Below are 72089 nucleotides of genomic sequence, written 5' to 3' on the forward strand. Positions count from 1 at the left end.
ATACAATAAATATTCAATTTTCTTCTACTTAAAAATAATAATACAAAAAAATAAATAAATAATAAATAGTAAATAATAAGAATACAAAAATTAATAATAAAGTTTTAAAAAAACAATTATTTGTTCTAAAAAAAAAGATTACTATTAAATAAAGAAAAATTTTATCCAATGATCGAATCTTAAGGCATTCTGAGTATGACGTCAATGAAATATCTAGGTGATAATTTTTTTTTAAATACCACTAGCGTATTAAAGTATTTATAAAGATTTTTCAATACAATAAAAATTTTCCTTCTTTTCCAAAATAATTTTTTCTAAGAAATATAATCAATAATCAATAAATAATTAAAAAATGTAAAAAATGGATAAATAAAATGTGCACACTAATATTTAGTCATGTGCATTGCATGCATATCGTTTAATTTTTGAAAAATAGATACGAGCTTCCAAAGACAAAATTTTAAGAAAATCCAAGTAATGATTCCTAAGAATTACCTAAGTGAGAAAAATTCTTTCAATGCTACCAACGTACTAGAATATTTTAAGATATTTTTTGATAATAAGGTTCTAATTTATTTTTCTTGAATACAATAAATTAATCATTAAATAAAATAAAAATTAAAAAAGAAAATTAAAAAAAAAGAAAGGTGAAATAACAAAAGTGAAAATGAAAATAAATTAATAAAAATAAAATTATTTTTAAATACAAAAATTAAGATCATTTTGTCAAAATCAAATAATAATACATAATTAATTGATACCGTTTTTTAATAGGTATTACTAACTCTCGAACTCAAACTGTTTTCACAAACCTAAAAATTATCTTTTTAATAAATTTAATTAATTTTAAAATTTTATTAGAAGGATAATTTTTAATAGGTGACCAACCACAACTAGCCAAAAAAGATTGGTACCAACTCCAATTATTTTTAAATTCGTCTAGCAATACTAAAATCGTTATGATAACTTGACGACTCAATTAGGGATAATTTTTTATAGAGTTGGGCCAAAAATTAATCATGAGTTGTCTTTAATCTTAGTTTAATGGTCTTAATTTGTATTTAACATTAACTCCCTTAACTTTGAATTTATCTAAAAAAAAAAGAAGAACACCAAAAACAAAAATAAAGAGAATAACAATGAATAAAAGAAAATCATTTGCATATCCTTTTAATTATTTTCTTTTGTGTATATGATTCTCAATAAATTATGGGGCATTTGTGTTAATTTCCCTTTCACATACGATAACACTTTGCATATCATGCATGAGCTTTATATTCAAGCTCTGTCTCTTATAGAAGGAAGTAAAATATCTGTGCTCTTATGAGGTGATACCTCTACAATGGCAAGTAAAATACTTTCACTTAAATTGAACCATTTTTTTTCATAGCCTATAATGAGTGACAATCAAGATGCCTTACTAGTCCAACGTGAACAACAATGAAGAATAATTTGATAACCTTCAGACGGGTGTCGATCCAAACCAAGCATATAATACACCATAGGAAACCAACCTTAGTTAAAGTTTCACCAACTTGGTTGTAGAAAGCACCGGAGTTTAAGGCAAATGGGGAACATTTCATAACAATTCCAAAACATGCAAAATAAAAAATTGTGTGTTTTGAACAAACCAAAACAAAAACAAAAAAACAAAAGATAAAAAAGTGATTTTTTTGTTATAAAACAAAATTCACAAAAAAAGAAGTAGTTTTTTAGAACCCAACAATAATAAGGGGCCAGCAAAAAAAGCTATTATTTTGTTTGGTTATGTGGCACCCTAAATGCTTATGACTAAGGAAAAATTTAGTTTTTTCTAATCTTGAATCATATTCATGTACTAACTCAATTTTGTTTCCTTTTTCTTTTTTTTTTCTTTTTCTCTTTTGTATAAACCACATCAAGCACTTTTCTATTGAGATATTTGCTTTAAAACACTTTTCTTTTAAGAATATTCTTTCATGAATCCCGTAGAACTACAAATTGGATTATCATCTGTAAATATCCCATGTAGATCATATAATAAGGTGCATATTTGGTTAAATGAAGCTCAGCAAAAGAATGAAGATTGTTTGCCTATTGGTTATGTGTCAGGGTTGCCCAAAATGGCACATTTGGATCTCACACAGAATAATTTAGAAGATTTGTCCATCATCTATGGTCAATTAAGTGAAAAGAGAAAGAAAATATTTGGTGAAAAGTATGGATAGATTGTATCCCTAATATTGGTAGTGATTGAAGAACAGTTGATCCAAGCGACTATACAGTTTTGGGATCTATTTTACAGAAGTTGTAAATCAAGCTCGAAAAAAAGAAGAGAAAACATCTCAAAATGTTGAATGAAAAAGAGTCACTTTGCCAAGTGATCCAAGGGTTAGAGCATCAATTGCAAGATCACGAAAGTCACATTTCAACAATTATAGATGAGTGGGAAAAAAAGAAAAGAGACTGGAGCTTTACATGTGACTTGGAAATAAATGTTTGCATGAAATGGAAAACAAAAAGCTTGGAAGGCAATAGTACATAAAGCATATGACTAGCTAAATTTGCAAGGAGGTGAAGAAAGCAAGAGATATGTTCAAAAGGATAGAGGCATTAAAGCGAAAGGTCGATCCTATCGGAGAATATAGACAACCCCTAATGAACTTTCTAAATGAACCTAAGCATTATTATAAGCAAATTAAATGTTTTTATGGAGATAATTCTAGAATGATGAGCTTTATGTAACCAAAGTTGTTCGAAATTAATGAAAAATTCCAATGTTGAAATTTGTTAAAGAGCAAATATCTCTTCTTACATTCATTTGTCATGTGCACCATGTTTATTTTAATAAACATCAATTTCCAAAAAATAAAAATAAAATAAAAACAACAAGTTGACCCAAAAATTTCAATACACAATATTCTAATTTATTCAAAAAAAAAATTTAGTAATAAAGGTTCAACGATAGATCAGCCAATAAAGTCTTTGAATCAACTTGTCCATTATTCATATAATACTCGATCACGAGCAAGAGCCATGAAAGAAGATCAAATCAAAAGATTGAGAAAGCATAAGAAGAGATAAAAGAATAGTTGGCTACAATGATGGCCATGATGGCCAAGATGCATAAAAGGAAGAAAATGGCGAAAGAAGATAGTCCCTAATAAAAGCACCTACAATAAGAGGATGATGACCTCCTATATCTTTTAGATTTTCTCCACATTGAGCCCAGACTTCATAAAGAGCACTACCATAACCTACATCTTTTATGGGAGGATATCTATTCACTTACACTACTATGCCACAACACAAGGACCTACCTAATTTCAAAGGCGCACCACTCCGACGGTAGGAATGAAGTCATCAAATATAATCCATATTTTTTATCTAAATGACCCAAGAGAATAAGAGAAGCTTAAAATGATAGCTTCAAAAGTGAGAAAAAACACAAACTCTTTACATAAAATGAGCCTCATAGAAGAATAGCTACGAGCCATTAAAGGAATGGACATTTATGGCTCAATGAATGTAACCAAATTGTGCTTAGTGCCAGACATAGTCATCCCACCTAAATTCAAAGTCTCAAAATTTAAAAAATATGATAGGACTAAGTATCCAATGACCCACATTACCGTGTACTATAAAAATATGGTTGCTAGCACTTATAATAAAAAACTATTGATATACATATTTCAAGATAGTCTCACGGGATCGGCTATCAAATAGTATGTCCAATTGGACAAAAGTCGCATCCATTCATGGAAAAAGTTGGCTAGGGTTTTCATCACCCACTGTAGTTACATTATAGATCTGGCTCCAAATCACCTATCCTTATAGAGTATGAAGAAAAAAGCCACTAAAAACTTTAAAGAGTATGTGCAAAGATGGAGAGAGGTTGTTGCCCATGTTTAACCACCCCTCATCGAAAAAGAAATAACCGTTTTGTTTGTTAATACTTTTTGAGTGCCATACTATAAAAAAAATAGTGAGAAATGCTACAAAAAACTTCACAGACATGGTGATATTGGGAGAGATAATTGAAAATGAGATTAAAAGTGGAAAACTTGAAAAATGAGATGCAAAGAAGAGCAATGCAACTAAAAAGAAAGAGGATGTCCAAGCTTTAACTCACGGAAGGCACCAAAACAATAATTTTATCCTATAATATCCCTAACCAACTTACCACCCTTACTATCCGACCATAAATCATGTTTCACCAAACCTTTACACTTATCAACCATGCCACAATAAGGGTTTTAACCAAGTTTTTAGCCTCAAGTGCCTGTTCATCCATCCACAAACTAACTCCCTATTCAGTTGAATAATCCAATTAGTTTTCTAAAAGGGAAAAAGAACAGTCAAGAAAAAAACCTCTTATTAATCCGATTCTTATGTAGTATACTGACTTGTATCTTCTGCTTTTTGAAAAATAACTTTTTGCCTCCACCCATCAAGAATCGTTAAAACCTCTTTACCCGAAGTGGTACAACCAATACTATGTGTGAATATATTTTGAGATTACGGGCCATTCCTTAGATAACTACATGGTATTCAAATATAAGGTACAAGGTTTGGTTAAAAATGGTTATTTAAACTTTGAAAAGGAAGGAGAACCAAGTGTTAATGGCAATCTTTTGCCAAATCATACCGATCTAATAAAAGCAATATCATGGATAATGGTGAGGTGCATCGTATCAAGAGATTTGTTAATGAAATCGAAACTCTTCTTGAAAAAGTGTTTTGATATATTAGTAAAGGCTGGTGCCCTCCATCCCAAGGCCTCAAACCAAGATGATGGCCATACAAAGTATAATCTAGATCAAACTTGCAAATATATATAGGGGCAATAAGGCATTCCATTCAAAATTATGATGCATTCCATTAGGTGTTGCAAACAATGATGGTTTCATCTTTAATTAAGTTTTTTGACAAGTGTGGTGAATATTCAATGAATGTCATAAGAAAGGAGCTTTTAGGAAATGCACCTTCGAAGGTCATGCTCAAGTCAGTGACTATATTTTATGATGAAAAACTAGCTCAGGAAAAAAAAGAATGTCTTTTTATTTCTAAGCCAATTTTGACTATTAATGTCCATAGTCCTTTTCGATACCAACACAATAAGGTAGTGCCATAAAAATATGATTATGGTGTTGTAGGCTAAAGATTAAATGGTAGTTCAAGCTCAAGTAATCTAGATACTATTAATATTGTCGAAGTAGGTGATATGACCAAGAATGAAGTGTGTTATACACTAAAAACTTTAGAAAAGATTAAAAAAAAAGTAAAAAAACGAGAAGAAGTGTCAAAAGAAAGAAAAAAGACTCATCTGACAGTAACCTAAGAAATATAATATAAGAAGTCAATCTCTGAGGAAGAAGCTTGCGAGTTTCTAAAGTTGATCAAACATAGCAAATACAGTATTGTTAAGCAATTAAACAAAACACCCACTAGCATTTTGTTGTATCTTTATTGTTAAACTCTGAATCACATCAAAAAGCCTTATTAAAATTATTGAATGAAACATATATGGAGCACAATATATTAGTAAAAAATGTGGGCCATATCATGGGAAACATCACTGCACCAAATTACATTACTTTTAATGATTATAAGATTTCGTCAGAAGGTTGAGAAAGTGCTAAAGCCCTTCACATTTCTATTCGATGTAAAAACCATATCATAAGCAAAGTTTTTATTGACAATGACTTATCTATCAACGTCATTGCCATCAACACTATAAAAAAGCTACCTTTTAACATGTCACATGTAAAGCCAAGTCATATGATCATGAGGGCATTTGATGTCTCGACACGAAGTACTTGGATATATTGAGATAGCCTTAAAAATTGGGCTGTGTACATTTACTATAGAATGTCAAGTTATGAACATTTCACCATCATATAGCTGTTTATTTAGAAAGCCATGGATTCATATGGCCAGTGCTATCTTATATTCTTTGCATTAAAAGATCAAGTTTGTTATTGGAAATAAGCATGTTTATATATTTACAGAGAAAGATCTATTAGCGAATAAGCCTTTAAGTACTTCATACGTTGAAGCTGCCAAGAAGGCATTGGAATGCTCTTTCAAGTCTTTTGAATGTGTCAATACAGCTTAATGGGAGAAGGATCAAAGGTATTAATTCCATGCTTATCGAAGGTCATAGAGATGGTGGTCAAGTAAATAGTTAAAAAATAATAGTGCTATAAAAAAGGTTTAGGGTTGAGCTTGCAAGGAATCAAGAAGCCACTAGGATAATCAAGAACCAAGGAATATTTAGGTTAGGATACAAACCAAATGCAATAGAAAAAATGAGACTCATGGCTTAGAAGAAAAAAAAATTACTTGCCTCAATAGACATGAACTGAAAAGTGAAAAGATGGTTTTTCCTCACCTCTAGATACCTTTCACTCTGGTGCATGTATCTATCCTAAGTCGTTAGAGATTATGAGGAGAGATCCCACATTGGACATAAATAAGGCTTTTTTTCAAGTTAGAGATCTGTATTGTGAATGAGAAAAAGATGGCAACTAAGAAAGAGAAATGTTTGTGTATCAATGTCCACTTGGAACTAAGCTAAACAATTGGAAAATGATGAAGTTGTTGATTGTCCTTAAGTCCCTTTCAAAGTAATGTAATGAGTTTAACTCCCCAATGCTTTTACCTAGGAGCATTTAGAGGTTTTTATGTACAAGTTTATCTTTCTATTTCAATAAAGTCAATGTATTTTCATTTTCATTTTCTTTCATTTAAAATTTTCACACCTTTATACCCACCTATATTTCTTCAATACACATTTTTTAGGTGTCTAAATAATGAACATAAAGATAACCATAACAATAGTCCAAAATTTGATGTTGAAAATCTTATTCATATTGATGAGCTTAATAATGAAGAAAATTAAGATGATTACACTTTATCTATTGACTTGTTAAAACTAGTAAAGCAAGAAAGAAAACTAATCGAACCACATGAAAAAGCTCTAGATGTAGTAAATTTAAGGAGTGAAGAGAATAATAAAGAAGTTAAAATAGGTATATCACTCTCGTGTACCAAAAGCTAAAGGTTAGAATAACTACTCTATGAGTATGTCGACATGTTTTCTTGGTCATACCAAGATATGTCAGGGCTCAACACGAATATTATAGAACATCGATTATCTTTAAAACCAGAATGCAAACCAATGCAGCAAAAATTGAGATGCATGAACTAGAAATGCTATTGAAGATCAAAGAGAAAGTGAAAAAATAGTTCAATGCAAGTTTTCTAAAAGTAGTTAAATACCTGAAGTGAATGGCTAATATAGTTTCAATCTTTAAAAAAGATGAAAAAGTTTGAATGTGCATGGCTTATTGGGACTTAAATAAGGCAAGCTTGAAAGATAACTTCCATTACCTCATATTGACACTCTGGTAGATAATATAGCAAAGTATTCCAAATTTTCATTCATAGATGATTTTTTTAGATACAATCAAATTAAGATGGCTCCCCACTGGAAAAAAAATACATCTATAATGATGTGGGGCATATTTTGCTATAAAGTCATGGTTTTTGCATTAAAAAAATCAAAGCCACCTACCAAAAAGCAATTATAATCTTTTTTCATGATATGATACATAAAAAGATAGAAGTTTATGTGAATGACATGATCATAAAGTCTCATAAAGGGGAAGATCATATAGCCAATCCTAGAAAGTTATTTGAAAGGTTACGAAAGTTTCAACTTAAATCAAACCCAACCAAATGCACGTTTAGGGCCAAATCCCAGCCAAATGCACATTTTGGTTCAAATCAGGAAAGTTATTAAGGTTCATGGTCAGTGAAAGAGGAATTGAAGTGGATCTCGATAAAATATGTGCCATTCAGAATTTGTCCCTTCCACAGATGCAAAAAGAAGTAAGAAGTTTTTTGAGAAAATTGAACTACATTTCTTGTTTTATCTCTCAACTTACTTTCAAGTGTGATCCTATTTTTAAAATGCTCAGAAAACATAACCCTGGTAAATGAAGAATGTCAATACGCCTTTGAGAAAATCAAGGAATATTTATTGAACCTACCAATTTTGGTGCCATCTATTGCAGGAAAACCTTTGATTCTATATCTAACGATGCATAATAATTCTATGAGATGTGTAACGGGGCAACAAGATGAAACGAGCAAGAAAGAATAGGCCATTTACTACCTAAGCAAGAAGTTCACTAATTACGAATCAAGTATTCCTAATTATAAAAAATGTGTTATGCATTAGCTTAGGTTGCCCACAGACTTAGGTAGTATATGTTGTCATAACGTATAGATTCAAAAATCTATAGCCAGATACAACCCAATGAGTCACCATCAATATTTTTTTTAAGGTGTAATTGGTCACCTAATGAATCTATCTTTTTAAGAAACTCCTAAGTTTAACTAAAGGACTCTAAAAGAATAGGTTTTTACTTTAAAAAAAGAACTAAGTTCGGGAGGTTGGTTACATGTAAGGAAGGTTATAGCACCCCTACAATGCCCATCCTAAGATGGTACCACTTAATTTTAAATTATACTAAAGGTTAATAGTTCTAAAATTTAATATTGAAAATAACTTTTAAAATTCTCCATCAATCTGGCAAAATTTTTTAAAATATTTTCTTATCTTAAGAGTATTTAAGAATTTCATTTGTTTTCTTGAAGAGGCTCCGTCATCAAAAAGCTTAATTAATTTTTATTTTATTAGAAATACATCTAATTCTTTCCCTATTTGGGCTTGAATTAAAGATATTTTTTTACCTAGAAATATCTTGAATAATCATCCATTTAAGACTATTAAGAATTTCATTCTTGAAATTTATTTTTTATTTTTATTTCTATTTCTAAATTTTCCTACAAGTTTCCTTTCTAAATTTTTCACCATTTAGGTCTATTTAAAATCTAAACTTTTGTTAGTTTCTTAATTTTTGGAAAAATAATATGACAATGTTTTTTTTAAGTCTTATTTAAATTCTTCCACTATTTGGAATGAATTTATAAAAAAAATTCACCTAAAAATCTTATGAAAATTCAACCATTTGTGATTTTTTTTTTTTAAGATTTCATCCTTGAATAATTGTCAAATATTTTCAACCAAATTTTTGTTAATTTTTAATTTCTTTTCTTTGAGAAAGAATACAATCATTTTTATTAAAATTTCATCTAAATTATTTTACCATTTGGGTTAAATTTAAAGAAATTCCTCACCTAAAGATTTCTTAAAAGATTTACTAATTGAAATTTCTAATAATCTCATCACTGGATAATTTTTAATTCATTCCTAAAAATTTTATTTTTATTTTATATTTTTTATAATTATTTTTTTTAAAATAACTTCCTTTAATTCTCCTAAAGAATTTAATCATGTAAGACATTTCAAAAATAAATGAATGATCAAAATAAATAAATAAATAAACTAAAAATAAATAATAAATGAAAATGAAAAGAAAATACCAAAAATAGGAAACCAGCATAGCTTGGCTAGTATCACAGCTCGACTGCAAGCATAGGAGTTAGCTCGAGAGGTGTGGCTTGGCTTCGCTTACCTCTTTTTCATTACTCAGTTGTAAAGGTTGGTTGTTGGGTCAGGCAGAATGAACTAGGTCAGGTATAACAAAAACACGTGGATCTTAGGAGTTGTTTAAAGGCAAAATGACATCATTTTTCCTAAATATAAAAGTTTCAATTTTTCCTTTCTTTTATAGACTTCTTATACCCTCTCTCTCTCTTACCTCTTGTTCTTTGGTGTTTCTCTCTCTAAAAAAAAAGAACACCGATAATTGGTTGCCCAAGTTTCATCGAGTTTTGGGTTGTGCCATCGATTTGCATTGAAAACTTCAATCGAATTCTGGGTTGGTTATTGGAATCTGGGTTACTTGTCAAAAACAGGTTTTCTCACCAAAATCCTACCAAAAAACTTGAATTTGGTTGAAAAATTCAACCGAATTTTGGAATTCCCAAAATTTTCCAGAAACAAAAATTTAGAAAAAAATTTCTGTCATTTTTCAGACCAATTTTGAATTTCCAAATCAACCTAAATTAGAATCTTCAATAAGAAACTCTTAAAAGCACTATAAAATCCAACAATTAACACAAAATCGAACTTCTCTAAAATAAAAATTACCATCTTTTTTACTTTTTTTTTCTCTCTGATTACTTTTTTTCTTTTGCTATCTCTTTCTGTTCTCTCTCTTTGTTGTTAATTATAGGCTTTTTATAAATGAGAGTCTAGACTTGATTAATATTTTAATTGATCCTGGATTCTTCAAAAGAAAATTTGAATTTTATCTTCCAAAAAACCCTCTATGAATTATCACTCCAACCCAAAGTCATCACTAGCCAATAGTTTTTTTTTTTCAATTATCTTTTTCCTTTTTATTTTATTTTATTATTTTAACTTAATCAGATAAAAATGAACTCAAAAATAAATCAAAATAAAATAAATTAGATAATGAAGAGATATATAAATAAATAAATAATACTTAAGATAAATATAAATGTTGATAAATTAAAATTCATAAAATAATTAAAAATCAAAATCTAAAAAATGAAATATAAAAATAAAATGAATGACTGGGCTTAAATTATTTTAGGCTCAATCAATTTAACCCCAAATGGTTTGAGCCTGGATCAAATAGGGTGTCTACATATATTGTATCACACAACTTGGCTGATAGCAAAACTAGATCCTCTCAAATATATTTTTAAGAAACCATCTTTGTTAGGAAGAATAGCAAGATGACAAGTTATGCTCTCTAAATATGACATTGTGTATGTAGCATAAAAGTCAATTAAAGGGAGTGCAATTGCAAAATTTCTCACAAATCATGCTACTAATGATTATGAATCTATAAAGTTTGACTTTTCTGATGAAAACTAGATAATTGTCTTTTAAGTGGAAGAGGTGGAGCTTGTTGTAAAACCATGGAAAATGTATTTTGATGGAGTTTTGAATGCCTTAGGGCATGAAATTAGGGCAATTTTAATTTCTCAGAAAAGAAACTACTATCCAAGCAAGCAAGGCAGGATTTTAACTACACTAATAATGTGACAAAATACAAAACATGCGTCATAGGTTTGTAAATGGCAATTGAAAAAAAGTTTGAAGGATTGAAGTCAATGGGTACGCAGCCCTAGTAATCTGTTAGTTACGAGGTGAATGGGAAACTAAAAACTCAAAGTTGATCTGATACCAGAGGTATATTGTCAAATTAATTCAAGCAATTTAAAGATATTCAGTTCCAACATGTCCTTTGAGAAGAAAATTAGATTACCTATGCTTTGGTAACATTGGTAGTAATATTCAAATTAAATGCAAATGCAAAGATTCAACCCATCAAATTGAACATATATGAATCATCGACATACTGTTCGGGAGTTGAAGAAGAAGAAGTGGATGGGCAGCCTTGGTATTACGACATTATGCAATATGTCAAACATCAACAATACTCGAAACATGATTAGATAATGATAAAAGAATTATCCGAAGATTGGCAATAGGATTTTTCCTCAATTTAGAGATTTTATATAAGAAGAGTCAAGATTAAATGTCACTAAAATGTGATGCTATGAAGGCAAAAAAATATTTGAAAAAGTGCATGAAGGGATATGTGAAGCTCATGTAAATGGTCACATGATAGCCAGATAAATCATGAAGGCAAGCTATTACTGGTTAATAATAAAGAATGATTGTATTAGTTATGCTAGAAAGTGCCATAAATGTCAAATTTATGTAGATAAAATACATGTCCCTCTAATTTTTTTACATGTTTTGGCACCACCATGGCTATTTTCTATGTGAAGGATGGTTGTAATTAGGCCCATCACCTCGAAAGCTTCAAATGGCATCGATTTATTTTCATAGTCATCTATTACTTCATAAAGTGGGTAGAGGTAGCTTCTTATGCTAATGTAACATGAATGGTGATATACAAATTTATAAAAAAAAAAAAAAGAGATAGTGTGTCACTTCGTGCTTTCAAAAGAGATCATTTTCGATAACGCTTGCAAGTTGAACAATAAAATATTGAAAAAGGCTTATGCTCAATTCAAGATCAAACACCACAACTCAGCATCATATTGCCTAAAGATGAATGGGATAGTGGAAGTTATAAATAAAAATATCAAGAAGATAATAGAAAAAATGACTGACACCTACAAGAATTGGCATGAAAAGTTGTCATTTGCATTGTATGCTTATAGAACTTTAGTCCACACTTATAATGGATTCACCCCTATTTTCACTGGTATATAGGATGGAGGACATGTTACCAATTGAGGTAAAAATTTCTTCATTAACAATCATAGATGATGATGAATTGCCAAACCTAATTAACTCATATGCTGTAAGGAAGTATTTTACGTAAAAAAATAGAAAAAAATGAAAACTCAAATAAAAAATCCAAAAAGGGCAATTTAGGTTTAAAAGGGATACCTAAGTCAAAAACCTAAAAAAGCTGTTTAAGTACAGGAAGGTGTCGGCATCAATCAGTGATCATGTCACATTAGGGCAAAGTTCGATCTAATATGTTCTGAAGCATCAAATTGGAAGGTTTTTAAAATATGAATTTTGGATAAATGTCTAAAGTTTCTGAATATTCATTATTTCAAAATTAACTTTCCCCATCCTCAACATTTTCCTTAGTAGTTCACTCTTAAAGGCCCAGTTATGTAAACAATTTACAAAAATCTACTTGTATATCCTTTAGTAATGAATATCTCTTTTCTTTGGCCTGCCTTGCTCACTATTATGTTGCTTTCTCAAACAAATGAAGGAAATATTGATGCACTGCATTCAAAATTAAAATCATGAAAGGTTTGACTTGACAATGCTTGTTTTGCATTGAAAAAGAATTCAAGGGTAACATGAAATAATGAACAAATTAAGAATAAAAAAAAATCAAGGAAAGAACTAGTACCCTATGTATTTGAAAGAATGAATATTTGATTTACCAAAAAGGTTGTTCAGTCATCAAGATTTCAAAGGCCACTTCTGAAGTCGAATATTTGATAATTTAAAAAAAAAAAAGATAAGATAAAAAAAAAAGAAAAAAAGATTATCTTAAGAACCTAGTTACCACATTTGAAAATATATGGTATTGCTTTGTTCGTATCACATTCCCTGTATGCACTAAATAAATAAGAAGTGTAGTGTCTAGACTGAATTTCGAAGTTGAAAACTGACCAAGGTTTGATAATGTTATAAGCTTTTAATTGAATTCTTTACCAAAAGATGTGGACCATTAATTGAAAGAAACTTATCAGACATGGTTTGTAAGACCTTCAGGCATAATCTTCGAATTCCATTCAGATCAAATTTTTTTGAAATTGTCAAACCTCTAATGAGAGGAGTTTTTTAGTTAAATTTTTTAAAGTTGTCAACCCTTTAATGAAAAAAACTTTTCAGTTAGATTTTTAAAGTTATTGAGTCTCTGATGAGAAAAGCCTTTTATTATTTGATTTTTAAAATTTCAAGCCTCTAATGAGAAAAGCCTTCAATGTTTAATTTTTTAAAAGTTTTTAAGCCTCTAATGAAAAGAGTATTTCATTATTTGATTTTTGAAGTTATCAAGCTTATAACGAGAGGAACCCAAAAAAAAAAAAAAAAAAGCCAAAAAACCAAAAAACCAAAATGAAAACAACAAAAACAAAAACAAACAAATAAAACAAAATAAAAACATTTTTTCACTCCGAACAAAATTATTGTCTTGACTTTTACCTTATTTTTTATTCTCAACAATATGTAAATAAGTGAAGCTATAGCCACCCGGTTTTGTTCAAATTATAAAAAAAAAGTGCCTTAATTTCAATTGAATGGATATTAGGTCCAAAATCCATATCAATTGGGCTTAAAGCTTGAATTTACTTTTGGCTCAAAATCAAGATAAAAGCCTAAGCTTTTTAAAAAAATAAAATAATAATAATAATAACAACAACAACAACAATAATTAATTAATTAAAAAAAGTAGAGTCTGTGACTATAGGTGCCGTGTATGGCATTAGCACCCACAAGCCCCCTCTACCTCAACGCTTCACCCTAAAAGCATCACGTGGCTTACCCTCCCTTTTTTGGCCATGGTGGGTATGGCTAAGTCTTTAAAAAACCTAGTTTAAGCTAAAATGGAAAAAAAGAACAAAAAATAAATAAAAAACACATCAAGAACTATTGTCCTGACAGCGTGGAAGCTGTCGACAACACTTTGAACCCCTTAAAAATATTAGATTTTATCCCTTTCCTTACTTTATAAATTTAGAGCTCAAACACACCAAAGAAAAAGAAAAGAAAAAGGAAGGAAAATCTCTGCCCAAAAAAAAAAAAAAAGAACCCAACAAGAAACACAAAACTAGAAAAACCTCTATCAAAACAAAAAAGCTTTTCCTAACTTGTAAAAAAAAAAAACAAAAAATGTGAGGCAAAATAACAAGTCATACATCCTTTAAAATGAGATCCAGTACCAAAAACAACTTATAAAAAAAGAACAAGAAAACCTAAAAAAATAAAAAAAGGTTTCCAGTCGAAACTTTAAGAGTGGATCTGGGCTTTAGATGGAATTTTTCAAAAAATAGGTCTTAGGGTGATATAAAAGAGGCTGAAAGAATCTATTGGCTTGTTTTTTAGAGTTTTTTAACCACTGGCATGACAACGATGATAGGGAATATGACTGTGACTGATCGTTTTCTAGACTTTGGCCCATTAGCGAGAAGGTTTTATGTGTTTTGAAATTTTTTTAAAGCTTTTTTTTTTTTAAAAAAAAAAAGAGGATGAAATAATCTAAAAAAAAGTTGGCTTTTATAAGAAAAAAAAAGGCCAAACGGTGTCGTTTCAATAAGGGAAGATCTGTATGCTAGCTTGACTTGACCAAAAGATCCACGTGACTCAACCTGTAGAACCACACATCACTCCTTCAGATTGGTCCAAATGAACCAGTCGTAAAATCATCTCTGAACTGCTGTTAGATTGATTAGATTGCCTAGGCTATTGACTAGATCATTGATCAATCTGGTTCAGATTTTTTTTTATTTTTTATTTTTTATTTTTGTTTTTATTTTTATTTTTTACTATTGTCATTTTTACTTTTTATTAGCTTATTTTTATGCATATTTAAAATTTCAAATTTACAAAATAAATATTTATTATTTTAAGATGAAATTTAAATTCTTAGTAATTTTTAAACCTTATTTAAAAAAATAAAATAAAATAAAAATTAATAAATAATAATAAACAATGAAAAAAAAGAACTTTTTATCTGATGATGGGATTCTAAGAAAATTTGTGCAGTGATTTCTATAAAATCTCTAGGCGAGAAAGTTTTTTTTAGTACTACCAATGTATTAAAGTATTTATAAAAAATTTTCAATACAATAAAGATTACTTTTTCCTTTACTTAAAAAATAATAACACAAAAAATAAATAATAGTAAATAGCAATTAATAAGAATATAAAAATTAATAAATAAATTTTTCAAAAGAAAAACAAATGTATTTGTTAAAAAAAAATTTTTTATATAAAGAAAAAATTTTATTCGATGATGGGATCCTAAAGTATTTTGAGTAGTGATATGTCTATGAAATTTTTAGGTAAGAAGATTTTTTTTTTTAAATATCACTAGCATATTAGAGTATTTATAAAGAATTTTCAATGTAATAAAAATTTTCCTTTTCTTCCAAAATAATTTTTTCTAAGAAATATAATAAAAAATAATAAACAATTAAAAAAAGAAGGGATAAATAAAACATGTACACTAATATTTAATCATGTGCATTGCATGCATATCATTTAATTTTTAAAAAAATAGATATGAACCTTCGATGGCAGGATTTTAAGGAAATCCAAGTAGTGATTCTTAAGAAATCTCTAGGTGAAAAAAAGTTTTTCAATGTTACTAACATACTAGAATATTAAGAGATTTTTTTATAATAAGGTTTTAATTTATTTTTCTTGAATACAATAAATTAATCATTAAATAAAATAAAATAACAATAACAATAAAAATTAAAATTAAAAAAAAAGATAAAATAACAAAAGTGAAGATGAAAATAAATTAATAAAAATAGTTAAGAGAATTATTTTTAAATACCAAAATTAAGACCTTTTTGTCAAAATCAAAAGATAACACATAATTAATTAGTATTGTTTTTTAACAGGTGCAGTAAGAGTGCTAATCTTTTTCCATGTGCAACCGACTCCCAAACTCAAACTATTTTCATAGACCTAAAAATTATCTTTTTAATAAATTTTAATTAATTTTAAAATTTTATTAGAAGGATAAGTTTTAATAGGTGGCCAATCACACCTAGCCAAAAAAGATTGATGGTAAGTCCATTTGTTTTTAAATTCATCTAGCGGTCTTAAAATCGTTATGACATGTGCCTAGATTGTTTCACCAAATCCACACAAGATCTTATTGCACTGTCATTCAGTTAACAAGAATTATGTCCAATATCATTAAGAAAAGCACAATTTTTCCCACCATTAACTTTTTTCCAACATGTAAATCCTTTAACAGTGATACATCCCAACCGGGTCACTCAAAGATAACAGATTAATAATATGAAGCATATTTTATTGGAGAATACTAAAGCCGAGAAGAAAATTGAGCAAACCAAAATTATTGAAAACGTCTAGGATATTTATCTAAGTTATACAGATAACTAGAGAGATGAATTTGATATGGACATGCTTTCAACTAAGCTCGTCAAATTTCATCCTGTTGATTAATTGATGTTCCTACATTGGTTAACGTAATCCAGGATCAGGTTCTATAGAAAAAGTGTTACTTATTCACCAACAGGAGATATAGGAGAAGATTGATAGGAACTTTAGTGCTCAAGCCTCAGAGATTTGGATGGTCTACTACTTTCTAAATTATCATCATCTTTTTTAAAAAAAAATGAGTCTAGCCCTTTTTTTTTTGCCTATGAATAATAAGACCTGCAATTATATAAATCTACTAGTTTAATTTTCATAATAAATTCTCTAACACATTTAATTATATAAATCCACCATGAATTAATAGTAAAAAGCCTTTTCACTTACCCATCCAATATTATTTTTATTTGGCCAAAAATCAAATCCTATTAAGTCATTATTTAAAAAAAAAACTTCATATCAAGTCATGTTCATTGTTGCCAACCTCTAGTTTTACTAAAACCTATCAAGTCATTGTAAAAAAAAAAAAAATCAAGACAGTCATTATTATGTACAGAGCATAAACAAAATATCATGAAAAAAGTGTTCATATAGAGCTAAAAGACAAACACAAATAGATTATATAAAAATAAAAATAAATTAATAAACTAACCTTTAACAATTTTGTTATATATGCTTTTAAAAGGCCGAGAACTCAAGTGGTAAAAACAAAAGGAGCTAAAAAAGATTTTTAAAATAAAAAAAGTTATAAGTCAAAGAAAAAAAACCTAAAGTTATTTGTTTATTAATGGAAAATAAAAATTTAAATTTAAAAAGTTAAATTAAGTGTTTTTCTTTTAAATTCACATGATTGTAACTTAATATTTATGGCAAACCAATTGATTTTAATTATTTGCGAATAATGATTGATGGGTAAAAGAAATAGATAAATTTTAATTTTTTTAATTTTTTAATTTGGGGGGCTATTAAATTTATTTAATATATATAATATATAAATATAAGAGTGCAAAAAAGATTTTTCAAAATCTTGGACCCCTGGTTTAACTTACCCATTACCCTTACTTGTGTATAAGCTTCTTATGTCTTGGCTGAATATCATCTTCCAATTTTGCATGAGGTTCATGCATAGCCACCTTCTTGTCACCTTTGCATAGTTTGCATAGATTATGCTGTTTACATCCAATTTGATCAAATTCTTCATGCAAAGTTGAAAATCAAGATTTCAACACATTAAAGCACTAAATTCATGAAAATTTTCAAAATTTTAAAAATAAATGGATTTATAAAAAGCTATAATTTCTACAATCATCAAAATCATACCCTAATCATGATGATATATGACATGTTTAGAGAAAATAATCAAATTACATAATCAATTAGCATAAACTTGGAAATAACATTCTACCTATTTAATGCAAACCAATAGATGAAACTGCAAGTTGATTTATATTTTTAATTGATGTGAACATCATATATACCTAAATCTATGTGATGGATGTTTCATGAACGACTTGTGCCATATGCTTAAACAAGAAGAAAAGGAATAAAAGTCACTTAATTGAACTTATTAGTAGGTTCAATGGATCACTAAGAATTGGGATGAAGAAATGTAAATTTTGGCAAAGTTTTAGCTTTCTCAAAAATACAAAACAATTCTTCAAATTATAGTCAACTACTAATCATTTGAAGACTTGAAGGGTGGATTAAGATCAAGCTTAGGAAGAATCGCAAGGGCAAAAATCAAATTTATATGGTTAAAGGTCTATCGATCAATACAAAATTGCTTAGGCAAATTGGTTTTCTAAGGGTTTTTTAAGACTAGTGAAAGCTCTTTGAAGGTAGATGTTTGACTTTTTAAAGTTAAATATGGCTCTTAAAGGCTAAGAATAAAATCCTCTAAGAAAAATTTAGAAAAACTAAAATTATGAAAAATATAATTAATAGAGAGAGTCATAATAAGAGAATTGCTGGATAATTTTAGATGATTTAAAATATTGAAAAAAAGGAATATGGGTGGCTATTCATAGGTAAAGGGGGTGTAAAAGTAAGGTTTTATATAGTTTTGGTTGGAGATTAGGTGACTGCATCTATACATCTTTTAAAGGTCAATACTAATAAATGAGATCAAAAGAAAATCCCTCAAAAATCCCAAAATTAAACATTGGGAAGTGCCGATTAACATAAGCCATGTCATCCAATTTTGTATTACGGCTCATTGTGTCAAAAGTTTAATTGTGCACCACACATAAGTGTCGAACAGTATTAGATAGTATCGATTTATACAAGTTAACTATGTCATAATTGATTTTCATGTCACTTTCATGCATTTTTAAGTTAAAAAAATTAGTTTATTTAAATCTAACTTTAAAGGTAAAAATTTTTACACTTCATAATGTAAACACGATATCTTCTCACAATATATTACTAAAAACATATTTATGTCAATTCTGAAAATTTTAAATTTACAAAAATATGAAGTATATTATCATCTTATTTCATTAAAAAGTTAAATACAATGAATATGAAACATTATCTCATGTCTATGATATAATTTTCCATAAATTTTATGAGCTAAGTTGATTTTTTACTCTATTATCTTATATAAATATATAAAAGCCAAAAACTTTGACAAAATAAGAAATTGTCCAACATGAATAGCCTATATAATTGACAAATAGATGATTTTAAAAAATTGTCATGTATTTTCTAATAAATTAATTACATTTATATTTTATTATTTATCTTAAATCACTCTTAATTAAATTAATATTAAAAGTAATAAAATTTTAATCGCCATCAATTTTGTCACCTCATTTTCCAATTGTAAATATTCAACTCTTAAATTACATTTGTGTTAAAAAAAATTCAGTTGTTAATTTTCTAACTTATAACCTATTTATTTACTCCATCATTTAAGCTATGTTATATATATACGTTTAATATGTATATATATTATCTTATATAATTATATAAAAGCCGAAGTCTTTGACAAAAAATGAAATTATCCAATAGAGATAGTTTATATAATTGACATGTGGACAATTTTAAAAAATTGTCATGTACCTTCCAATAGATTAATTATATTTATATTTTATTATTTACCTTAAATCACTATCAATTAAATTCATATTAAAGATAATAAAACTTTAATTGCCATCAGTTTTGTCACATTTTTTTCCAATTGTAAATATTCAACTCTTAAATTATAATTGTATAAAAACAATTCAATTACCAATTTTTTAACCTATGACTTGTTTATTTACTCTACCATTTAAGTTATGTTATCTAGATACATTTAATACGTATATTATATTATATCTTATATATTATATAAATATATAAAAGTCAAAACTTTTGGTAAAAAAGGAAAATGTTCAATGTGGATGGCGTATAATGTTGACATGTGGACAACCTTTATCAATCACCACATGTTCTATATTAAATATATTTGTTCATATTTATTTCTTTTCAAATTGATATGAATCTATTTGATTTCATAAAAATTTTAAAATAGTTCAATGCATTAATTATATTTATTTTCTTTTAAAATTTTAATTAACTTACTTTTCATTTCCAATAAAATATCTTAAATCTTACATAAACATATAAAAGCCAAAGGCTTTGGTAAAAAAGGAAAAAATCTAATGCAAAATGTCTATTCTTTTGACATATGGATAATCTTAGACAATTCCTACGTGTTTTGCATTTAATAAATATTATTCTTAATTTAATAAATAATTTTTTTTAAAAAAAATTAATTACAATTATTCACTTATAAATAACTAATATTCTTGTTTTTAATAAATAAATTGCTATTAAATACATTAAATCACTATCAATCAAATTAAAGTAAATTAATTAGATAAGAAAAAATTTTCTTTTATATTAGAAGTTTCCAATTGGTTATAAATTAAGATAATTTAGAGTACACTAAATATGTATATATGGTAACAAGCAAATTTGTTTTAAAGAAATCTGACAATGAAGGCTAGCATTTTTTTTTTTTTTGCTATGGAAATAATTAAATTAATCAAAATTTAAAATTTTGATTTTTCACCCAAAATCATAGGGATTTTCCTTTGCCATAAATAATTTATGTTGTCTATAAATACCCTTATAAAAGTGAATGTAGAAATGGGTTTTAAATTAATTATCATTTTTTTTATTTTTCATGAAATAATCAATAGGTGTTAAAACATTTTTCTTTTATTTTTTTAACAAAATTTAATTTTTGTGCTACCTTAATTTTTTGGTTTGTAGTATATTATATGGCATGCCTCCTTGGTTTTATATATTTTATGTTTTATTTATTCTTTTTATTATTAGTTTTTACATTATTTTGATTTATCAAGCTATTAGATTATTTATATTATTTTGGATACCATACAATTTTTTTGCAAGTCCATTGACATATCTTACTTTTTCGCTAACTTATTTTAGTACTTAATAAGTTTGTTTTATTATTAATATCTTTATATTAGTAGTATTGCAAATGGTTTTATTTTTAAACTTTATTATCGTTTTTTCTTAAATTTTTTTATGAATAAATGTTTATAAATAATATATATTATTTCCATATATAAGAAAAGTTATATTTTTGAAGAGAATGATACTTTAAAAAAATGTGCATTTTTTTTAAATGTGTAGTTTTTTTTTTAAATTGAAAATATTTACGTATGCATATTTAATTGTATATTTAATATTTTATTTTTTGTAATTTTTTAATTGAGTCAAAGAACATTATTATAGATGAAATACTATTTCAATGTAAAATATTTTTATGTAATGTCCTTTAATTCAATAAGACTACATTTTAATTCATAAATTCTCTATTAAAAAATTTGTATAAATATGTGTCTAATCTTTCAATTTTTTTCTTCTTATTTGTCATTTTTTAAGTATGCATTGTTTATATATAAATATCTTCTACTTATTTTTGTGCAATCAAAAAGAAAAAGAGAAAGGGAAGATTTAATATTTATCTTTTCAATTAATTATTATATTTATTACTCTATTTAAAAACATTATATTATATAGTCTTTTATTTTATAAATTGGCATTATTCAATAGTAACCGACAAAGTTATTAAAAACCAAAATCAAGTATTAGTGATATAAATTATTTTTGACATTATTTTCGTAATATACAAATCTGCCTTTACAATAAAAGAATTTGCTATTATGAAAAAAAATTAATTAGCTACTAATTATGTCAATTAAAGTTTTATTATCTTTTATAGGAATTTTAACTAAGAGTAATTTAAGATAAATAATTGAAAATAATTTTTTATTCAAATTAGTTAAAAAAAAGGTTGACTATTAACAAAATTAAAACTAATTATACCAAAAATATTTAAAGTAGTAGTAATTACACATTTAACATTTTGTCATCCACTTTTATAATAAAGGCAAGCAATGGAAATGGAATCAATGAAAATTTTAATATTTTTATATATAGTTTTTAAATTATTATACTATATCTTATGAAAATTGTTTTTAGATAAAATTCTTTTGTGTATTTGAATTTTATAACTGAATTTTCATTTCTATATCCAATTGGTTTAATAATTATATGGAAGTAAGTTATTATTATAAATCTAACATATAAATTTATTTTTCAAAAAGAATAAATAACTTATCTTAAATTGAAATAAATATAAATAATGCAAAATTAATAAACCAATCTTGAGTTAATCCAAATTTTTTCTATAAGATACGTTCACTTACTTTTCTTTGACAATATTGCTCATTGAATATTTTAAAAGTTGTATTTACTTAGATATCACTTGGATGTATGCATATATAAAATTTGTATTTTTTATTAAGCATATTATTTATATGTATAATTATATATATATATATAAACAATAACCTATCAACATGGATTAATTTATTAGAGTTTTATTTCTTTTAATATAAATTTAATTAAGAATGATTTAAGGTAAATAATAAAGTTTTAAAAAATAAAGTTTTATTACCTTTAATATGAATTTAATTGAGAGTTATTTAAGATAAATAATAAAACATAAATGTAATTAATTTATTAGACGATACATGACAATTTTTAAATACAACAATCATTTAAGGTAAATAATAGTGTTTAAAACATAAAGTTTTATTACGTTTAATATGAATTTAATTGAGAGTGATTTAAGATAAATAATAAAATATAAATGTAATTAATCTATTAGAAGATACATGACAAATTTTTAAATTTGCCCACATGTCAATTATATAGGCTATCTACGTTGAATAATTTCCTTTTCTTGTAAAAAATTTTGGTTTATATATATATATATATATATATATATATATAAGATATGAGATTTTTTTTATTGAATAAAAAAAAGGCATAAATTTTAAAGAATAAAAGGTTTATAACACTTACTTTTTTCCTAAGGCAATTTAACGATAAAACTCCATTTAAATTTTTTTGCTATAATTGTTTTTATTAATAAATTATTTTCTTTTTTTTTCATTAAAATTTTTTTAAAGTTGAATTTCATATTAACTTTTTAGTGTGGTTGAATTCTTGTTACATTTTAATAGTTTACTATTTATTTTTTATTTTTCTTTAATTAGTTGTTTTATAGCATTTATAATTAGTAAACTTTCATTAGAATTTTTTATTTTTGGGGGTATCAAAATTTTAAAGTTATTGTTCAACATGCATATAATTTAATTTTTCTCAAATTGTTTTTATATTGTTACTTTTATTTTATTTTAAAAAAATTATTATAAATTGAAATTGTCATCCCAAATGCATCGTATAGGTTTAAATCTAATAAATATTTAAAAACCAAAGCTTTTGACAAAAAAGAAAAATGTCTAACGTGGATGACTTATAATATTTACATGTGGATAATCTTTATCAATCGTCACATGTTCTATATTAATTATATTTATTCATATCATTTCTCTTTAAATTGATATAAATTGATTTGATTCCATAAAAATTTTATTTCAATGCATTAATTATATTTATTTTTTAAAAAAATTTCAATTGGCTTACTTTTTATTTCCAATAAAATATTCAAATTCTATATCAAACTTAAATCAATAATACATTATAATTAAAGAATTTTTTAATGATTAAAAAATTAATAAATACTATAATTACAGCCATTAAACATTTTTTAATGATTCAAAAAACTTTTATTAAAATCTAATTATCAATATTACAAAAAAAAATTAATAACCATTATAATTACGGTCAAAAGTTGACTCCTTAATCAATTATTTGATATATTTATATGTAATTAAATATGATATCCAACTAAGTAGTGGATAAATATATATAAAGAATAATATAATGATTTTATATATTTATATAGGATTAATGATACATTATAATGTTAGATTTTTGTTTTTGCTATAAAATCAATCATATATTATAATGTTAGATTTTATATATACGGGTTGTAATACTGTATACCCCATATACATTAATTGCTCAAATAAATTCAATCAATAATATGATTACAATTAAATCAATGAAATAATATAATCAAATATAGAAGTTAATAAATATATCTAATTAATTCAACATTATTAATATTTCAATCTTAACCAACTGTTCAAAATAATTTTTTTTTAATTTGACAAATTAAATCAATCAATATATTTTACTTAATTATACTAATGATTCAAAAAATTAATAAACACTATAATTATCGTCATAAAAGATTTTTTTTAATGATTTAAGAATTTCTAAAGAAATACAATTAATAAACACTACAATTACAATCATAAAAGAATTGATTCTCTATTCAATTATTTGATACATTTATATTTGATTAAATATGGTATTCATTGGAGTAATTGATATATTTCATGTGTAAATATAGAAAGCAAATATATCAAATTAATTCTCCATAATTTGAGCTAATGAAATAAAATATTTCAATCTTAATCAACCAGTCATTATTTGACCATCATTTACTCATAATTTTTATTATTTTAATATTAACTTTCATAATTTAAAGTTGCCTTATTAATTAACCTACAAAACAACTTTTGTATAAGTAGCTTTAGGTTTTTAATTTGGACAAGCAATGCATCTTTAAGCAACTTTCACTAATCTTTTGATCACCTCTAAACTCCACTTCAATTTTCACATTTTATCATTTCTTGGTTTGTGTTGCTCAAAAGTTATTCTTTCTTTATACTTATATTTAATCTCTTTAACCATAATATTAGCTTTCTTTTTGTAGTACTTTTTGTTGTATCTTAAGTATTATTTTACTTTTATTGCCATTGTTGTTCTCATCTCTTTATACTTTTTTAATATTAGCAACTTTTTGTTGTTCTTATTGCTCAACATAGAAGCTAAAAATTTAGTTAATAAAGATATTAACAATCTTTATAAAATATATGTTAAGGCATTGAGTTAAAAATTATTTTAATATTATTCAAAATTTGATTTAATTGAATGATGTCTATAATTATGATTTAGGAAAAAGAAAATTATAAAATTCAAGAGATATTTTAAGATCTCAGAGATAAAATTTTTATGTTTGAGACGAGGGCAACCAAGTATAATATTGAAACATTTATTACCGAACTTACAATGAATAAAGTATATGATTTTGATCATAAGCTTGTATGTCAAAAATTATTGAAATAGGTATGTATAAGTTTATTATAATGATTATGTTTGTTATAAAGTTATATAATTTAGATTATAACTGAAACTTTAATCAAATTACAGATTGTTATTTTATTTGTCTTTTCACTTTTATCTATGAAATTTATTGATTCATCAAGTAAAATGATACCTTCTTCAAAGATAGAAAAAAATACTCAAGAATCAATTGTCGTATCTTCACTCTAACAACAATTTATGAAAGAATTTCTCATAAAAAAGTTTGTACATAGAAATTATAGTTGGAATCGAAGATATTATTGTCTTTTGTTTAATGATTACTTGAATTCAATAAATTACAGTTTTAGTTTTCTTTAAATTTTATAGTAATTGCATAAATATATCTAATATATAATTAACTTATTTTATTATATTAAAATATACAAAATTTAATTAAAAAATGTTGATATAAAATTTGAGTTGTTCATAAACTTCAAAGCTTATATTATTATTTTAGAAAAAAAATTCTATTATATATAAATTTATTTATATATGAATATTTTCATAGATCATATGGGTTTAAAACTAATTATTTTTTAAAGCAATACACAAAAGATGTATTTTAGATACAAAAATAAATAATATTTTTACTAAGTAAAAGTTAAAGATTGATAATATATTTGAAATATGTCATACTTCTTGTTTTAATCAAATAAATCTAGTAGAAATTATAATTATAATCAAATAATCTTTTAATATACATCAAAGAGTCATAATCCAACAAATAAGCTAAATAACAACCAACAAACTAATATATAATTTGAGTAAACCCATAGTTAATTGGTGAAACTATAGTCATATTAAATATAAATACAATGTTTTTAAGATTTTATTTTGAAAAGTTATATAATTTTTGCTATAAAATGAAAGAAAATTTTATTTATCTAATTTCTCTTTTTAGGTTTCTATTTAATTTTAATAAGATTAAGTTTTACGTTTGGATTGAAATTAGTATAGGAAAGGAAAAGAAAAGTTTTTAAAGGAAAGAAAATGATAGTTTATTCCTTTGTTTGGATAGTTATAATGAGTAAAGGAAAAGAAAAGAATAGATTTATCACAATTTTTTATTGGTTAAGTTATGAAAAGTAAAAGAAAGGAAATACTATATTATATTACTCCAATTATATCCTTTTAAAATAAAATATTTTTTCTATCATGTGAATAATTTTGATACTAACTATTTTAAATACTTTTGAAAGCTAATAAAAATAATTTCAATTGAAGAGAATATTATTAATAATTAATTCATAAAAATGTATATTTGGAATTATTTTTATACTACAATATTTTTTTCAAAATTAATCTATAAATGATAAAATTAAAAATGTAAATATTTACTATTAAGATAAAACTAACCATAAATTTGTTTTAGTATCTTCCTACAATTATACATGTTTTGTCATATTCTTTTATTATTTATTATTTATTATTTACAATTTGTGAAGTGGTAACAAAATAAAAAAAAATTAAGACCTAAGCATAAATTAAAAATATATTGAATTTGAAATTAGTGACAAAAAATAGATGAGGAATGAGTAGCAAAAAATTTAAAAGTTGTATCAATGGTTAATATCAACGGTTAAGTTTAATATTATAATAGTATTCTTTGAATAATGATAAAATATAATAAAGACATAAAAATCATTTTATATTTAACAAATTTTAATCCTTGCCATTTCTTTTTGTTTGCACCAATTTGGGGTAAATAAAAATTGGAGTTTTTAAAAGAAAGAGAATGATGCTCAATTTCCTTTCCTTTCCTTTATTAAAATGTAAATGATAAAATCAAACAAGAGAAATGTTTTTTAATTTCCCTTGCTTTTCTTTCTTTTCCTTTCTTTCACCTTTCCTCAATCTAAACATAGCCTAATATAAGAAAATTACACAAAATTATTATAATACCTATATAAACAATTTAAAAAAAAAATAAAGTAGGCTATCATAACGTTCAAGTCTAAGAACCTACTTATTAGATACAAAAATATGGAATTAGTACCAATTTTTTTTTTTTATCTAAGTGTGGTTAGTGATTTATAGGAATCTATTCTTTTTAAGATTATTTTAAGTTTACTTAAGGTTCTTAAAAAAATAAATTCTAGTCTCCATTAACAAAAACTAAGTTTGGGAGTTGGTTATGTATAGAGAAAGTTTTAGTACCCCACAAAGCCTAAAATTGATACTAAATTAGTCTTATGTTTTCTGGTTTAAATCTTAATTAAAGATGATTTTTTATTAGTTTCAATATTTAATATTAGAAAAAAGTCTTTAAGTTTTAACAAAAAAAAATTATCACCTCAAAAGTACTCAAGATAAACTCGTTGTTTATTTAAAGAGACTTCATTGTCAAATTTATTAAATATTTTATGAAAAATTAAATCTCAATTTTTTTATTTATTTACAAAATATTGTCGTACAAAATTCCTTCAAAATATCAAGGAAAAATATGCACTAATATTAAAATTAAACACATGCAACATAAATCATGCAAATATAAGACAAAAAATCATGCAAAGATAACATGCAATAAATATAATAAAAAATCAAGCAAAAATATTAATAAATCATGCAAATAAATTAAATCCATGCAAAAATATATTTATGCAAATATATCATCATAAAATCATGCAATTAAAATATCATAAAAATCATTCAAAACAAATATATAAAAACATGAAACCAAACTATAAAAATCTTACCAAAATTTTTTTCTTTTTCTCTTGCTTGTCACTTTTAACTCAACTATAATTAAAAAAATAAAATAAAAATAAACTAAAACAAGAAAATAAATAAAATAAAAAATAAAAGCAAAAAAATGAAAAAAAAAATGAAAACATACGATTGGGTTAATTGCGAGTTAGCATGTAGGTTACATCTAGGTTAACACGAATCTAAGTCTCCTTTAAATGACGTCATTCAACTTCAATGTAAAAGTCAGGTTTCATCATTTTTCTTAGAATTGCATTATCTTTTCTCTTTCAACCTAAAATTTATTTTGACTTCTCTCTAGAATCCCACTTGAAAACCTAACCAAATTCTAAATTTCGACCACTTATTCTATAATTTGACACAAAAAAATTCAAATAGTGTTGGAAAGTTTAACCAAAACTCAAAATTTCCCAGATACCCAAAAATCAGCCAATGTATTTTGCTTTGACCATTGTAAAACCCCACCGAAAAAATCAAATTATCACTGAAAAATTCAAGCAAACAAAAAAAATTTCATAAATTTCAACAAAAAACCAAAAAATTTCAAAAAGCAAGAAAAATCTAAAACAATCATAGAAAAAAAAAATCTCAAAATCTTCCAAAAATTTCAAGAATCAAAACCAATTCACAAATCCCAAAAAACCTAGAATCTAGAATCTTCCAACAACACTTCAAGAATCCAAATAGTTTTAAAAAACCCCAAAAATTGAATTATTAGGATCGAGACTCAAAAAAGATTTTATGCTACTGTGATTGCTTGAATTTGCTTATTGCTTGTGTTCGTGGTTGTAAATTCGGGGTCATTTTATAAGGACAAAATCCCATTTCAATTTGGCAAAGCATTAATCCCATCGAATCTACCAAAGATTTTTAAGATTTTTTTTTTTTGTGATTTTCCTTTGTCCTTGAATTAGGGCTTAAGAATTTCTATAAGCAATTGGTCTTTAGATTTCCAATCTTTAATAGGATCTCAAAATCAAATTTTAAACTTTTTTTTTTTGCAAAAATCACCATTTTTTTTTTACTTCTCATTTTTTCCAATAAAATAATAATAAAAACCAAAAAGAACTAAAATAAAAAACTAAACTAAAATAAAAAATACAAATATAATTTTAGGCTTTTAATTTTTGGACTCGAAATTTAGGCTTCATTTGGTTTGAGAAAATATTTTATGTTTTTATTTTTATTTTCTAGAAATAGTTTTTATTTTTATTTTTATTTTCTAAAAAATGTATTTGTTAAATAAAAATAAAAATTATTTTTTTAAAATGTAAAAATAAAGAAATAAATAAAATATTCAATGATATTACTATTAATATAATCTAATTATAAATATAATATATATTTATTAATTAATTAATGACATTAAAAGGTGTTTAAATATGATAACTTATAAAATATAAGAAAAAAAATAATATACGTCTATTGTTTTCACAAATAAAAACATTTTTTTTTTGTTTTCATATTTCAACCCATTTTCATTTTTATTTTCTAAAAACTTGTTTTCATTTTCAATTACCAAACACATTTTTACTCATGTTTTTTATTTTTTATAAAAATAAAAACATAAAATTGCTCTATTTTCTGAAACCAAACACTACCTTAATTTCTTAATTAAGGCTTGGTTACAATTTTCATCCAATTATTAGAACTTGAAGCCCATTTTAATATCAAAAAATTTTCAGATAAAATAGGGTGTTTACATAAATTAATTGACTTCCCTCCTTAACATGTAGTTACACCATTGAATTTGATAGAGTAAATTTATATTTAATTTGTTAAATAAATTATGAGAATAAAATATACATTATGCATGAATGAGCTAAAATTCCATAACCTTTACATCAGAAAAAAAATAAAAAAATGAATTAACATAAAAGTATTTCAACTTCATCAAGGATCCAATGAATTTATATATTTAAAAATAATCATTACAATCATATTTTTATATGCTTTAATACATAATTTATAATAATTTTAAAATTAAAATCATATTTTCAAAAATCCAAATCTCAAACGCAATGATTTCAAGTTTGCTAAGGTAATACTAGGTGATTTTTATTTTTCTCAATTATCATTATGTAGTAAAATTCTATGCCCATGGAACACCCTTATTAAAGTTTTTAGAAAATTATGAAAATATTATTAAATGCAAATAAATTGAATACTTTTAAAATAAGGATATTTAATAGTTTTATCAAATTAAATCATGATAAAAATAAAAAATTAATTTTGAAGTTAACTGAAATAATAAAAATGATCTTCTTGAGTCTAGCCTCGTGTAAATTTGAGATTTTAAAATCCCTTATTTACCCGTATATTCTTCGTAAGTTAGATCTTTACTTTCTTTTTATGTTTTTGTTATTTATTGCTATTTCTTTGCTTTCTCTTTTCCCTAGAGAAAGAAATGGAGCAATCCAATACCGCGTTGAATTCCGTATAATTCTTTTTTTTTTTTTTCTCTTTAAAAGTATCGATCTTTCATTTTCTTTTTCTGTTTCTAGATTTGTAGATTTGCGCGTGTAATTTAGACATATTTTAAGAGAGTTTTCAAATAAAAGAAGAAAACAGGAGTTTTTGATAGAGGAAAAAGAAGGAGATGCGTTCAAAGAAGATGGAAGGACCATCGGCACCGACTATGCGTCGTGACCCTTACGAAGTTTTGTGCGTTTCAAGGGATTCAACTGATCAGGAGATCAAAACTGCTTATAGAAAGCTAGCTCTCAAGTAAATATTTTTTTTAAATGCTTTTCTTAATCAATTTTATGTTTTTTTTTTCCAATGTGTTGGTTGCGATTAATATTAGATTAGATTTCGAGCCGATGGGAAGTTGATGATTGCATAACTTTTGCATTTAAGTTTAATTGCTACCTGAATTATAGCTCAATGAGGCCAATGGCTTAATGGGGGAAATTTTGTTGGTGAAAAATAATCAACATTTTTATTGGAAACTCCTATGTGAAGAGTTCCTATACTTGTAGGGAGTGTCTTTCCTAGTTGATTCTGTGGTAGAATCGCTGACAGAGGTGAGTCAGATTGTTTACAGAACAATTTGTGTTGCTATGCTTGCAGCAAGTCTTTCTTCGACTGTGCCAATTCCTCTTGTAAATAACTTCAGTGGGCATTTTTGTTTTGTTGTTCTTCACAAGTTGAGTGCTTGTTGTGTTTTATTAGTTATTTGTCAAACATTTCATATATGAGCTGGTGACATTATAACAATGGCATCCATCCACCCACCTACGAACTAAAATTAATGAGTGAAATTGAAATGTGAATGGAATCTTATAGATGAGATTTGTACTGTCTCATTCTTCTTGATCCCTGTTCGAATGAAAGATCTATATTGTTGATCCACAAGAGTTAGGATTGAGCTATTGAGTTTAATGTTACAATCAAAGGCTTGTTTGTTTGGTTTGCTTTTAACCTGGATTTCTTCATATTTCCCTTTTTGTTCATTCGACAGGTATCATCCTGACAAGAATGCTAGCAACCCTGAGGCTTCAGAGCTTTTTAAGGAAGTTGCATATTCTTATAGCATTTTATCTGACCCAGAAAAGCGAAGACAATATGACAGTGCAGGGTTTGAGGTGCTTTGCTTTCCTTTCTTTTCACATTGTTTACTATTTGTCATTGTGTTCAATGTGTCTTTCAGATGTCTTTTGTATGTTGTATGCATGCAACATATGTTCCAAGGTTTATTTCCTTTATTCAATTTTCCTGTTCTGCTCAGATTTAAGCATTCTTTCTTATTCAAGTCTCAGTTTCTAGTTGAGAAACTAAGAGTTTCTTGCTCAGGGATTGGTGCAATTGGTGTGGATTTAAGCTTTACGATAAACTTCAATTCAGAAGGAAAAAAGAAAGGAAAAGGTTTATGATGAGGAAAAGTTTTATTGAGAACATTTGTTTTAGTTTAAGGTTGCAAAGCTAGAGTTACAAATTGATGTAGAAAATGAACCAGTGATTCTGATGGACCAATAACTCTTTTATGTCAGGGAAGAAAAATATATTTTTTTTCAGTATAGTATGTTAAGTTGAAATGCTAGAGTCAACCGTAATATTGAAATTGCTTCTATTGATGCTATATTGTTTAAATTTTTCCTGGATTCTTTTTATTATTAGGTTAAAGAAAGGTAGGGATTGCTGAAGCCAGAACCCAGGAAAGCCATATGCAGACGTAAAATAGATAGAGGAAGGTGCTGTCTGACATTATGGTGTGGCCTGGGTACTGATTGAATTTTTTTTTTTTATATCTTTAGGTATGAAATAATTGCCTATTAAAGTGGCAGGAACTTTAGTGAACGTGCAATAAAATGTCACTCAACTTGAAGACCAGGTATATCATAGAGTTTTTTGGTTTTCACTCATGAAGCACGGATACGGACACATAATATAGGTAAGACATGGATACATCAACATGACAATTTTTAAAAAATAAGGACATGGGTACAGCAGGACACAACAATAAAAATATTTTTTATATAAAAATATTCAATGTATATTGATAGTTTTCATTAATATATTAACAAATTCTCCACAAAAATTTAAGATCTAGAAACATAGGAATTGTAAACAGAATAGAACAAAACAGAGGAGAAAGAGAAGATTACTTTTTATTGATTAACATGAGAATTACAAGGATTTAAATAGACTAAAATTTAAACTTCATATCTACCTAACAACCTAATCACCTAAAAATCCAAATCTGTTAACATTTAACAGTTTAGATTTTATAACAAGATCCTGATATTTCTACACTCCCCCTCAAGTTGGTGCATAGATGTTAATCATGCCCAACTTGTTGACTAGTGCTTCAAAACCAGGTCTAGATAAACTCTTGGTTAGAATGTCTGCTGTTTGTTGCTCTGAGGTGACAAATGGCATGCAGTTTACTCCATTTTCTAACTTCTCCTTAATGAAATGCCTATCAATCTCAGCATTTTTTGTATGATCATGCTGAACTGGATTATTAGTTATGCTGATTGCTGCTTTATTATCACAAAACAATTTCATCAGAGGTTTTGATTCTAGCTTTAGTTCTTCAAGAACTCTTTTTAGCCACATCATCTCACATACTCCATTAGCCATAGCTCGAAATTCTGCCTCTGCACTACTTCGTGCAACAACATTCTGCGTCTTACTCCTTCAAGTGACAAGATTACCTCAAAGAAATGCACAATAACTAGAAGTTGATCTTCTATCAGTGATTGAGCCTGCCCAATCTGCATCTGTGAAGGCTTTCACACTTCTCAAATGGTTTTTCTTGAACAATAATCCTTTCCCAAGTGTATTCTTAAGATATCTCAAAATCTTGTATACTGCCTCAAGATGTTCTTCGTATGGTGAGTGCATAAACTGGTTTACAATACTGACTGCAAATACAATGTCCGGCCTTGTGTGGGAAAGATAGATTAGTTTTCCTACAAAGCGTTGGTATCTTCCTTTTTCAATTGGCACTCCTTGGGTCTTTCTTCCAAGCTTTTGGTTTGGGTCCATTGGTGTATCACTTGGCTTGCAACCACTCATTCTAGTCTCTTTTAGCAAGTCCAAGATTTACTTCCTTTGTGATACAACAAATCCCTTTTTTGATCTAGCAACTTCCATTCCTAGAAAATACCGTAGTATTCCCAGAAATTTAATCTCAAATTCTACTGCAAGGCATCTCTTCAATCTAGCCATCTCAGCATCATCACTTCCTGTAAGGATTATGTCATCTACATAGACAATCAAAATTGCAATCTTCCATCCGTTGGTATGCTTCATGAACATAGTATGATCTGTTTGTCCTTAACTATAGCCTTGATTCTTGATTGACCTTGTAAATCGTTGTACCATTCCCTTGGAGATTGCTTTAAACCATATAAGGACTTTTTTAACTTGCGTACTTTAGACACAAAACTATCTTCAAATCCTGGTGGAGCATTCATAAAGACCTCTTCTTCTAAGTTACCTTTAAGAAATGCATTCTTAACATCTAATTGATGTAATGACCATTCCAAGTTTATAGCCACAGACAAAAGCACATGCACTGTATTTAATTTTGCAACTAGAGCAAACATTTCTTGGTAGTCTATCCCATATGTCTGTGTAAAACCTTTAGCTACCAACCTTGCCTTGTAATACTCCAAAGTCCTGTCTGATTTGAATTTTACAGTGAACACCCACTTACATCCCACAGGCATCTTCCCTTTCGGCAATCTACCCTTTTCCCATGTGTCATTCTTCTCTAGAGCCTTCATCTCCACAAAGATAGCCTCCCTCCATTCACGAGCAATTAGAGCCTCCTGTATATTCTTAGGAACATCCACACTAGATAACTGTGAGTAAAAGCATAGGAGGGTGATAGATTTTTATATGACACATACTTGGAAATTGGATGCGTAGTACATGTTCTAACATCTGTCACCTTTCCTAAGAGTAATCGGAATATCGACAAAATTAAGAATGTCAATTTTTGAAGGATTTGATTCATAAGAGGTACTTGGACTTGAAGAAACTATGTTATTTGGATCTGGCCTTGTATCAGATTTTTGGTTTTGTAAGGTTGTGATGTTATCTTTCTTTTGAATCTGTTTTTTCCTTGAGCACACAATAAGCTTAGGACCTTCCTCTTTATTTCTTGAGTTATTCTCTGTTCTAGTTTCTATTTCACTTTTACGCAGTGAAGTAGGTTGCTCCACTTCCAAATTTGAAACTCCAAAATCCCAACTCATTAAAGTATCTGGTTGAAGTACAAAATTTGTGTTTTTTCCTTCAAGTTCAAACAATGAGTCTTCACAACTATGGTTATTCTCCCCCTAAAGAGGAGTGTCAAAAAAAACTTTGAGATTAAAAAAAAGTGACATCCATAGTTATAAATAACTTTTTCGTTTGAGGATGAAAATAGCAATACCCTTTTGTGCTGAAGAGTATCCAAGAAAAACACATTTTATAGCTTGTGGGTCCAATTTGCTGCGGTTATGGTCATGCACATGCACGAAAGTAACACATCCCAACACTTTAAGAGATAAATCAGATATTAAATGTGACATTGGAAAACATTTTTTAAACATATTTAATGGTGTTTGAAAGTTCAATATTCTTGATGGCATTCTGTTAATCAGGTAAGTAGTAGTAAGAATAGCTTCCCCCCATAAGTATTTAGGTACTTTAGTTGTAAACATTAAAGACCTAGCTACTTCCAAGAGATGTTTATTTTTTCTTTCTGCTACTCTATTCTATTGTGGAGTGATAATACAATAGCTTTGATGAATAATCCCTTTTTCTAGAAAAAATGTTCCAAGAATCTGATTAAAGTATTCTTTCCCATTATCACTTCGAAACACTTGAATTTTTTCTTGAAATTGTGTTTCAACCATTTTATAAAAGTTTTTGAAAACATGTTCAACATCTGATTTTTCTTTAGTAGATAAACCCAACAAATCCTAGTATGATCATCAATTAATGTTAGAACCATCTTTTCCCAGAAATTGTTGGTATTCTACAAGGACCCCACACATCACTATGAACAAGAGAAAATGGCTTAGAGGACTTATAAGGCTGAATAGGAAATGATGCACGATAATGCTTAGCAATTTGACAAATATTACATTGAAAAAAATATGAATTTTTATTCTTAAATAAATCTAGAAACAAGGATTTCAGATAGTGAAAGTTAAGATGGCCTAACCTAAGATGCCACAACATTATGTCATTGTTACTAGAGACAGAGATTGGCCCAAGACGAGTCGTTTGAGCTTGTCCACACATGGTACTTCCATCTTCAAAATAATAGAGTCCACCACTTTCCTTAGCATTGCCAATCCTCCTCTGCGAGTCCAATTTCTGAAATTCACTGTGAGTTGAGAAGAATTTAGCACAACATTTTAAATCATGGGTTAATTTGTTGATAGATAGCAAATTACAAGAGAGGTTTGGAACATGGAGGACATTATGAAGAATAAGAGATTTTGAAATGGCTATTGATCCTTTTCCAGCAATTGTTGAAAGGGAACCATCAGCAATTTTAATTTTTTGATTTCCTGCACACGGCCTATAAGAAAAAAATAGTTTAGAACAACCTATCATATGGTCTGTTGCACCAAAATCGATTATCCATGGATAGCTAGTAATGGAGGACACATTAAAAGTAATAGCTTGAAGATGATTACTTTTTTGAGCTAAAGAACAAGAGGAAGAGACATTGTTCGAGAATTGTGTGGATTGAAATAGTTTATACAATTGGTCTAACTGTTCCTTACTGAAAAGAGATGTCTCTGAGGCTCCTACTTGCTCCTCGACACCTATTTGAAATGCTCTTGATTCACGGTTGGACGATCTTGGCTTCCAATTCTATGGTTTCCCATGTAATTCCCAACATGTATCTCTTGTGTGTCGTGGCTTGTGGCAATGATCACACCACACTTTCTCCCTTTTTTTATTCTGCCTTGTTTGTCTAGATTGATTATAAGATTGAGTCGTAGTGGCGAGAGTAGAAGCTTCAGTAGTAGGTTGGTTATTCTTTCCCAACATCACTTTTTGTCGGCCTTCTTCTCTTTTTCAGCAAACACTTCACGAAGAGTTGGTAGTGGTTTCCTGCCAAGAATTCGGCCTCTGACCTCATCTAGGTTCTTTTTTAGCCTTGCCAAAAAAATGTATACTCTATCATTTTCCATCCTCTTCATGTATTTTACACTATCATTTGCACACTCCCAATCTTTTTCATAACACAAGTCCTGCTCTTGCCACAATTCTCTCATCTCATTGTAATATTCTATCACCTCTCGATCATTTTGTTTAGAATGCCACAGTTTAGTCTTCAACTCAAATATTTGAGATGAGTTTTCCAAATCTGAGTATGTTTCTCGAACTACTTCCCATACTTCTCTCGCAGTTGGCAAAAACAAATAGGCTTTTCCGATTATTGGCTCCATGGAATTTACAAGCCATGCAATCACTAAAGAATTCTCAGATCTCCATGTCTTCAATGTTGGGTCATTACTAACTGGTTTCTTCACCTCACTTGTCAAGTGGCTGAGCTTTCCCTTGCCAACAATCATGAGCTTCATTGATTGCGCCCATTCTAGATAATTTTTGCCGTTTAGTTTGTGAACGGTCAATTGGACAGATGGATTTTCAAATCCATTAATTTTTACGGCAAAAACACCTCCACTAACAACACTTGCGGATGGGGTGCCCTTTTCTCCGATCATGGCTGTTTTGACCATCATGGTTTTCAAGTGAAATGCCTATGCTCTGATACCATATAAACAAAATAGAACAAAATAGAGGAGAAAGAGAAGATTACTTCTTATTGATTAACATGAGAATTACAAGGATTTAAATAGACTAAAATTTAAATTTTAAAATTTAAACTTCATATCTACCAAACAACCTAATCACCTAAAAGTCCAAATATGTTAATACTTAACAGTTAAGATTTTATAACAAGATCCTGATATTTCTACGAGAATTATAATTATATTTATATAAAGAAATTTAAGGGTCCGAATTATTTCAATTCATAAAAGAATTTTTTTTTAAAAAAAAGAGTCCAAATTATTTGTCCATAAAAACTTTTTTTAAGAGCCCAACCTACATCAATCCATGTTCACAAGTTAGCATGTGATTATCACGTGCTGGTTATAGAATTGAATCTTTTGCATATTCGACAATAACTTTAAATTTTAAAAAGTTAAAGAAAGAATAAGTGAGTTTTTAGAGAGAAGCAAGCAGAATTCCTAAGCAATCTGTGACCATTGTCTTTGAAGAAGTCACTGGTAGCTTGGTGTTTCTTTTTATTCTTCTTTATATGTTCTTTCTCTTGATTTAATGTCTTCTTAGGTTCAAAATATTAATTTTAATTTTGGGTTGCCAGGGTTTTTGCTCTAATTCGAGTTTTGTTGATGGGTTGAAGAAGCCTTTTGTTTTTTTTTTCCCCCAAAATTCTGGATTTAAGATTTGAAACAAAACCCATCTATCAGTTTCTGTCCATGTTCAGAGATGTGCTGACCGTGTCTTAATCATGTTATTTATATTTTTATTCTTGTCATATTCTTGCATATCAAATACGTATTTTGCCGTGTCTGAGGAGTGCCTATGTCGGACATGTATTTGACACTAGTACGCGGAGGTAATTGGGGTGTCGGTGCTTCCTAGGTTTTGACCCTTCTTTAGGATGTCTTGGAAGAATACTGATTTGTTAGGTCTGATTGTGAAAATGGAAGTTTCTGCGTTATATGGCAGATAGTTATATTATGGTCGCCATAGCATGTTATGGGATCAAAATGGGCAGTTCAATTATGCCCGGTTTCTTTCTATTTTACGCTTCTTTAGGATGTCTTGGAAGAATTCTGTTTCGTTAGGTCTGATTGTGAAAATGGAAGTTTCTGCGTTATATGGTAGATAGTTATATTATGGTTGCCTGCCATAGCATGTTATGGGATCAAAATGGGCAGTTCAATTATGCCCAGTTTCTTTCTATTTTACCTACCCAAAATGGATAGTATGTGACAAGTGCATGTTTTTTCGAAAGTTTTAATTTTAACAGTGGATAATCTCACACTCTCTCTCTCTTGGAAAGGGGAGGAAGAAGGAAATGAAGGGAAGATAAAAAGAGTAGGGAAGAACAAGAGAAACAATCAAGAGGGAATCTTAACACTTGAATCTCAAATCACTAGTCATAATATTTCATTGAACAAAGCTGCTTTAAACTGAAATAAAAGGTACTTATAGGCTACTCTATGAGTTCTAGCTTTAAGACAAGATACCAAATACAAACCTTAAGGGGCGTTTGGTTCATGAAATCTTAGATTCTGGTAGGGGAAGTGATATTGAAGGGAAATGTGTGGTTCTTGGGTTTTTTTGACCTAGGAATGTAAGATTTTTGTGTTTGGTTTAGAGGAATGTAAGATTACGTAATAAAGTCTTTTACTATATTATCCATGATTATATGTGAATAATATGTGATATTCATAAAACGTCACATGTGAATAACACATGACACGTGAATAACATGTCTTATTTTCAACTACATATTTCCCAAAATATATTAAAGAATTTTGAAAAATAAAATTTTTCATATTTTCAACAAAGATTGTGTTTTTATCTTTAAAACAGTCTGTATTGAATTCTGAAAAATAATTTTTTTTCATATTTTTAACAAAGATTGCGTTTCTTATTTTAGAAATGTCGTCTATGCTGAATTCTAAAAAATAATTTTTTTTATATTTTTTACAAAGATCACTTTTTTTTTTTTTATCTTAGAAACATTGCCTTTTTTGAATTCTTAAAAATAATTTTTTTCATATTTCAACAAAAATCGTTCTTTTAATCATAGCTTTTGTCAGGGATTTTAATAGAACTATATCTTTGTTAAAAATATCAAAAAGATTACATTTTTTACAAAAAAACGTAGTGTTTGTTAACAAAGGCTACGTCTTTTAATCTAAAAGTAGTCTTTGTTAAAACTATGAAAGTTTGACAAATAATTTTTCTCATAATATATCAGCAAGCAAAATATAAAACACAAAATATAATTTTTTTTCATAATATATTTTCAAAAAAGATCGTGTTTTTAATCTTAAAAGAGCGGTCTTTGTTAAAAGTGTAACAAAGACTATTTTTAATCTCAAAAACATGATTTCTATTTAAAATATATTAAGAAAAAATTATTTTCATAATATTTTATAAAAAAAATTACTACGTTTCTAAGGTAAATAACGTTGTCTATATAATGCGAAAATGCTATTGAGGGCAAATAGGAAAAAAATTTTACTTTCCTTCCAGAATAAAAAAAAAACCTCCGGGAAGAGAGCTTTTAGTTCTCCTTACTTTCCCTTTTCTTAACATTGTTGAAAATCTTAGAAAATCTCAGGAATTACATCCCATGAATTAAACTAAAGAATCAAATTACAAAAAGTAAGATTTTGATCAGGAATCTTACCTTTACCCGAATCAAACGTCCCTTAAATGGCCTAATAATTCCTTAAATACTAACAACAATTTACTATCAAACCTATAACATGTATAAAATTATTAAAAAAAATCTTTAAATAATTTAATCCTTTTATAGTCACGATCTTGTCTCACATATGTATAATCTTTAGATCCTACTTGCACAATCTCAACATTTCCAGCTTCTAAATCAACTTGCTGTTTAGACAGATCATATTTGATTGTATTTATTTGTGAGCCTTCACCTCTTGCTTCGACCATTTGATTCATCAGTGCTCAATCATTTTTTTTTGCATTGTTGTTGTCTTTCACCTCAAGAATTACTGACTTGGTTAAAATTTAGACTTCTTCATTATCAGCCTTAAATTATTTAATTCCCACAACTTTTGTAGTTACAACTGAAATGTTTTCTGCAAGCATTTTGGAGGAATAACATTGAGATTGTGAGGTTGAAAAGGAAGCTAAAAACCTCTGCATTTGCCCTAATTGATCTTGACTTTCCATTGTCAAGTGTTTTCTCAGTTTAAAACGAGTAATTTTTAGGATCACTGTATTTATAAAGTACTAAAGGATGCCAATTCTCAAAACTGCATCTATTTCTCAAAGAAATTAGCCCCTTAAGTGCATAGAGGCTTCATCAGTTTTATCTTCCAAATCATGAATTAGTTTTAAAGTAACACATTTTGATATTTCAATACAAATGTAAACTGATTGTATAGAACCTTTAGAGGCTGATTCTTGTAAATTGGATCTCCAAAGGAATTATGACATCAAAATTAGTAGCAAATACCCTTTGCCAAAGCTTTGACATGGCGTTATTGATGCCATTGTAATGTATCATGGACATGTTAGGTAACATGATAGCTTGGCAGCTATTAATGTCAGATTTGATTGGTACAAAGATTTGCAATTAATGAGGCTGTTGGTGATGTTTGTCTTTTGATGAGGCTTAATCAAAAATAGGGATTTGGGTTATGTTATGTATCTGGCCATATTGGTAAAGTATCCTTGTTGAATCTGAATATGACATGGGTATGTAGCGGGTTGTTATGTATACTTGCTTCATTGATTCTCTTAAGTCCCCTTTCCTTATGGAGTACTATGGATCATTAAACCTTAATATCAAAATCATCTAGGAAAACGTCAAATTGGAAACTCTGACTTGATGACACAGGACAAGATTATGCATTTCCTTCTTGTTTCAGAGTAACATACTCTGTAACACTACTCTGCATTAAGTACTAAATCACCTACATTTACTAGCTTGTGGTACATAACATCCTCTATTCCCATGTCGTTTGATTTCCCTAAGTGTCGCCTGCTCCTCCTGCTTTTCCAACAATATTATTGTTGCATCACTGACTAAAATTTAAAGAACTTATCTGTGTTTATCATTGATGGCACTATTTTACTTTGTAAAATTTGCTTGATGATGTCAACTGAAGATTGTACTCGTTTCCTCCTGTTTTGTTTCTTTTCTCTTGTTAATAGTTCCCACCTGCTATCCCGTTTATGATGGCAAGTTGTCAAACCTAATGTTTTTATCTTTTTTCAACAAATGTTACAAGGCTGTTGAAGATTCAATGGATATGGAGATTGATTTGTCCAATCTGGGAACTGTTAATACAATGTTTGCAGCATTATTCAGGTGAGATATCCATTGAAATATTGGAAGTTTAATGCCACATTTAGTTATTTCCAAGTCACTTATTCTAACTTTTACCCTGCTTCTTGAATATTTATCTTTAGCAAGCTTGGTGTCCCCATCAAGACTACAATCTCAGCTAATGTTCTTGAAGAAGCTCTTAATGGAACTGTGACAGTTAGACCCCTTCCTATTGGAACATCAGTTAGTGGAAAGGTGCTTACTTTCCTTTTAGCTGATGCAGCATAATCTTTCAGATCCTTTCCAAAATTCTCATGCATTTTGCTGCAGGTAGACAAGCAATGTGCCCACTTCTTTGGTGTAACAATAAGTGATGAACAAGCTGAGGCTGGAATTGTTGTGAGGGTAACTTCAACAGCACAAAGCAAATTCAAGGTACGTTATCTATGAAATGTTACTTTGAATTATCTTGTATTCTTTTCAGAATGATTATGAACTGTTTGGTTGTGTGCCCCAATTCATCACTTCTCTCTATGTTACTTGTTTGCTGTGTGTTACTGTGTGTGTGCATGGGCATGCATCTCTTCTAAGCGGCACTATGCCAAATAATATAATAGCTCATTGTTTCTTTAATGTAAAATTTTCAGTTACTTTATTTTGAACAAGATGTCAATGGTGGCTATGGCTTGGCCCTACAGGTACTAAGCACTTGTCTTTGAATCTTTTTCTTTCCAATTAGGTTGATTTACCTATAAATGTTTGACTTTAAGTGTGAATTGTCAAGATAACCAATTCAAGCTTTACTTCTCTTATTTGTCATGTGATTGTCTTTGCCATATCTTTCTAGTAATTTGGTGGGAAGTTTAAGTGACAGAAACAAAAACAAAATATATATCGCTACCTTATTACTTTTTTTGTCTTCAGTGAGAAGGATAGTGAAAAGATTGTGAATGATTTTTAAACAAATTACTAGCTGTTGCCCATGCTAGCATTCTGTGCACGATCATGAGTAAGTTAGCTCTGATGGTATATTTTGATCTGAACCTTTGTGACTTTTGGTCAGAGTGGAATTTGGAAAAGCTTAAAATTAGCGAGGCTGGAGTTAACTTATTCCATTCTCTTCCTCTTCCCCACTTACATGGCCTCCTTCTTTTTTCCCCTTCCTATCTGCCCTCAGCTTAACAACCTTCCTGTAAAAATAATAGTTGTTTAATGGTCTGAACAGGTTGGATAGGTTATTGTTTGGTCTGATCTCTTTCTCTATTGACTACCCGATCTTCAGCAAATAAAATTTGTACTCATTGTATAATTCTGAAGTCCTGCTATTTTCAATCAACTTCTTTATCTGTTTCCCTTAGCATGCATCACGCAGAGTAGGATGGTTTTAACTTAGACTGGGTTTACTTTTCTTATATTGGGGGTGAATAGATGAAAATTCTTTTTTTATATTTTGGGGGGGGGGGGGGGGTGGGGGAGTAATTTTTTCTGTACTTTCTCTTCCCCAATTCTTTGGTGGACAAATTATCGTATGGTAGGTTTTGAAAGGAAATGAGGAAACATACAGTTATATTACAAATTATGACAGCAGGATTTGGTGATGCTTTCTTTTTTTTAAAGATGAATATTCTTTTTTTATATTTTGGGGTGGGGGGGGGGAGTAATTTTTTCTGTACTTTCTCTTCCCCAATTCTTTGGTGGACAAATAATCATATGGTAGGTTTTGAAAGGAAATGAGGAAACATACAGTTATATTACAAGTTATGACAGCAGGATTTGGTGATGCTTCTTTTTTTAAAGAACAAAATAAAAAGGTTTACCTTCTAAAAAGCACTTTTCTGATTTTTGGAAAATTTCCATAAAGCATGCTAGAAGCATTTTTGCTGTTTTCTTTCTTAAAAACTGAGAAAATAAATTCTTTTATTGATAAAGATATTAAAAATGAATTAATTTAGAATCTCATAATACTAAGGTTACTAAGGTTTTAATGAAGTTTTATTTTGTGTCTCTAAGCTCTTTACATGTTACAATTTAGTCCTTAAGTAAAGGAAAAAAAAGATGCTAATAATGCTAAACAAAAGTGTCCAAATGTCAAAAAAGATTAGTACCATGAAAGCCTTTTTCGTTAATTTTTCTCAAACTTGTACTAATTTAAAGACATGGGAATTAAATGGAGTGATAGAGGTTAGGAACTCTGTTACATGGACTCAGCATTTTACACCACCATGCATCGGTTACACATGTAGAAATCTAATTCTCCTACATTAGTGCAGATCTGATTCTCCTACATTAGTGCAGTTTGATTTCCTAATTTATTTTGTGAGTATTTTTCATTTACACTTTTGATTTAGTCCACTATTCTGATTGTCAAGTTTTTAGGATTTGTTTCTATTTTAGAATAGAATAATTCTCCTTCCTTTTATTATTTTTTGTTTTCTGTTTCATGTAAGTTGTTTCCTAATAAGGAAATTCCCTATTCCTATTTATTTAGATGTACTCCTTCATTGTAGATAGAATAAGAAGAAATAAGGACAATTGTTCTTTAGGTTTCCTACATGGTATTAGAGCAAGTCGGCCTGACCCATTAGGCTGTAGTCACACGAGTTTCCATTATGGCTAGTAGGAGTAAGAACTCTTCTTCTGCAAAGGTATGGCATAAGAAAAGTCTCAAAGAGGTGATGCTCTAACAAACCCTTCAAAACAAGTCTGCAACCTTTGGAACTAGTTTACTAGCACAAAAAGGTAATTTCCTAAGCTCCTTATGTGTTCAACGGGGAAATGTACAATCTTGAATTGTTGATTCAGGAGCAGCAGATCACATGACTAGAGATGCATCTTTATTCAACATATAGACCTTGCTATGGTAGTTTTGTTGTGAAACTTGCTGATGCATCTCTCTCAAAGGTGGCAGGAACAAGTTCTATTGTAGTTTCAAAGGACATAACACTAAACTCTGTCCTCCTTGTCCCTAATTTAAGCTGTAACCTATTTTTTATCAGTAAGCTTATTAAGGATAGATGTTGTGTCACTAAATTTTTTCCCAACTTGTGTGAATTTCAGGAATTGGGCTCGGAGAGGATTATTGGCAGTACTATGATGTGTGTAGGGCTCTACCTTCTTCAAGATGATGCACTTGAGAGACCATAAAACTTTTGTATAGCCTTAGCCTCCAGTACTAGTAAGGATGACCTTATCATGTTATGGCATATAGATTAGGACATCCAAATATTCCATACCTAAAAAAGCTATTTTCCTCATTATTCAATAACATCTCTAAAGATTTTTAGTGTGAAATTTGTCAACTTTCCATGCACACTCGAAATACTTATCCTAGCCTTTCCTATAAATTATCCCAGTTTTTCTTAATGATTCATAGTGACATTTGGGGACTGTCAAGAGTTAATAATATCACAGGTTCTAGGTGATTTGTTACATTCATCGATGATCATACTCGACTCACTTGGGTGTTCCTTATGAAAGAAAAATCCGAGGTTAGCCAAATCTTTCAAAACTTCAATAGCATGGTACAAACCCAAGTCCAGGCCAAAATCCAAGTCCTAAAAACTGATAGGGAATATTTTAACTCTATTCTCGGCCCATACCCCACCAAGCATGTCATTATTCATCAAAGCTCTTGCGTTGACACTCCACAGCAAAATGGAGTTGCCAAATGCAAAAACAAAAATTTGATAGAAGTGACTAGATCCCTCTTGTTGACTTCCAATGTGCCTAAATATTTTTGGGGAGAAGTTGTTCTCACTACAACTTTTTTGGTTAACCGAATGCCTTCTCGAGTTCTTGGCTTTATAATACCTTGTCAAACTCTCCTTGCTTGCTACCTATAAACTTGATTGATCTCTTCCATTCCCATCAAACTCTTTGGCTGCATTGCCTTTGTTCATATTAGCCAACAAAATCACAGCAAGCTTGATCCCAAAGCCTTAAAATATATCTTGGTTATTCCCCAAACCAAAAGGGCTATAGGTGTTACTCACCTATCACAAAAAAATTCTATAGCTTTATGGATGTCACCTTCTTTGAGAACCTTTCATACTACAGCAAGAATGATAATCAGGGGGAGAATACCACTTAAGAATATCAATTCTTAGCTGTTGATTTGCCAATTTGCCAACCAACCCTTTAAAACTAGATTCCCAACCAGATTCCTAATTAGTCCCTTCAAAATTAGATTTTCAACCTACCCAACCTATTAGCCATGCAGATTCTGAAACCCAACCTGTTCCGACAACTCTCGAGTCTTCAAACCCTAAGGTTATGCAAGAAAAAACAAAAGAATTGATAGTCTACTCAAGGAAGCAAAAACCACAGGAAGAAGTGGACAACTGTACGTAGCCTAGCACTAAAAATCAACCTGATCTGAGTCTCCAAGAATGTGAAACTAACACAAGTAATGTCCTTATTGAATATGAAATTGAAACTTGTGAGCCAGTTGGTGACCTTGACATTCCTATTGCATTAAGAAAAATTGTGAGATCATGCATTCGGTATCCTATCTGCAAGTACATCTCATATGACAGGTTAAATCCAAACTTTCGAGCCTTTACTACTAACCTTGACAATGTGCAAATTCCAAAAAATATTTAGGAAGCCTTCAATGAACCAAATTGGAAGGCAGTAGTTCTTAAAGAAATCAAGGTGCTAGAGAAAAATGGGACATGGAAATTTCACTCAATCCTATGGAAGTATAAATAGGTTCAAAGCTAAACTTGTTGCAAATGGGTTCACTCAATCCTATGGGATAGACTATGAGGAGACATTTGCTCCTGTAGCCAAACTCAATTAAATTAGAGTTTTATTGTCACTAGCAACCAACTTGGATTGGCCTCTCCACCAACTTGATATCAAGAATGCATTCTTAAATGGTGACTTGGAGGATGATGTCTATATGGAAATTCCCCCTAGTTTCAAAAGGCGAGACAACATGGGCAAAGTGTGCAAACTTAGAAAATCTTTGTATGAACTTAAACAATTTCCTCGGGCTTGATTTGAATGGTTGACCAAGGCAATGAAGAGGTATGGATTCCTTCAATGTCAATCTGACCATTGTTTGTTAAGTTCACTAATGAAGGAAAAAGAGTTATTCTTATTGTTTATGTGGATGATATCATAATCATCGGAGACCACAAGGAAGGAATAGATGATTTGAAGAAATTTTTGCAAAGGAGTTTGAAATAAAGGACTTGGGATTTCTAAAATATTTCCTTGGGATGGAAATGGCTTGGTCTAATAATGGAATATCAGTGTCTTAGTGTAAGTATGTACTTGATCTACTCAAAGAAACCGGCATGATTGGATGCAAACCTGTCGATACACCCATGGACTCAACTAATAAAATTGGAAGTGAAAATGGAAGCTCTTTAACGGACAAAGGGTGATACCAAAGACTATTTGGGAAGCTTATTTACCTCTCCTAAAAGCGACCTGATATTGGGTTTGCGGTAGTGATGGTGAGTAGATACATGAATAATCCAACCAAGGAGCATCTTAAAGTTGTTCATTGCATCCTATAGTACTTAAAGAAAAGTCTTGGTGAAGGTTTATATTTTAAAAAGTCAATGGACAGGCAATCGAGGTGTACACAGATGCTCATTGGGCTGGATCAGTAACAGATAGAAGGTCCACTACTGGATATTGCACTTATGTTTGGGGCAATTTGGTCACTTGGAGAAGTTAAAAGCAAGCTGTTGTAGCTAGGAGTAGTGCAGAGGCTGAGTTTAGAGCAATGTCCCATGGCATTTGTGAAGGAATTTGGCTGATGGGGTTACTTGGAGAATTAAAAGTTCAGACTGTGACATCTATGACATTGTTTTGTGACAATAAGGCTATTATAAGTATTGCCAAAAATCCTGTTTATCATGATAGGACCAAGCACATAGAACTGGACCAACATTTCATAAGGAAAAGATAGAAAACGGGTCGGTCAAACTGGCCTATATCCCTACAAGCTCACAAATTGCAGATATCCTGACTAAAGCTTTTCCTATAAGCATTTTTTACGGATTGAAATCCAAGTTGAGTATGATTAACATTCATAACTCAACTTGAGGGGGAGTGTAGAAATTTGATTCTCCTCCATTAGTGCAGCTTGATTTCCTAATTTATTTTGGGAATATTTCTCATTTACTCTTCTGATTTAGTCAACTATTTTGATTGTCAAGTTTTTAGGGATTTGTTTCTATTTTAGAATAGAATAATTCTCTTTCCTTTTATTATTTTTTGTTTACTGTTTCATGTAAGTTGTTACCTAATAAGGAACTTCACTGTTCCTATTTATTTAGATGTACTCCTTCACTGTAGATAGAATAAGAAGAAATAAGGACAATTGTTCTTTAAGTTTCCTACTACACAAATATGGATTCAGGTGCAGAATATGCATCTGATACAGTATTGGTAATTCAGTTTCAGCAATGAAGAAAGTGAGCCAAATCAAACACCTAATGAAGAAAGTAAATACAGACACAACAATGGGTGATTGCTGGGTTATGTGAACACGAAATTGACACAACGCAATCCACAAACTGACTGAAAAAATGAGGTATAATAGTAAAATGAGGAAGTTTTTTGGTTTGGGAAGATATAGAGAAGATCAAGAACAGGAGAAAAATAAAAAGGAAATAAGATTGTTATAGACATCAGAAAGAAGGCAAGGATTTGAAACCAGCTTCAGTGAAACCCTTGAAAATAGTTTAGGGATCAAAATGATTTTTAAAAGGTTAGAGACAAATCATGCATTTTACCATAAGATATTGATAGAGTATCAAGACTATAAATATTTACTTTTCTTCTGGAAACGTAAAAGGCATTTGCCTTTTTTTTTCTGGCTTTTTCTATTAGAAGTAAAAATTACAATAAGCAGGTTAGGCTCCTCTCTATTACTTTTTTGTCCACCACTTTTGATACATCTCATCACCATTCACAGGTGTGGGTTTCACGATAAATGACTTGGTTCTTGACATGCCAAACATGAATGGAGAAAAAAGGAGATCTTAAGCTATAATAATTAAAAGTTGCAGTGAATGCTATATGTTTTTTCTTTTTTTTTTTTCTGTGTTATTCTATGGGAAGGAAGAAAAAAAGGGTGTAACCTTTTCTAATATTATTACCTTTTTTTTATCTTTTGTCTTTGAGTCATGTTTATTGGATTGCTTATTTGTTTCAGTCTCATCTGGCATTAAAAGGTAATGAACTTCTGATTACTATTATCTGTCAAATATTGCTTCCCAACTTATTTTATCTCCTTTTTGTGGAATAAAACTTGGATTTCAATTGTGAAAAATGGCATTTTGGTATGTCTTAAAGCTTTAAGGACGTAGCCCATAAATTCCATCCTCCCCTCCTCAAGGTTCAAACCTGAGACCTCCTGGTTGAAGTGTCATTTTCTTGCCATTAGGGTATCCCTTGATGACAGTCCAAAAACATCATTAAATCTTAGTATAGGGTATTTTGCAGGAAGAATGGCTATTCTTATTAGTCTCTTATATCTATGTTCTAGTTTGTGAAGTAACTGTGGATGCCCAACTGCGCCGCCCCTTGAGAATAAGTACAATTTAAGTAGCAAAATCTAGATTGGAATGTGTGCATTCAGAGTTAATTTTTAGAATTGCTTTCTATTATGTCTCTGAATGTGTTGTTCTATGATTTGTGTATATAATATAAGTACTTGGGTTTCAATTGTCAAAAATGACTTTTTGGTATGTTGAAATCCTGAAGGATGTAGCCCTTTTCCATCCCATAAGCTCCATCCTCCCCTCCTCAAGTTTCAAACCTGAGACCTCCTGGTTGATGTGTCATGTTCTAGCCATTAGGGTATCCCTTGAGGACGGTTAAAAAAACATCATTCATTCTCAGTAGAGGGTATTTTCTAGAAGAATGGTTATTCTTATTATAGTCTCTCATGTCTATGTTCTAGTTCATTAAATAATTGTGGATGCGCAACTGAGCCCTTGAAAATAAAAGTATAATTCAAGTAGCACACTTTAGATTGGAATATGTGCATTTGGAGTAAATTTTTAGAATCACTTTCTATTATGTCTGTGTATGTTTATATTATATTATCTGTGCATATGATATTGGCGAAATCATGTATTTGGTTTTATGCCATTATTGCTCTCTATTCCAATGATTCACATTCTAGATGTAAAAATTTATCTGAACCAGCTGGTATTCTCGGCTGGTATATTATATAAGTCATACACAGCATAAACCATGATGAGTCATGTCATAATATAAGACAAATATCTGCATGCATCTGTTTGGTGTGTGCGCACATTTAATAGTTAAAATGGCAATTCCTCATTTCTGCCACCTCAAATAATAGTTTAATTTTATCCAAGTACGTGAGGCTTTAATTTTCCCTTTGACACTTTCAGTCAGATTGTCTTTTTTTTTGGCATGGTTCATTTAATGTTATACTAGTTCTGTGTTCAGTGAAAGCTGGTATTTGTTTGATGGTATACTAATGGTTCAATGTTTGTGCAACGAAAGCTCTTGTGGTCATCACTATGATGTATTTGTCCCTTTTCTGTCATTATCTTGGAAGTTCAAGGATATGTTGTTACTTGCAGTTGAGTTTCTGAAATAATTAGGCATTTATCCATACGCTTATTACTCTCTATTTATGATTTTGCTGTCCGTACAGGAAGATAGTGAGAAGACAGGCAGGGTGACATCAGCTGGCATGTATTTCTTGCATTTTCAAGTATACAGAATGGATTCCACTGTAAATGCGGTATGGAAGTTGTTATTTCCTACTTTATTTTCCTTGTGTCTACTGGATGTTTGGCTTTTTGTTGTGGTAAGAAATGATGATTTATTCATGTCTTGTGCAGTTAGCAATAGCTAAAGACCCTGAATCTGCTTTCTTTAAAAGGTTGGATGGTCTTCAACCTTGTGAGGCTTCAGAACTAAAAGCTGGCACACATATATTCGCTGTTTATGGTTGGAGCTGTTAGTTTTGTCCGTTAATTTTGTTAAAAGTATGTTTTGAGTATTTGTGTTTTACTGGTTTGGCTGATTTTTCTCAGGGGATAATTTTTTCAAGACTGCTACTTACACAATTGAGGCACTTTGTGCAAAGTCATATGAGGATACCACGGAGAAGCTTAAGGATATCGAAGCTCAGATTTTACTAAAGAGAAATGAGTTGCGCCAATTCGAAACAGAATACAGAAAAGTATTAATCCATCTATGCTCTATTTAATGCTTGTTATAAGTATGAGTTGTACACATTTGATCTTACAATTCTGGTGGGATATTTTGTAGGCATTGGCACGCTTTCAAGAAGTGACCAACCACTACAGCCAAGAAAAGCAGTCTGTATGTTTTGAAACCTTGGTTCTCTGCAATTTTTTTCTTATCTTGCAGTCATACTGTTTTTCCTGCATTTATGCAATCTTTCAATTTGACAAGCAACTGCGTGCATATATAAGGATATGTCAATCTGTATGTATGCACATTTAATGCACCTGCTCATACACAATCACATGAACTTATGCCTTATACTATTTAATAAATGGCTGTAGAAGATATTGCTAAAAGAGTAATTGCTTATTGGGATTCACTTCATTCTTGAAATGTATTATGATCAAAACTGTAACCAGAGCCGTATAAAATGTATTGGTTATTTGAGTCAGATTTTGGCATCTATAACACAGGTAGACGAGCTGCTGAAACAGCGTGACAGTATCCATGCCTCATTCACCGTAACAAAAGCACCCAACAGTATTGGTGTTAATTTAAGTAATGGAAGTACTAGCAAAGTTCCTGGTGAGAACGAGAGTCCATTGGAAGATGGAAACTCGGATGGGAAGGATAAATCAGGGAAAAAGAAATGGTTCAATTTGAATCTGAAGGGATCTGATAAAAAGCTTGGTTGAAAAGGTATTTAGTTAGGTTCTTGTTTTACAAGAAAGGTTGGAAATATTTGCCAGCAATCTGCTGCCTTCTAATACTTGTCCTTGTATTATTTATTCAATCAATTCTTCTCCTGTCTATGGCTCTCCACAAAGGTTGTTCGATATGTCATGTTGCAGTAATGGTCCTGTCAACGTGATGATATGGATGTAAGTTTTTTGTATACTTATCAAGTGATAACTCCCATCTACTGGTCCTTTGGGCAGCCGTTTGTGTCTTAATCTTTTTGAAAATAAATAATTTTGTTTTCCTGCAACTTGGCTCCTTCAAAATCTCTCTCTCTCTGTGGCCTAATTACCTAAAAATAATTTGACAAATAACATAAACGTTTTAACCTTGTAGACACGTACATCTGCCTGGCTTTTTAATTGTAAAAAATGTGTCAAGTCCATATTCACATTGAGTACAAAGCTACTTGTCTTTTTCGCCGGCATAGAAAGTGAAGGATGGGTGATTGGATATTGGAACTTTTACATCGAATATTCGGGTTTGTTTATTTTATATCAAAATATTTAAAATATAAAATTTTTTTATTATAATCTATATTTATATGTTAAATATAAAATATATTTTTTCAATATTTGATACATTTATGTATAATTTCTTTCAAAATTTTAAATTATATTATTTTTATATTTTTAAATTATATGACTATCACGTTTGAAGAAATTCAACCATTTGTTTCATGTCTGAAGCAGGGGCGTTTTAACAATTCATCTACTCTGATTATTATAATTTCCCTAGTTCAATGTGTAGTTTATGATTTTATCACCTGCAATTATTATCATTTCCTTACTACAATATGAGCATTTCATTTTTGTTACTATATCTATGAATGTTTTATGAAGATAAAAGAAATGATTGAATGTATAAAAAAATAGAAATTTCGAAGCATATTGATTTAAACCTTAAACACGGATAGAAATCATAGTAAATAAATAGATTAATTTAACTTTTAAGGATCCGTTTTCAAATAACATCTCAGATTATCTGTTTGAAATAGGATGTAAATGATATATTAGTACTCGTAAATTAATAGGATTCGATTCGAATAAAATTCGAATTCGATTCGATTATTATCGAATCGAGTTCGAGCTCGAGTAGTTCGATTTATCGATTGAGTTGAATTCGAGTATTTTTATACCCGATTCGAGTAGCTCGTGAGCTTAATCAAATTTTTATATTTAAAATTTTTTCTTATTTTAATTAATAAAATATCTCAAATTCGAGCATAAATAATCGCACTCTTATCAAATATAAAAATTAAATTTATTTTAACATATTAATTAAACTTAATCGAACGAGTTCGAGTAGCTCGATTTTGATCACAAATCAAGCTCGAACTAGAAAAATAAATTCGAACCAAGTATCGAACATCGAGTTAGGAGCTGAATTCGAGTTCAAACTTCTCACTGTATTAACTCGACTCGATTCGATTACGTCCTTAATCTGAAAGATCATATCAACACGTAGTTTAAGCTGAAATAGACAAAAAAAAAAAAAGAAACAATAGTTGACAGACTTTAGAAAGTATTAAAATTGAGGGATGACTTGACGCACACTCGCTACTTACTGAACTGTATTTGATAATCAATAACAGTTTGTCCTGACCTTTGTTTGAATCAAAGCCCACTTGTAGTTTATAGCTTAAGACCCTTTGCATCTCCGCTTGGATTTTCCCTGCAGACAAATTCTCCCATGACTCAAAGACTTGTTCTTTGTAATAAGCATCGCCATGTAGATTAGATGAGGGAAATATATGATTGTCTCAGACTAAGTCTCTCACCTTCATAAATAATTAACTACAAATGGGGACTCCACTGTTTAGTCAAAAGTATGTGATGAGTTGCAGTGCTCAATTGCTAGCAGACTTCTTCTCATGTGATGAGTTTTTGTGTACATATTTTACAAATCTGGAATCCAACGAAACGATTTATCATTTTACTGAAAAAGAAATAATTTTTTTTTTGTAGTGGCATGTGCATATGTCCCCTCCCAAAGTCTCAGTGTCTGCAGGTTAGATGTTATGTGGGTTGTGCTTCATCTTCTGTCAGCCGTCTAAGTGTCTCACTTTATTAGCCACCAAAGCATATTTATTTTGTCTCATTGATTGACCTAAAATCCCTTCCCTCTCTCCCAAAGGGAAACTTTTTATCTTGATTAATGCGATTATTTTTAAAAAGTGAAATTAATTAATTTTAGATTTTTTATTTTTAAAATTTGATTTTGTATGTAAAAAAAATTATTTATATATATGCAGAGACGTTTTAGACTTGTAATAATCTAAGTTTAGCTCCATGTCAAATTTGTATTAGTATTTACTAACTTAACACATGATAAGGTGATTAATTAATTCAATTATATAGAGAGGGAGGGAAGGAGAGAGAAAGGGGTCACTTCATCACATGACTTAAAGCTAACTCCACCCAACCTCTCACCTTTTTATATTTTAAAAGAGAAGTAGGTAGTGACACTTGGAATACATGGAGGGGTTTTATTTTTGAGTCGCACCCACATTGCTTGGGATTTTGCTTAAAAGTGCATTGAACATATCCATATAAGGGGATCCAACTTGAAAACCAAGTCACATTTTGGGGATATCTTTCTATAACATCCTTTTTGGATCCTTCCAAAAGCAATGGTTGCAAAAAGAAACAAAAGATGATTAGAAAGTTAATGGGGTTTGTAATATGATAGAGGATCATGTCTCAAATAATGTTTTGTCTTTTAATACTAGTTTTTTGGTATATTTCGAAACCATTGGTTAATTTTCCTTGATGAGCATAAATTAAGTGGGCCACACCTGTTGATTCGGGTGATCTTAGAATGATAATATCAGCATCCCTTCAATCAACAACAAAGAAAATAAAGCATGATTAAGCCTTCTTAAAATGTGTATTTTATAGGAAGATGGTGGAAGCCACTGCAACAATGACAAACACCGTTTAAGAAGACAGTTGTTTATTAATCAACGGGATTGTGAATTTTTTGATTGGACAATTCTTTCACCATCCTTTACTTAAAATTGTCCCCACCCCCCTCCCCCCAAGTTCAGAGCTAGGCACTGTTTTCGTTCGTGTGGAGTCAATGCCAAAAAAACTTGACCATGTGGTCCCAAACATGCGCCAACGTGGGCGGGTCCTACCATGGTTTGCACCAATCGGAATTTGGATGCAACCTCACATGTTTTATCCACCATTAGTGGAGAAAACCTTGTGTCTATGTCTTTGTCTAACAAACAATTGATGTATCAAATGTATTAGCCATTAATTCTTTCTTCTCCTCTTCTACCCATCATGCTTGTGTTTCGACTAATGTATACCTAAACTACTTACTATGTTAGAGTTTGGTATGGGTCCTATTCAATTGGGTTATGTTGGGAAAAAAGGGTACTTTCAATTAGGGCTTGGTAATTTGCTCTTATATTTCTAGTTCAATAATTTGACATGTATATATGTGCTGAAAGTTATCAACAAAATCAACTTATATTATATACTGTTTGGGACTTGGGAGTGCAATTTAATGAAAGCCTTGGTACAGACTCACCACCATGTGTCCATCGAAAAAAATGCCTTACTAAATGAAAGACAAATCAAAAATCGAGTGAAAGCCTAAGAACTAGCACAAACTTTTCTTGGGCTACAACACTTGTATCCAACAATCCTATGCGAACTCTTTATGAGTATGACTACTCACATTTGTTTGAGGTCACTTCACAACACATTTACTTTCTGAGTGAGACCAACTTCTTTTTGTTTTTCTTTTTAATTGACCCTCCAGGAAAGACCCAAAGGGAAAACAAATCATTGGATCCACAAAATAATAAAGTAAAAAGGTGGTTAGGTTTAATAATGTGAAGTTTTTTCTAAACTAATGGAGATTATGTCCATAATAATTTCAGGTCTCCTATATATAACTATCATTTATATATAGTGGACTTAAAGCAAATCAGGCCCCACATAAATACATATATTCATGACCATCCCATCTCTTACCTGCTTACAATAATCCGCAAGGAAATTGTCGTTTGAAAGAACCTAACATTACTTGTAAAAGAATAAAGTCAAGCTTCATATACATATAGGTTTATAATTCTTTTCTTTATTTTTTTTTAATTTTTTTAAAAATTCAAACTCAATTTTTCACTAAATGATAAAATATAACATTTTTATCACCGAACCAAAATGTACTGATATATATATATATATATATATCAATTTATGGTTTGAGTAAAGAAACTTTCAAATAATTTGATCCGCTCAGTGTGCAGTATATGTTGAAAGTATAAAAGAATAGGTACACGTTGATGATCGTATAAGTAAAAATCATGATTAATTATGGGATCAAACGGTTGAAAGGGAGCATGAGCATCGGAGCAAAAGGTTATGGTGAGATGAGAGAAGTAATCATCTTGTATGAAAACGGACAAAAGTGACAGAGGCGTTTGAATATTGGAACGGAACACACATCATGAGAAAGGGTATCAGACAAAGGTGGGCCATATTTGGAGTTGTGACCAAGACTTGGTAAGAGCTTTTGTTTGAATAACAATACACATATTAATCATTCATTTCTCTTTTTTTTTTACCTCTCTTAGTTGTTAAGATTCGGAGAGATATGTGGCAAAGAAAGAAAAAGCATATAGAAATATAGATTTCAACGTCAATCACGCAAACATCCATCCTAAACAATTATTCATCATCAACACGTAAACATGGTCCCCCCCCCCCCCCCCCCTTCACCGTCTAGTTGTAAACACCTGAATATTCCCAACATCCCATTTCCATCCACACTTCTTCCACTCTCAAGCTTGAGTTTCCCATGGTTGCCTCTACATATATATATTCATACCCAAAGAAGACCCTAATATTAACCAGAATATAAAGTTTTATCTAATGTGAAACATGCGTATCACGTTACCATATGCGTAAATTAATGTTTTTTCATTTGCCCTTTTGGGTGTTAACTTTGGGATATGCCGTTGCTAAGTTGTGCTACACATATATGTGTGTATACATGGTTTGACTTTTTAGATAGAGATATTGGGGGGCGAGAGTGGTGGTGGGTGATGGTGTCGGCTCCTGAGATTGAGCTGAAGTGAAGTGCGGGAGAGAGAGAAATAAAACAAATAAAAACAAAAGAAGAAGAATAAAAGAAGCGAGAGTAAGGGGAATTGGGCATTTTTGTAGCAGAGATTTGTTAGGGAACAAAGAGATGGGCATCACGGCGTCTCATTGGAGATCGTTCCACTAACTTTTCCATGACTATAACACAGTTTTGTTAATTAATAAAAGAAAGAAACTTTGAAGATCATGCTGATTACAGTAACTTCCCAGTTTTCCAACATGTCCCATCATGTCAAATGGAATTTTTGTTACACGTTGAATTTAAAATCAATTAGTTAAGAATTTATTTGTATATATTATAAGATTAATTTTGATTATATTAAAAAAATAATAATAATAATTATTATAATTATGATTAAAAAATTTGTTGTAATTAAAATTGACAAAAATTTAATAAAAATTTTATACTAAATAAATTTTATTTAAATTCACATTTGAATTTAATTAGTAACACAAAAAATACAATCATATTGTACCAAAAACATAGTATAATCCAAGCTTAAGTTAAGATTCAATTTTGATAAAAATGTTTAAAATTTTGGAAATTTAATTATATAAAATAAAATTACTTCTAGCAAAATTTTATCATGTATGAATGTAAAAAAAAACTTATTATGTAACACATTTAGAAAGGATAATAACAGAATTTGAACTTAAAATTAATTAATTAATTGTACGTAGAAATTTTTAATTTAAAATTTAACAAATGCAAATTATGGTAACTTTATCGGTTACTACTTGTTTTGTTAATTAAAAAACGAAAGCTTTTGAATGTTTGATGCCCACCACTCACAGGTATCGACGTAGCTAGTAGCTAGTAGCTAGAGCCTAGACCTCACTTGAGATTACCAGCTATGTGGAATTGTACGTGTCAAGTAAGCACATTATTGGGGCCTCCATTAACCCAACAATGTTTGCAAACAACTTTGTTAGCTTCTGATTGGCCATTTTAACTTAAAAGCCATTCATCTACAGAAATTCAAACCAAAGTGGTCCGGATCAAGACCCCCTTCTGTCTGTTTTCAAACCTAATTGCATCTTGTTCTCAACCAAAAAATAATAATAAAGAAATTGAATTAAGACGTATCTCTCAATTGAACTTTTTGATACCGGTTTTGTCAAACGCTCGTCATTTTTCTGAAACCAATATTTATCTAAAGCATGGACAAACTCAATCATTTTATTCTTGATCTATGACTGTATTATATTATAAGCAAATACCAGCTATATAAACAAACAAAGAACAAAAAATCTATGCAAGTTTCTAATTATTTTAAGGCAGCAGAGAGAGAAATAGCTATAGTCGGAGACAAAGTGCAATCCACTTGGGTCCCCCAATTGTTCTTGGGTCGTGTTCCCTTATACTCGCCCTTTCCCCTGCCACTGTTGTGGATATCTGAAATCTTTCTCTCTCACATTTTACTCTTGCACATTTACAAACCCTTTTTATCCTCTATATATACCCCCACACATGCAACTCTTTTCTTACATCACATTACCTACGTTTCTTCATTTCTTTCCGTCTTTTCTCTCTTTCTTTTTTTCTCAACATGGCAGAACTGCACTACCAGGCTAATACTAAAACCAACAGCGCCACTTCACGTTTAAAACTCTTCGGCTTCAACGTCTCAGAAGACGACGACGTTTCGGAATCCAGCACCACTACCACAACCACCAACACCAACACCACCAAAGCTCCGTTATCTGAGTCCCCAGAGCCAGGAGGCTTCCCTGCTGCTGGTGACCGCAAATACGAGTGTCAGTACTGTTGCCGTGAGTTTGCCAACTCTCAAGCCTTAGGTGGTCATCAAAACGCTCATAAAAAGGAAAGGCAACAGCTAAAACGTGCTCAGCTTCAAGCCACTCGTAGCGCAGCTGTTTCATTAGCCAGAAATCCTATGATCTCTGCTTTTGCTCCTCCGCCACATCTCTTAGCATCACCTGCACCTGTTGTAGTTCCAGCTGCGGCGGGGCCATCATGGGTTTACTTGCCACGAGGTGTGCCACCACCTTTCCACGTTTCACATGGTTGTGTGATTCCGACTGGTGGAGGTGGAGGTAGCGTGGGGAGGGTGCCAGCGGTTGTACCTTTTGCGGGTGGTGTGGGGGATTCGGGTCTAGGCTTTGGCCCGCAAGTGATACAAGGTAGGGCCCACCATGGACGGGCCATTGATGGGCCCTTGTTGAGTAGGTTTTCAAAGGGAGATGATGGGCCCAGTTTTGATGATTCATTGGGCTTAGATTTGCATCTCAGTCTTGCTCCAGCCGGCCGTTGACTCAGGCTTAGAGACTGGGGATCTTTGTACATTTCCAAAAATTTTATTTATTTAATTTTTTTCTTGAAGGAAATTATTTGTTTCACTTGCACATATTTTTTTCCTTTTTTAGTTATAATTAAGTTTCCTCACCAACTTCAAGGTTGTATCTTAGATCTAAATTTATAATCAAAAGTTTCATATGTATTTGAGTTTTATTCTTTTTTTTTCTACAATTAAATATCTTTATGTAAAGTAGTAAATTGAAATTTGAAATGAGATCCTAGGGTAAAAAAAGGAATGAAGCAGTGATGGAGATTTGACGTAACGGTAGCACCAACCAGCTATGGACAAAATGCTGTGACCTTACCTTACAATTTGGCCTTATTAATTGTGGCAAGTGAAATGTGACTCATCTAATGAAACACATCCTACTGCTTGGCTGGTTGGTTTGGTGATTGATTGGTCATTGGTGGCTGTGGAAAGGTAATACACTTTGTCTCTTCATTTCTCTTAAATTTCAAAACCTAAAAGCAAAAGTGAGTTTAGGTTCAGAAATATTTCAAAGCCATACGTTAGAAAATGAGGTGGGTTCCAGTCCATGTACTATTTGTGCAACTCATTTAACTTTAAGCCCTTCGCTGCTAACTTTTAGAGGTGGGGACTCAACAGGAGACAGTATTAACATCCAGCTGTTGTCATTACATGTCTGCAGCTATTATTTGTCTGTTACCAATGCGAAACCCTAATTTGCAAACCATCAGGAATGTCCTCATGTTGTGACACTAGAGTCAGGATTTCCAAAGAACAATGTTAATTAGGCAGAATTGCTCCCAATTTTCTGACCCACTTAACGATAGAGATAATGGCAATTGATGAAGCAGGCAGTCTGAGTTCTTGGAGATACCTGTTTTAATGTTTTTTCTTTCCTCTTGTTCCGATAATCATGATCATGATCCTGTTGGTTGACGTGATTGAAATGTAGAACCAATCTGCATGGAAAATCTTTTTTTTTTACCCTGACCCTTTTGAGATAGGATCAATCACTTGCAATTTGTGATCAAGGTATGTACCACAATGGGTTTTGAGTAAGAATTAGGTCTAGTTTAACATTATTATTATTATTATTATTATTATTATTATTATGCTTGAAAAAGTTTGGATTGAAAATTTTTGTTTAAAAGTGTGATGAAAAAAATATGGTTTAAGAATTTTAAGTGCTTGGTATTGCCGTAAAAAAATATTGTAATGAATTAAAATATCTAAAAGATATGCATAAAATAATAAAAATTTAGATATATAATTATAGTAAAGTCATTTTTGTTACAAAAATGTAGATAAACCCAAAACACCTCCTATTTAGTTTTTTTGTTTGAGTTTCTAAATCAAAATTTTAAATTGAAATCACTTTTTTTAGAACATATCACCTACAATAATTGTAATATAATTAATCAATTATAATTCAGAATTATAAAAGATCTATTAAAATTTTATATGAAACTCACATTTACAAGTAGTGAATTCTTATAAAAATTTTTATTTTAATTGGATAATTGTAGTAAAAAGAATTACAATGATGCTTCTCACTTGTGTTATTATTTAGAACGGTCAAAAGTGATTTTTAAATGTAAAAGCCACTTTCAACCTCAATGCTAAACTAGTTTACAGATTAAGGTGGAGCTGAAGATTGGAATTGGATAATCAAATTGTGGTGTTGCTTTATTTGTTCCTAGAAAGAAGGGTTTATTAGCTTCGGGATTCTCTCTTTCTCTAGATTATAGTCAACTTATAATCCAATAAATTAAGTGGGGTTGGAGACAATTCAAGCACGATTGCAACTTGAATCCAATTAGTATCTTTTCAAATCTTTCAAGTCGAAATCTGTCTTAAGTCTTAAATCATCTCTAACTTGAAAGAATGCAGTAACAGTAAGTTGTCAGTTTTAGTACAAACAAGACATGTTAAACTGAAGAGAAAGTCTTAAAACCCAAAATTTGTCTTGTCATGCTTAAAAAGAGAAGGCCAATTGTTGGATCTGAATACACATAAACCATGCAGCCAGTTTCTGTTATCTTTTTCCTTTTTTCTTTTTTTTTGGCCAAAAGCCAGTTATTCAAGCTGTTGCTTTCATTCTTTCTGGACTCTCCCTTTTCACAAAGATAATCCCTTTAATTGCCATCCTCAATTAGTTTTGACATTAGGGCATCATCATTTCTCTTCACTTTTAATACAGTCCATAATATTAACTTGTATCCAATCTCCAGATTCGTTTTTCTTGATGCAAGGAGAAAGTAATCTTGTGGTTCTTTTCAACTGAAGGGTGAGATATTATTGCAGGCCGACTTATTCTCTTCTAGTCCCAATAACTCCAACTAACATTTTGATAGTTTATTGGTGTTTCTTTTCTCTCAACTTGACTAGAAGATGATGGAAAATGGGACCCATTCCATGCATTCCAAATTTCTAGGTTTTCCCCACATTTTGAAATCAACTGCTTAATTTGATGGGATCACGAGCTGCTGCAACCCTAGTGTATTTTTTTTTTCTTTTGAATTAATGTATTTGGTTGAGAAAACAATGGGATTGTTATTTGTTAATGGCTGCAAAGAATATTGCGGTTCTCAAAAATCGGCAACTAAAAGCTTGTGGGCAAAAAGAAGCTTACCTGTAAGCATTTAAACAAAATAATGTATGCAAAAGCACCAATTAATGCATCATTCTAGGGTTTGTCCACTAATTTAAGACAGATTAAATTAAATAATTGGTCAAAGGAAGATGGTGTGGTGGCAGTGGCACCCCCGGCCCCAAAATCTTTTTCATTTTCGGTGCAAAGTAAAGTTTAGAATTTTAAAGCGTTCAACATACCCACAAAGTTGGTGACCGGCCTTTCCTCATACCTTGAAACTTCCTAAAGGACGATTTAGCTAACCTTTGCTTTCTTTATATAGCGTGAATTTCAAAAGTATTAATAATGATTTATTAAAATATTTTTAATAACATCTTAATTTTTAAACTATTAAAAGTGAGTGATTAAAATATTTTTTTATAAAATTTTTAATAAATCTTAATTAAATATTTTTTATTATTAACTTTTTATTATTCAGTTCTCATTTATTAAAATTTTAATAAATTTTCATTTAAATAATTTTTTTATTACTAAACTTTTTTATTATTAACTCTTTTCATATAAAATAAAAATATTGATTAATTACAGTTGATTTCTCATTTCTAGCCTGCTTAACTAATTAGCTGTCATTCAAAATATTTATTTCATGTAGTTGGTGTTTTTTTTCTTCATTGCTATAAATAATTAGTTTTCATTTCATATTAAAATTTTTTGAAGTTTAAAATATTAAAAGTGCATCTTACTATTAAAATAGAGATTTAATGAAAAATCTACCTTTAAACAAATACTCTTTTCATAATTTGTTTCTGTTTTCTAAATTTATTTTTATATATAAATAATTTTTTTTTAATTTAAACTTAAAAAATATATCAAAAGTTAACTAAGTTCTTTATTAAATTGTATCACTAAATCCTAAGATATATAAACATATCTATCGTATAAGACTTTTAAATCACATGGTAATATGCTTCTAACTAATATAGATTGTTGTGATCAAAGCCAATTAATAATATTGACAATAAATTTGTTGTTTCTTTCAATGCAGATAAATATAATTATTTTTAATATTTAAAAGTGTGAACTCTAAAAGTATTAAAAGTGATTGACCTAAATATTTTAATAAAATTTTAAATTAATAAAATTATCTTTAAATATATATAACTTTTATTAATTTATTTAAGTTTAATTAAATCAACTAAAATTAAAAATAAAGTTTATGGAAAATTAATTTATTTAAAATTGTAGTTCCAAAAGTATTAAAGGTGATTGACTAAAATACCTTTAGTAAATTTTTATAAATTTTAATTTAAATGAATTTTTTTTATTATTAGGTTTTTTATAATCAGACTAAAATGCTAACAGTGATTTTTTTGACCAAACTAAAACTGGTTAATTAAAATACTCATAATAAAGTTTTAATTCTAAAAATGTTAAAAGTAATTTATTAAAATATATTAGAAATTTTTTGTAAATGTTAATTTAAATGAATTTTTTAATTATACTCATATTAAGACAAAAAATATAATTTTCACATCAAATAAAAATTCAAATATAACGGATCTAAGCTTATTAGATTGCATAGAAATAAGAAAATTTTATGGAGTTTGTTTTTTATTCCTACAAAATCAATTGTACATACAGCTCCGTTTGTTTCACAGAAAATAATTTTTGCATTTTCAAGTGTTTATGTAACAGAAAATTGGATGGTCAATGAAAAATGACATATTAGTCAACGAAAAATAAGATAATTTTTTCTAAAAATTATCTTACGGATTTAAAAAAAGGAAGATAGACTCCATTTATTTAGTAAAAAATGATTTTTGAAAAATAATTTTCGTATTTTCAGGTGTTTGTTTGGTAAAAATTCGACTGGTCAATGAAAAATGACTTATTGATCAATAGAAAATGAGGTCATTTTTTTTGGAAATTATCTTATGGATTTGAAAAGGGGGAATATATTTTTTGAAAAATAGCTATCCATGAGTATAACTATTTATTAATACTTTTGAGCATAATTTTACTTGTAAATAATATTATATTAGTAAATAAATAATATTATATTAATAAATGATATTATATTACTATATATTAATAAATAATATTATAATATATTCATAAATAATATTATATTGATAAATAATATTATTATATATTAATAAATACTATAATATTAATAAATATTATTATAAATAAATATATACTAATATATTAATATTAATAAATAATATTATATTAATGAATAATATAATAAATATTATTAATTTAATTAATAAACATTATAATAATATATGAATAAATAATATATTATTAATAAATAATATACCATTAATATAATATATTAACAAATATTATTAATAAATAATATTATAATATATTAATAAATAATATAAAGAATAATAAATAGTTTTATTTTTTATATTAATATAATATTTTAATATTTAATAATATTATTAAAATATAATTATGTTTGAATATTAATAATTTTAATAATAATTAATTTCTATATTTTAATAATAATAAATTTTAATATTCTAATAGTTATATTAATATTATTTGAAAAAAAATAGATTTTCTAGAAAATAACCGAACAACGTAAACTATTTTTCATTAACTCATCCAAACAACAGAAAATTTCTTTCTATTTAGAAAATATAAACATTTTTCGGAAGTCATTTTTTGTGAAACAAACAGAGCCATATTTTTCGTAAAAAAATTGTCTATGAATAGAATTACTTATTAATACTTTTAAGCATAAATTTACTTATAAATTATATTCTATTAATAAATAAATAAATAATATATTAATAAATAATATATTATTAGTATATAATATATATTAAAAAATATTATGATAATATATTAATAAATATTATTATAATATTATAAAAAATAGATTTTTCAAAAAATAACCAAATAACAAAAAATATTTTTCATTAGCTCATCCAAACAATGAAAAATCTCTACTTTTCTTAAAAATGTAACATTTTTAAGAAATCATTTTATGAAAATAATTTTTCACGAAACACACAGAGCTGTAGTTTATATTAATAAATAAATTTATTAAAGATAATCATAATTAAGTCACTGAATCATACTTGTTTTTTTCTTTCAATTTTTTGCCTTTCAATTTTTTGTTTCAAATTAGTTTGCTAACTATATATGTATGTTAATTATTTTATTATTTGTATGTTTTAAGACTTGATCATTTGATCATTTTTTGGTACAAATCATTTAATCATTAGTAACATAATTAAATCCTTTTAGTCATTTAAAAGGGTTAATGTCATGAATAATCCCTGGATTATAGTGAAATGTCTAATGTGATATTTGAAATTTAAAATTTTCTAATATAGTACCTAAACTATGAACTTGTAACTAATATTTATCAATTAGCTTTAAATGATGATATGTGACGGACAAACAACACTCCAAGTACCACATTAGTTAACATATTCATAGTTTAAGTACTATGATAAAGATTTTTAAAGTTCAAATATAAAATTAAATATTTCACTATAGTTCACAAGTCATTCATAACATTAACCCTAGTTGAAATAATTATTTATTATAAACCATTCTTATAGTTTAACCTAACCTGGATAATTAATTTATCTTTTGTATTTTTTTCTCTAAAATTTTATAATTGTTTTATCATGAACCAAAAAAAAAAAAAAACCCTAATATCAAATCAAATACAAATTAATTTCACACACCTTTCATAAAAAATTAGCACTATATGATTCATTGTACATTTTGAACACTTCAATTGGACTTCCTGCCTATATAATTAGATGATTCAGGAGGTGGTGGAGTTGTTAGTAACTCATGACCAAATTACCATAAGAATTGTTCACCTTAACTAATTTCTATCTCAAGATGATTTAATATTTTTTCAATTGTGTTGAATTGCTAGCTTTTGTTTGTCATCGAAGTGGTTGAAAGCCCTAACATGAATTTTCTAAGTAAATAATTATCAAGTGAAGTAAAATTAATTGTTTTAGTGAATTTTTTCAAAAGGCGACAAATTTCATTGGAACCATCACTTGAAAATTTTTATACCAATGTTACATTTTTTGCCATTGCCAATATTACATTCATTTATGAAAATTTAAGTTGTTAATACTAAAAATGAAATAATTATAAATTGTATAAGTGCTACATAACAAGTTTGTTATTTTGAGAATAGAAATATCCTTAAGATTAAAACATGACAAATACCAATATTAGAAATTTATTTTATTTCATTTAAATTTCTAAAATTGTGTATTTTGATATTTTTACATATTAAAACTTTTTAAATAAAAAAAATTAAACTTTCAATTGGTAGTATGTACAATTACTTTCAAACAATAGAAACTCTAATGAAAGATTATACAAAGCAAAAAATGAGACAAAAAATTGAATGGTAATGCATAACTCTATTTTCTTCACATGACAAACAAGGTTAGTGTTATATTATGTTTCAATAAAAAATATACAAATGTATTGGTTTTAAATTTTTTAGGATTAATATGAAACTCTTTTATTAAGAAAAAATTTGTATACTCCTTCATTTTCTCTATTATATTAGTTGAATAATATTCACTACTTTGTCAAAATTTTTAAGATTATCATATTATGTAATATTTGTTCAAAAGTATCAAAATTTATCAAATTAATTATCTATTACATTTAATTAAAAAATATAAGGAAAAAAACAACAAAAATGCCCTTGAACTTTACCACTATACTAAGAAAAGTCCCTATTATTTTATTCTATCCAAATATATCTTTAACCTTTAATTTTCACTTAAATAAACCCTTAAGTTTTAATTTGTACCTAAATCAATCATTTTCATAAATCAATTTTTGGTTTGAAATAAGAGCTTATTTGAATACAAACTAAAGAATAAAAGCTTATTTAGGTACAATAAAAGTATAAGAGCTTATTTAAAAAAAGTAAAATAGTTCAAAATTTTTACTATTTTAGCCAAAATATTATTATAAATTATAATTTAACTAAACTTAAAAGAGATTTAAAGATATTTATTAGCAAAATTTATGTATTTAGCATTTCAATAATTTTAAAATTTGACATTTCATAATTTCAAATAGAGTTTTAGACTTAAGATCAATGGTCAATTAGTTTGAGTCAAGCTTTATTATTTATTTTTTCGTCATTGTATATTCAAATATTTATTTATGCAGTTAAGCAATTTTGACTCAATAATTGATACATATTTCTCTTTAGTTAAAAAAATTAGATTTAAATTATCTTAAATCAAATAAAAAAATATAATCAATTATATATAATCGAAATTTTACGTTAGAAATATTATTAAAAATTAATTAACTAATTGCACCATAAAGAAAATAAAAATGAGACAATATTAAAAACCTTGAAAGTAATTGTCAAGTTCTTGATATCTATTAAACAAAATAAATACAACATAATAAAGAATAAATAGTTGAAATCCATCCTAACACATAGTAAATAAATATATTGAGGTTCAATTTTATTATAGAGTCTATACATTAAAATTTCAAACATTTTTTTTCAAAATAATTTCATATTGTTATAAACAAAAATAGAGGAAAAAAAGTAGATGAGGTTTCTCGGATTTGAAATGTCTAGAGGGTAATTTGTTTGAAGAAGTTGATAATATGAATAGTGAAGATAGCTACAAGTAGGAAGCAGAGAAATCAGATTCCAAAAGTAAAAAGAATAGACTTGGATGGTTTTAGTTTGGTTTAACTTCAATTTTTAGTTGATCAAAGTTTTTGGTGTATTTGGTTTAGGGAGAGAGAAAGAAAAATCAAGAAGCATAATCAAAGGTTTGAAAACTGATGTAATACTTGAAAAAGTTTCTTCTTTTTAAGAGCATTCTTTTGGTTGGTGAAACAGAAAAATTGATAAGAAAATCAAACTTGTTAGCTGTGGATTGGTATAAGGACCCAATATTTTGCTTCATAAAAGCCATTGAAACCTATGTCAACACCTACTTAACTTAAGTCTTTTTCCTTTAATTTGTAATTAGTGTCACCCTCCAATGAATTTCAATCTATCTAACTAAATATTACAACCAAGTTAAGTGAGGGATGTGCTATCAATTCTTGGCCACCATGATCCAATCTAATTTAATCAGTAAAGTAGTTCGCGTGTTCAACATTATTTAGCACGATAAATAAAGATCTCCCCTACTGTGATAAGTTGGGACCAAAGATTTTTTTTTTTTTTTGGTTTTCAATGAGACCCTCATTTCTGCTAAAATGTTGTGCTTTTGCCTACTGGTTGGACCTTGATACATAATATTAAAAGATAAGGAATTAATTTAGTAACTATTAAATATATAATTTGTACAATATTCCAAGAGTAACCTCAAGATTGGATGATAAAATCCACACTCTTTTGATAGAAAATGACTGGGAGTGTTCTTGTAGGCACACATCATGATCTTTTTCTTACACACATCATGATCATTTTCTTTCACACAAATCAAATTTCTTGTTGGTGGGTGGCTAGTTGCTATATTAACGGGCACTCTATAATTATTTATTGATGTTTTCATTGATTTTTATACTTTTTCTAACTAGCTATAACCAAAAATTTGTGTAATCCAACTTGCAGTATCAAAGAAAAATCTTATCAATCTATAGTTCCCAAAAAAAAAAAAATGACATCTTGGGTAATTACTTTCTCTTCATAGTAACACAAAATTACAATGATTTCTTGAAAAGGTTGAGATTTCTAAATAGAGTGAAATTCACCAATCATCATTGATTTTTAAGTAACATATTATTTTCAATGGCATCTTATAAAGTTGGAGTTTTTCTGTTAATTGGGTATTTTAAAATTTTTATTCTTTGATAGGAGTAGTTTTAAACTTATATAATTAAATAAAGTACTTAAGCCATGTCATTTTTTTTTATCTTTATACAGGTAAAATACAGGGGATTATTTATTAAAATAAAACTACGTTATGATTCAATGCTTTAACTCTCTTTCAATAAAAAAAAGTCAATAGCAAGTACAACAGTAGTGACAGAAGAAAAAAAAAAAGGTAGGTTGTTTGTTATGTGCTTAATCTTTTTTTTCTTTTGGGGATTTGTTGTTAACTTGAAATTAAACTCCCAAGCTCTTCATTGTTGTTATGTAGATTTAGGAAGACAATAAAAAAATGCCAAAGACCTTTAATGAGAGGTTTTATTTTGAAATTTTTTATAGTTTTAATCTAAGAAGTTTGGGTTAGAAGAATCAAGTTGAAGGAAAAAGATGTAAAAGTAGATTTAGTTTTGTTGTATTGCTAGGCAAACATGAAACAATATTGATTTGACCCATTTCACTTGTAGCACACCTCTTGTTTGACAAAATTATTAGTGAGAGCTCTCACCAAATTAAGAGTGGTTAATTTGAATTATTTGTTTGATACTATAATTAAAACAAAAAGCAATATATATATATATAATATTTACGACTAATCACGTGAAATAAATGTGAAATAAACCTTCAAACTAACAAAAATATAAACCAACTGGAATTATAAAGCACTAAAATACAATAAAAAGCTAGGGACAACTGCATATCTTTATAACATTGGATTTTAAACTCATAAAGTTAAGCAGTTAAAATTTCATAATTAAAAAAAATTTTTAATTTTAGTTGCTTGATTATTGATTAGTAAATTAAACAGTGTTCTAATTTTTAAAAAATTATTTTTAAAATATAATTAATTATTTAAAAATTTTATTATGACATTGACATAGCATGAAATATCTCATTTAAATAAATAAATTTAAAATTACCTCTATTAAAAAATAAAAATTTTAAAACACCCTTGTATTAGAAAAAACTTTAATTTCTTAATCAACAAGCTTGTAAAAATATTTTTGAAATCTATCAATTCCATCAATTATAGTTAAAAACTAATGAAATCCGTCATTCAGAATCCCATGCCCTATATAAATTCCAACAAAAAATGGAACTGGTCCATTTGTTTTTGTTACGTGGAGATTCATATATTTAGGATTTACTTCACTTAGAGTTTAAGTGAATTTAATAATGATTAATGGAATAGATCAATTAAAAATGTTTTTTTTAAAAAGTCACAAATCTAAAAATTAGTTTTTATAAATCACAATGAAATTGAAATATTACTCAAACATCATAAACAATTGGAGCAATATGCTCCTCTAAGATATCTCTACATGTGTTTTAGTTCCACACAAGTATAAGTATAAGTATAAGTACAAGTCAAGTGAGTGTACTTGATTAGATCAGTTAAATTGAAGTTCATTTGTTTCATTTCTAACTCTTGATCAATTAATAAGCCTTTTAGTTGAAGTGATGTCTATATATCTTATTTTCACATGAAAAAGTTCATTTTCTTGCAAATCACCAAAACTCATTATGTGCTTATAGGGACACTAATAGTTTGTTACTGTCTAAGATAATTTCACAAATATATGCAACAATAACAAAGTTAATTTTAGTTATATACTTGTAGAATCAGTTGTTCTAGATCACCAAATTTAGATGGGAGAAAGATTTATAGAATATATAAAAGATTGATATATTTTGATAGGATATTACTAGTAATCATTTTATAATATCATTTTATCCTATCTTATCATATCTTGTATATCAAATATGATTTAAAATCTTTTGGATGAGACCTCAGCTCTTTATGATAAGGAATGGGCTTAAATTTAGGATTAGTCTATGCTATTCCACCTAATAATTTCTTTTATAAGTTTGTCTTTGGTTACATCTTTCTAAATTATTTAATAAATTTATCTTTTATTTCATCGAATTTACCACACCTCAAAATTCGATTACCTCTTTGTAAATTTACTTTCAAAATGTTTTTTCTATGTAGAGTAGTTGATTCAACTATATTAATGTAATTCTAAAATAATAAACCAATATTCGTTTGCTTATGTATGGGCATTCAAATGCCTTAACTTGAATAGAAAGTTAGTTATTATTCAAATTCCCTAATAAGTCATCTAATTGTCTGACTCTTAAATTGTAGCAATCGATTGCTCTTGATAAGATAATCAATTGCCTTTACGTAAACTTGAAATATAATTAATTTTAATTATACAACATTCAAATGCCTTTGTTAGAATTCATACAAATTAATTTTTTGTGCCTTAAATTAATTTCCTTTTTATATGAAACATTTTCCAAAGTTTAATACTAGCTTTATCTACTTAATTTCTCAAATTATTGATTATGTTATCATACAGTTTCTCAAACTATTAATTATGTTATCATACTTACTAATTTATCTTAATTTCACAATATTGAAAATAATTCTAACAAGATGTCCTGCATCCCCCTTTTATTTTTGTCGAACCTTAGGATTTTGAGTTGCATTTTTCTTGTTCTATTTTTTCTCTAAGGTTTTTGTTTCTGAACTTTGTACAAGTGTTTTCTCCAATATTAATGGAGTACATTGTTTGTTGGCCAAAAAAATTATAGCATAATGTTAAATTTCACCTTAATAGTTAAAAAGAAAATTGTAAAGAAAACATTCATTTACTTAATAGTTTCATTTGTCGGACTTATTTCAACGTTTATCTCTCCATTTTCGACCATTTGCACCAAAAAGGAAAAGCAACTAAGTGGAGAGCATGTTCACTGAGTGTAATGTGGTTGGGTTTTTTTCCTTTTTTTTTTTTTTTTTAAGATAAAGTTATATTTACAAAAAATTCACTGTTATAATAATCATTCAAGATAGTGTTAGGGTTGAGAAAAAAAATTCAAAAATTAAAAATCAACTTAAAATTATAATGTTTATTTCAATTTGAATCATTTTTTCTATTTAGTTTGGTTTTGCTTTAGATATTAAACATTTCAATTTAGTTTAATTTGTGGATAATGAAATGAGAAAAATTAAAAATATTCCAACTGAACAAAATTATATTTTTATTAATTGTTATATAATTTTATCCCACACTTTTCCTTTCTTTCCCTCTTGCTAAATATAGTCTAAGAAAATAATATGAAAAGCATGTACTTTAAGAGAGCATTTGATTTGGGAGAATTTAAGATTTTTTCTCAAAATTTATGCTTGTAGGAATGTAGTTTTCACATTTGGTTTACAAGTATAGATTTCTGGGGTAATCTTACAATCCCAATGGTACCCAAAAATCCCAAAATAAAAAATTGATCTTTTTTTTATGGTTTTTTAAAATTTCAGGAAAAAAGTTACTTTTATCCCATATTTAACCTAAATAAAAAAATGTGTTCTTTTTATTTTACCCTTTCGAAAATTCACGTATGGTAACTAACTTAACTTGTTTTTTTTCACAAGAAAACAAATATCACAAATATGTTTGTTGAAAGCTTAACATAGTATTTAAGTAGCAAATTTCTTTTAGTAGTAACTTTTTTTTTATTTTACCACTTGAATATTATGTATCTTTGCTTTAAAACGCAATAATTATCATTATTTACTATCTTTATTTTAACAAAAATGTAATATTTGATATGTACTTAATTTTTTTTATATTTTTTCCATCGAATAATGCATTTCTAGGATTTGTAATGCAATCTTTGTTATTAATAACTACATTTCTTTGAACAGAAATGCAGTATTTGATAACTTTTACATTTTTTAAAATTTTTTCCACTTTAATATTGCGTTTGAAT

The 72089-nt window shown here is 28.6% G+C and overlaps 2 protein-coding genes and 1 pseudogene across 5 annotated transcripts; 2 read left to right on the forward strand and 1 right to left on the reverse strand.

Moving 5' to 3' along the window:
• Positions 1-30192: 30192 nt before the first annotated feature.
• Positions 30193-51702, forward strand: LOC111317795 (chaperone protein dnaJ 15-like). Of its 4 annotated transcripts, XM_089750964.1 has the most exons (12): positions 30193-30305; positions 30484-30706; positions 31443-31566; positions 41479-41558; positions 41660-41771; positions 41847-41951; positions 42164-42214; positions 50173-50262; positions 50363-50471; positions 50558-50706; positions 50796-50849; positions 51188-51702. In XM_089750964.1, exons 2-12 carry the CDS (start codon positions 30579-30581, stop codon positions 51407-51409), a joined length of 1224 nt encoding a protein of 407 aa, XP_089607090.1. In that variant the 5' UTR covers positions 30193-30305; positions 30484-30578; the 3' UTR covers positions 51410-51702. The 4 variants fall into 4 exon arrangements, with proteins under 4 accessions (XP_089607090.1, XP_022775962.1, XP_022775961.1 ...); XM_022920227.2 differs by lacking the exon at positions 30193-30305 and having other exon boundaries at positions 30306-30706; XM_022920226.2 differs by lacking the exon at positions 30193-30305 and having other exon boundaries at positions 30308-30706; positions 50363-50480; positions 51188-51651.
• LOC149520108 (uncharacterized) lies at positions 32741-37182 on the reverse strand (annotated as a pseudogene).
• Positions 51703-57779: 6077 nt separating the features above from the next.
• On the forward strand, positions 57780-59228 carry LOC111317380 (zinc finger protein GIS3-like). The gene has a single exon (XM_022919811.2). It carries the CDS (start codon positions 58123-58125, stop codon positions 58846-58848), a length of 726 nt encoding a protein of 241 aa, XP_022775546.2. The 5' UTR covers positions 57780-58122; the 3' UTR covers positions 58849-59228.
• The last annotated feature ends 12861 nt before the right edge of the window (positions 59229-72089 follow it).

The sequence above is a fragment of the Durio zibethinus genome, chromosome 2 (genome assembly GCF_047325235.1).
Source record: "Durio zibethinus cultivar Kanyao isolate XHJ-2024 chromosome 2, ASM4732523v1, whole genome shotgun sequence".
NCBI classification, from domain to species: domain Eukaryota; kingdom Viridiplantae; phylum Streptophyta; class Magnoliopsida; order Malvales; family Malvaceae; genus Durio; species Durio zibethinus.

What these genes read in the sequence shown, in the direction of transcription:
- LOC111317795 (XM_022920226.2), top strand. Translation starts at nt 30,579, where the DNA reads ATGCGTTCAAAGAAGATGGAAGGACCATCGGCACCGACTATGCGTCGT. An exon ending in TATAGAAAGCTAGCTCTCAA is followed by an intron (nt 30,707 to 31,442) that starts GTAAATATTTTT and finishes TTCATTCGACAG; the next exon opens with GTATCATCCTGACAAGAATG. An exon ending in GCTATGGCTTGGCCCTACAG is followed by an intron (nt 42,215 to 50,172) that starts GTACTAAGCACT and finishes CTGTCCGTACAG; the next exon opens with GAAGATAGTGAGAAGACAGG.
- LOC111317380 (XM_022919811.2), top strand. Translation starts at nt 58,123, where the DNA reads ATGGCAGAACTGCACTACCAGGCTAATACTAAAACCAACAGCGCCACT.